The 72089-nt window shown below is 36.4% G+C and overlaps 4 protein-coding genes across 9 annotated transcripts; 2 read left to right on the top strand and 2 right to left on the bottom strand.

Moving 5' to 3' along the window:
- Positions 1-5618: 5618 nt before the first annotated feature.
- On the top strand, positions 5619-7537 carry LOC141689059 (E3 ubiquitin-protein ligase RSL1-like). The gene is made up of 4 exons (XM_074493232.1): positions 5619-5683; positions 5873-6442; positions 6769-6856; positions 7341-7537. The coding sequence occupies exons 1-3, from the start codon at positions 5655-5657 to the stop codon at positions 6848-6850; spliced, it is 681 nt and encodes a 226-aa protein (XP_074349333.1). The 5' UTR covers positions 5619-5654; the 3' UTR covers positions 6851-6856; positions 7341-7537.
- A 25173-nt stretch (positions 7538-32710) lies between these two features.
- Positions 32711-41053, top strand: LOC141693066 (E3 ubiquitin-protein ligase RSL1-like). Of its 6 annotated transcripts, none has more exons than XR_012563001.1 (5): positions 32711-32835; positions 33542-34123; positions 34982-35063; positions 35421-35496; positions 40926-41052. XR_012563001.1 is itself a non-coding variant. In XM_074498069.1 (5 exons), exons 2-5 carry the CDS (start codon positions 34118-34120, stop codon positions 36118-36120), a joined length of 255 nt encoding a protein of 84 aa, XP_074354170.1. In that variant the 5' UTR covers positions 32711-32835; positions 33542-34117; the 3' UTR covers positions 36121-36233. The 6 variants fall into 6 exon arrangements, 4 of the variants coding, with proteins under 4 accessions (XP_074354170.1, XP_074354169.1, XP_074354168.1 ...); XR_012563000.1 differs by lacking the exon at positions 40926-41052 and adding an exon at positions 39104-39354; XM_074498069.1 differs by lacking the exon at positions 40926-41052 and adding an exon at positions 36030-36233.
- Positions 36661-39055, bottom strand: LOC141691374 (uncharacterized). The gene is made up of 3 exons (XM_074496098.1): positions 37222-39055; positions 37026-37144; positions 36661-36930 (listed from the first exon to the last, which is right to left on the bottom strand). Exons 1-3 carry the CDS (start codon positions 39053-39055, stop codon positions 36745-36747), a joined length of 2139 nt encoding a protein of 712 aa, XP_074352199.1. The 3' UTR covers positions 36661-36744.
- Positions 41054-41101: 48 nt separating the features above from the next.
- On the bottom strand, positions 41102-46068 carry LOC141693065 (DNA repair protein RAD51 homolog). The gene is made up of 9 exons (XM_074498065.1): positions 45863-46068; positions 44789-44933; positions 44544-44654; positions 44311-44402; positions 43539-43633; positions 43320-43433; positions 41907-42036; positions 41656-41777; positions 41102-41570 (listed from the first exon to the last, which is right to left on the bottom strand). The coding sequence occupies exons 1-9, from the start codon at positions 45953-45955 to the stop codon at positions 41447-41449; spliced, it is 1026 nt and encodes a 341-aa protein (XP_074354166.1). The 5' UTR covers positions 45956-46068; the 3' UTR covers positions 41102-41446.
- Positions 46069-72089: the final 26021 nt, after the last annotated feature.

Genomic DNA, 72089 nt, shown 5'->3' with positions numbered 1-72089 from the left:
CGTAGGGTTTTATTCACATAAATCAGCAATCTTGTAAAATTCGTAGTAAATTCATCGTGAGTCGGAATTCAGTGATTCTGGACTTTTCGGAGAGGTCTTTTCGTTATCTTCAACTTTCGTGTTTCGTGTTTTCCAATATAACATCGTTTAATGGGTCAAAAAGGCTATATTCAGATCTGGTCAGGTTTTGAAGTAAGTTTTCGATCAATCTTGCTAGTATTTTCAAAATTGTGTGTTGTGCGTTTATATTTGATTATCAAAACTTGGGCTAAGTGATCATATATTTGATATTATTATGTGATATAGAATATGTATCGATGTGTATATGTGATGTCTAGACGATAATTTGAGATCTTTGATTTGTGCCATGGTTTGTGAAAATATCGAATAAGAACTTAGGACCGCAGTCACCGGATTGTAGTGACAGTTTTATGAAAATTTAGGACCGTTATCACCGGATTATAGTGGTCGTGACATGAATTATGGGTTTTGAATTATTGGTATTTATGTGTTATGTGTATTGTGTGTATCGAATAAGAATAAGAATAAGAATATGTATCGAAAGTGTTTGTTTCGTATATCGTATCGTATAGATTATCGTATTTTGTTATATGTGTTCATGTTACTTGGCCTACTAGTTGGATCGATTATTTCTTGCTGGGCTGTATAGCTCATTCTTACAATTTCAGGTTTCGTATGAGATTCGAGTTGGAAATCATTGGAGTTCGAGGATCTTAGTATGGGAGTAGATTGACTTTTGGGCTTCCGCTTTTAGCTGCGCGTTTGTAATAGACACATTTGTAATAGAATTTCGATTTAATAATTTGTTTTGTATTAGTTTTGGTTTAGAATTAATGGTCCGGATGTGCGGGCTGTTACACCAGATTATCCAAATTTACTCATTGATTAATTAGACCACTTCTTTACTGTCAAAAATATTGTCTATTTTAAACTTAATTTTAAAAAAAAAATACTCCACTTTTTTCTAAATGTTGTTTTTAAAAATACAGTTTACAAATTCTAGAACCTAATTTGTAATGTTCATTTCAAATTTGGAAAAGTTGGTTTATGTTACACTAGTTGTGTTTTTGTTTGCAACATGAATCAATTTTAAAATCAAACTTAAGATAATAAATAAAAGTTGTATTTTAGATTATATTTTTTGAAAATAAAGTTTGAAAAAAATACTTTTTTTAAAATTATCTTATGTAAATCATATTAAATTAAAATATTATTTCTAAAAATTACATTTTTTGAAAATTCAATTACATGCTAAGGATTAAGAGTACTATATAATATATGTAATTAAGTCCAGCCTAAATATATTCATTCTAATGCGCAAATATATGGAGTTATTACAAAACACATTTGCTTGATTAGTGCCATACATCAAGCCTAATTAATTACAAAGCTTTGACAATTAGAAAATAATAAAAATATAATTACCTAATCAATATTTCAGTTATAATGTTGAATCATAATTTAAACACTCCCTCTTGATTTAAAATTATAAAAATTATTAAGAAATTAAAACGATGGTGTACTCCCCTCATCAACCAAAAAGAATTAGAGTACTTCTCTTCACAAACATAGCATGGAGCACTTCCCTTCAAAATCGTGGAGCATTTCTCCCCATAAATGTGGAGCACTTCTCTCCGCAATACATTCTTGATGCATTTCTCACCAAATTTCATATATTATAAACTTTTTTAACTAATAAAAATAATTTATTATTCTGGAACACTTCTCTTCACGTCAAAATTTTCACTTACAATTTTAAATTAATTTTTTTCATGATCACATGTGACATGCCTTCTTTCTTATCTTAAGGACATGCTACAATTTGATACTTTTTATTATCGTATCCTCCTGGCCCTCTTTCGTATTCTTTCTCGCAAAATTATGTTGATCCATCTTTCTAGATTTTGATTTGATTCGGTGTTGGTTGTTTTTAAGAGGTCTCATTTCCCGCCCAAATTTAACTCTCGATTCATTTAAATCTCTGTTCGAGAAGTCATGATTATACACTAACCCGCATATCTCTTAAGATCATGGCCATGTTGACATGTTAACACTAGGGAGGGATATATATAATATTTGGTGGAAGTTTGATATTTCATTCATCTTAACCCTCAAATATACAGAATTATTACCAGACAGATTTGCTTGATTAGTGATATATATGAAGTCTAATTAATTATAAATCTTTGGCAATTAAGAAATAATAAAAACATAATCACCTGATCAATATTTTCGGTTACGTGAATCACAATCCCAACACAAAGACATGAAATGTATTGCAAACTCCATACTCTATATAAATTTCAATACAAATTAAACACTATTAACATGACATATATTGCAAACTCCGTATTATATAGAAATTTCAATACAAATTAAATACTACTAATATCGTAACATGCACAGTAATATCACTCTCTTTAAGTTAGAGCAGTAATATCACTCTTTTAAGTTAGAGTTATACCAGAGTAAGAAGAACTATTTATATTAAATTCTTACTTTTTAGAAAATCTAACATGCATATTATTCTCCTCAGAAGACTTTTTTGAGAAGCAGAGCATACTCTACTTCATTTGGAGTACCAATCCACCACCTTAGATGACGAACAAACGTCATTATAAAAGGTATATTTTGAATCTTTTTTCCTTCATTAGTAAAGCAGCAGTTTCATCCTTAGCATTTGATTCGTGAGTATTCAAATTTTTGTGTCTGATACTTCATCCTACAGGAGATGCATAGTTTCATCAAGTTTCTTATGTGGCATTTGTACGGAGAGTAAACCATCTAAGAAATCTTATGCTATTAAGGGTTGTAATCACTCTTATTGTTCGGATTGCATTCGCCAGTACGTGACCTCCAAGATCGAAGACAATCTTATCCGAATTACTTGCCCTGTTTCGGATTGTTACCGCTGTTTGAAGCCCGAACATTGTTCAAGAGGATATTATGCTCATGCAACTTGCAAAGAATAACAAATGGAGCCGGTGCCCCAATTGCAAGTTCTATGTTGAAAGAATTACAGGTTGCTCACATGTAAGATGCAGGTTTGAATTCTACTCACGTACAATCACGTAGATGATGATTGCTTTGTAATAATTTCCCTTCAGCCTGTAATGAATCCCCACAAGAAAAATTGCAGGCCTTTTTCCAACATTTCTCCCTTATAATATATCTTAACATTTCTCGTAGGAAGGGCCTACGCCAACCGTAAGTATGTTTATATCTATGGTTGTCATATGCCCCCTCTATGATTTTATTCATTATCCTACTTTATACAGGGTCCAACCATTACCTCCTCTTAGCTAAAAATCCTATGTAGCACTCAGATATAGATATTAGGTAAAAAAAACACCACTCCAACCACACCTGTTAGCAAAAAAATTAGATATCATTCATCTTGTCTTCTATATTTATTAATCTTCCACGTTAGATTTATTTCATGTTTAAACCTAAATCTACACATTACTACTACACATACACATTAATACATGTATATATTTATATAATATTTAATACATAAATATTAAAATTATTATTTTATATATAATATTTTTAATTTATATAATATTAAGTGTGAAAATATTATTCTCTTATTATCAAAATTTATTAATTATTTTTAACAAACAATATATATATATATAATACAATATATATTAGTAATTTTTTATTTAAAATTAATATTTATATGTTATTATATTTTCAGTTGTAATAATTATTAACTTACAATTATATATTTTATTCATGTATTAAATTAAGTATTAAATAAATTTATTTTATTATATACTCCCTCCGTCCCTAAAAACGTTTCCTATTTGTGTTGGACACGTTTGTTGCACATTTTTTATTGTTAATATCTTTAAATTCGTATTAGTATTAAATATAAAAATTTCACTGTATTAAAGTACTGATAAATACGAATCCAACGAGATCACTCATGATTATGTTTGATATTATAGATTAGACGTAAATTAGTAATCAATCGCTTACCGTGAACAGTACTAAAAGTACAAAATGGGACGAAAGGAGTAAAGTTTATATATATACATACAAATCTGAAAAATAGGAATAAAACAATATTTTTGAATATAGCTAATAATTATAGCTACTACCAATGGAGTGCATGGTCTTACAGATTCAATAAAATTTTACATATTCCTGATTTGACAACACACACAATAAAATCACCAAAAACTCAGACCAATCCCTAAGGATAAAATCCCACACCTAAAATTTAATTATCGGTGGACTTCACTTAAATGACTTACAAGTTGAAAAAACATATTTAATTTTGAATTTATAAATTACTTATAATATATTTCGAACAAAAAATTGACGATTTTTTCCTTTATCGATTTTAATCGTACTTATGACGGTACCTGACTACTCCTAATCATCTTAGAAAAAAATGTTCTCAGGTGCGGACACACTTTCTGTTACAACTGTGGAGGTCACCTAGGACTGGTTTACCATATCTGTATAAAATCCTAGCACAGAATCATGGTAAGAATCGTACAATCTCCTTGTTTAGTCTGCTGTATTACTGAACAATGGTTTCTTTCCTGACAAGTCAGAACAATTATTATCGGTTTACTCTAGTATACAAATTTACAATTGGTTCAAAAAAAAATTACAGTGCAAGATATGTTTATTGGATTTCTCGCTTGCATTTTGTTGGATTTTGACTAAAATAAACATATGTCCCAAAAACATGCCTCAGTTCGCTGATACATGTTCAACTTAAATTTTATTTTTTGATATTTATTACAAAATTTTTCCTTATAATTATTTTCCAATTTTATATTATTTTTGGTTTGTAACCACAATGAAAATTAGTTTCTTGTTCGAAGGGTTAAAAGAACCAGATCTAGAGACTATTTGGATTTATTTACAAAGTTATTATTATAGTTTAAAAGGTAACTTATTCATTTTAAGCAAAAAGCTGATTATATATATAACTCCAAGAGAATAACGAGTACCTGTTGTGAGAGAATTTGATAAAAAAATGATTAACATGATTTGTGGATTTTTTTCCCGGTAATATATTAATTTTGAACCTAAAAAATACTCTTATTTTATCATTGATATGTTTCTTTAACGTATTTTCTAAAGCTCGGATCGTTCACCCTTATTTTCGAAACTTGTCTTTACATTAACTACCAACACCTTATAAGTTTTCAAAATTTGTCAAAACTTATAATGTAATATATTACTTTCCTATAAGACAAAGACACTTTTTTTATATAATTGAACACACATCCAACTCTTAAACTCGCTTATCTAAAGATTAAAAAACGCTTGTAAAATAAAAAAAAGGTTATTGTTATTCAATTACATGGTGAGACTTGAGAGCACGATACGTAACAAAGTCCTGCTGGCACATAGAAGACATGGCATGCATTGCAAATTCGAGGTTAAGAAATTTGGATACAAGTCTAATTCTAACATACACGAGTAAGATAACTCATAATTTAGAGTTACACTTTAGTAAGAACAGTTATTTATAGTCACTCACTACTACTAGTTCTAGGAGTTTAAGAAACGATCTTAAAAACCTATCGTGCATTTTATTCTCGCAAGGATAGGTTTGGTTTGCAAGACGGGGCTTCATTTGGAGTATTAAACAACCTTCTTAAATGGGGAAGAAACATAATAATTATTTTAGGTAACTTTTTTGAATCATTTCTTTCTTATTAAGCATTAGGATCATCCTGACAGATGAGAAAGCTCTAAAAAAATTTGAATCCTTTCTTTCATATTAAGCATGCAAGCCTAATTATTTTAAACAAATAATAAAGTATTTGGATCATACATTTGAATGCATATAACTGAAGATTCTTACAATATCCTGCAGAAAATACACAGTTCCATCAACTTTCAGGTGTGACATTTGTACGGATCGTAAATCAACCGCTAAATCTTTTTCTATAAAGGGTTGTAATCACACTTATTGTTCGAATTGCATTTTCCAGTACGTGAACTTTAAGATTCAAGACAATCTTATCCGACTTACTTGCCCTGCTTCTGGTTGTTACCGCAGTTTAAAGCACGAACATTGTCGTTCTATCTTGCCCCCCAAGTTGTTCGTTGATTGGGACAAGAAATTACGTGAGGATGCGATTCCAGTTCGTGATAGGCTCTACTGTCCCTATAAACTCTGCTCTGCACTTATGGTTAAAGGTCCTAATTTTAAAGACATTATCGAAAAGGTATGTTCTGGATGCCATAAGTTGTTTTGTACAAAGTGTATGGTTCCTTGGCATGCTGGGATGAATTGTGAGGAATTCCAGAAGGTACATGTGGATGAGAGGGAACAAGAGGATATTATGCTCATGCAACTTGCTAAGATTAATAAATGGAGCCGCTGCCCCAATTGCAAGTTCTATGTTGAACGAAATTTAGGGTGCTCACACATGTGTTGCAGGTCTACTGAATTCTACTTGCATACGATTCTCCTTGTTGGTTATGTTTGTATATCGTACTTGTAATATCGATCTTTGGGGACTTTAACTGATTCTGGAAAAATTGAGTCGTACCTGTGGTGAAATAGAACTTGGAGACACTAATTTTTACATATAGTTTATGAGAAAAAGTTCAAGTAGCCCTAGTTAAGAAAATTCTCAGTTGATAATGTTCACAAGAATAACAAATTGGCTTTGCAGCCGGTGCTATTACACTGAACTGGTCTAAATTTGAGAGTTCTATCAGATATTGGTTTTCTGATCATACTTATGACTGCTAATATTTCAGGTGTGGATACGTTTTCTGTTACAACTGTGGAGGTTATCTGGAACGTGGTCATGACCTAATCTGTACAAAAGCTCCGCGTTAAATCATGGTAAGTATCTTGCATTATCTTAATAAGCTCGTAATTTTTTTAGCCTGTAGTGCCCAATGGTTTGTTGGATTAGAACAATATTTATCCCAGTATCGGTCTCTTCACAAATTTCTAATTGGTGACTAAAAGTCTAAATAACTAAAATAACAATGCAAGACAAATCTATAGGATTTCTTCACTTGCACTTTGTTTTTTAGGAACACCTGATAATCTTGTTGTTCACAGGTATTTACCTACGCAGAAAACTTGTCTTCTGAGAAGAACCTTGCCTATGTTACATTATATATAGACAGTTAGTAAAGAACTTTGAATCAGCATTAACCTTGACATGTTGCATATTAAACTAGTGCCTGGAATTCGGACACTAGAGATGTAAGTTCACAAACAGATCATAGATGGACTTTATTAGAAAAAGAATAGATGAGAAAGAGATCAGTTTCCCTCTTATAGTATAGTAATGTAATATGTTGTTGCTACTGTTTAGGTTCCTTGTTGCTGTGGAGTATGTGGGGCTGTTGATGCCTGCTGCTATTGCAAAGCATTAGATGCAATTCTGGAGTGCTGGTCGTTCTGCATCATTTAAAATATGGTTACTCAGACATTTATATGTTAAATTTAGAATTAAAAAATTTAAACTTTTTTAAGTATCTGCATAATTCTTTATCTGCTTATATAACAGAGATAGCCAGATAGGTTATTGGTGGACTTTTAGTAGAATGAAATGTTAACAGAAAACAGGGCATTGTACTTATCATCACATTGAAGTTCGGCTGTCATTGCATGTCCAAAAAAATAATGCTACGGACTGAGGCAAAAAAAAAATATTACAAAAAAGTATTAAATGGTATAATATTAGTGAATGTAAGGTTCCATTTTCATTTAGGAAAAAAAGTTTAACAAATATTTTAGGAACTAATTTTATATCCCTAAATATTTCCAAAAATCCCCGTTGGAGGATAAATTTTTGATGAAAAGGATAAATTATTGATGGAAAAGATCTGAAACAATTCATCTCAATTTAAATCCACCTAGTCTCATACACACAATGAGTCAATGACATAACCTTTGTTTTTCTGAACTATTATACTAGTTAGTAATGATATCTGAGTAATTCCAATAATAATCTTAATTTTTCTCTAACAATAATATAAAAACTCAACTCTCAACTATTAAAAAGTTAAATTTTAATTTATTCTCCAATAATTTTCCTCGACTTTACTCTCCATTTATTATTTATTACTTAATTATGTAAACATGAACAATTCGAAAATAGAGAAATAAGTATAAAAATGAGTGCACTAATCTCTTCGCATCTTAAAATAGGTCAAAATCCCGATGAAATCGGACAATATCAGATGTGTCACCGGAAAAACTAGAATATCGGCGGAAACTTAAAGAATTAATTGGAACGTCGTTGTTTATTTGTATATATATAGAATGCAATCTGCTTTTGAAATTATAAAATAATCATGTTTAAAATATTAATATTTTTATTTTGCTGATTTTGTTTTATCAATTGTTTATTTATTTTAATATTTTCACACTCAAATATATATTCATAACAAAATAATATGTATATATGTTTGTATATAGATAATAATGTATAAATATTATAAATTTAATATTAAATTAAATTCGATTTATTTCCGATTTATCATTTCCATAAATCTCCAATTTATCATTCAGCAGCTCCACTGATTTAGTCTAATTAGCCATTTCTGTAACTTTGGTTAGGAGGGAGCATATCTTCGTCACAAAAAGTAAATGATGCTTTAAGTGTTTTTTTTTTTGACTAATTTTGGCTTATAGCCTTACAAATGAGTATCTGTTCTCAACAATTCTCGGGGTGAGGCAGGATCGAACCCAGGATCTGGGACAACAGAGGATAAGCCCTTTACCACTTGAGCTATCCAACCGTGCTCAGGCTTTAAGTGTTTGAAAAGGGAGAACAAGACAAAATGCAAAAACTAATGGCAAACTTATAATTTTGTAGGAAATAAAAGGGCAATCTTAATCTATTATGTATCTATTGTACAGTCTACGTATTTCTAAAATAAGGAAATGATCTCAGAATATAATTTAATCATCTTGCCATTATGGAAATAGAATTATATGACAGCTAGAGGTGGCCAGACGGCCGGTTTGAGTCGGCCCGCCCGTGAACCGGCTCGCCTAAAACTCGCTTGAATCGGCTCGTTGCGTCCCGGTTAATTATTCGACACTAACCGGCTTTAAAGGCGAACCGAATACGAATCAGGAATACGGAAACCGCGAACGGACCGGCACGGCACGTGAACCGGCCCGTGTGATTCGTAAACGAATGAAAACTGGATTAAGCGTTATTCGACCCATTATTCGGCACTAACCGGCCCGTTATTCGGCCCGTTATTCGGCCCGTTATCTCTGTTATTCGGCCCGTTAACCGGCACTATTCGGCACGCGCTAAACGGTAACAGAAGAAGTGAACAACGGTCACCTGCAACCTCCTCCAACGTTCACCTGCAAGCTGCAACCTCCTCCAACGTTCACCTGCAAGGCTGCAACCTCCTCGAACGTTCACCTCTTTATTCTCTATAAATAATCTCGCCCTCACTGTTAAGCTGTCTCACTCTTAATCAATCTCTCAATCTCTCTCACTCCTCGAATTATCTCTGTTCACCTGCTCTCTGCTCACAAATCACAATACAGTCACAGACTCACGGCCCAGGTCACTAGTAGTCAGTAAGTCACAACAACACAGTTACACAAATTCCGGAAACACTGTTTTTTCGAACAAATCCGGTAACACTGTAACAAATTCCGGCGAGTTCAATTTTTTCAGGCAAGTATTTCTGAACAATGGAAGAAGGAAGGGGTACTATTTCTTCTCAGTGATCGAGTCAAGCAACTTCTATGCGACCTCCTCGACCAGAATTTGGTAAAATTCTTCCTCAGTTTTTTTGTTTTTATGTTCATATTCGTGTTCTTAAATTTTGTTTTTGTTAATATAAATTTTCATTTTTTTTATGTTTTTTGGTTTATTAAAATTTTGCATTTTTAATACGTAGGTAGATTTTTTTATGTTAATATAAATTTTTTATATATTCGAATGATGTATAAATTCGAATGATGTATAATTTTTTTTTATGTTTTTCGTATATATTCGAATGATGTATAAATTTTTTTATGTTTTTTATGTTAATTTTGTATATATTCGAACGATGTATATTATTAATTTTGTATATGTTCGAATTTTGCAGGGCCCTCTTGTACGTCTACGAGACATTCCTCGCACGTTTGGAATTATTTTTCGAGACAGGCAGTACCGGAAGATCCCAACAAATTTAAATGCTTTTGTTTACTTTGTATTCAAAGCGGCCGAAATCAATCCCCGTTTCTTCACTCTAAAGGTGCCAGCACATGTACACTTGATCGACACTTGAAAACGCATCACGGAATTTCGAAACAAAGTCACGAAAGTGGAGAAGCACGCGGAGAATCACCGCAACAAACACAAATTGGTGGTTTTGTGACATCGTCTTCCGGTGGAGGTATGCCTTTCCACTATAGTCGAGATAAAATGATTGAATTTTTTGCTACTTATGTTACACTAGACGAGTTACCTTAAAATGTTAAAATGTTAAAAATTGAAAAAGCCTAAGTCGGTTTATACAAAGTTAAAAAATTAAAAATTGAAGTGTGATCACTGTCAAAAAAAATTCAATATAAAAAATGTAAAATAAAAATAGAAATCCAAAAAATGTAAAATAAAAACAAAAATGCAAAGTCGGTTTATACAAAGTTAAAAGCAAAACATAAAAAAAACAAAAAAAAAAAAAAACAAAAGGCGGATATTCACACCACATCTGTGTACACACCAGTCCGTTCAAACCACAAACAGCACGCGGCGGTTATTCGCCTGATTCGCGAACCGCCAAACTCGTCGGACCGCTAAATTCGTCTGATTCGCGAGTCGTTCAAGAGTTAACTTTCCGTCAAATTGGCACGGCACGGCTCGGTTCGTGTAGCTTTACGGGCCGTTCACGAATTAACTGGCTGATGAACCGGACCGCCGGAAATTCGGCCTTGCACGGTCGGCCCGACCGTTTGGCCGGCTCTAATGAGAGCCATGTTATGCATTTGCATTGTTATGTTGATAGCTGTTTTACATTCAAATCATAATAACATTAAAAGTATGCATTTTGAAACCAATGCTAAGGGAACATCAAACAAAATTCAATTAAATTTACCCTGCTGAACAATGATGACATTTTTCTTATTTTGGTAATTAGAATAATCAGGATTCTTTTAAGTATTTCAAAAATTATATTAATCGATCTCTAAATTATTCTGTTCTTAGCAAAACAATATAAATTTATATACGAGGACAAAATCATATTCAAAATTGAAAATCTTTTTACAATTTTTGTACTTGTGGATAACACTACACAAAAGATTATACCAATGATATAATTAAATTGTACACTTATACTTAGAAAATATAAGTGACTTCATTGTATGTGACTTTCCTTGACAATAAAATATATATAGTATGATTCTCTTATACTTAACATATAAATATTATTTTAAACCAAAATTTTCATGTCATGTGTCCTATAAAATAGAAAAGTTGTAAAAAAAATTGGATTTGTAATTTAATAATATTAACTTTATCAAAACGTTTTTTTTTATAAAAAAAATGTCACTTAAATTATTGAACCACTTAAGAGAATTTTTATTAAAAATCTAGTATAAAACCATTAAAAAGTTATACTTAAAATTTTCACAAGTTAACCTCGGACCTTTAAGAAAATTTCATTAATATTTTCACTAAAAACTATTATGTCCTTCAATCTAGCTAACCATCTTTCATGTATTATTTCACATAAAATAGAAAAGTTGTAAAAAGACTTGAAATTTTTAATTTAATAGTCCTATCTTATACAAGATCTTAAATTTGATTTATTTAAACAAAAAGTATCGATAAATTATTGGATCACATTTCATTTATATCACTTAAAAAGAATCTTCATTATTATTTTTACTATCACAAAAATATGTTATCTTAAAGCATTTAGAAGAATCTTTCATGTAAAACGGAAAAGGTGTAAAAAGACTTTAAATTTTAATTTAATAATATTATTTTATCAAAATCTTAAGTTTTTTTAGAAATGTCACATTAATTATTGATCAAATTCATAGAACTTTCATTGGAAATTTAGTAAGAAGACCATTTAAAAGATATACTTAATTAAAATTTTCACGGTGAACCTTGGACCCCTAAAAAAATCTTCATTAATATATTTATTATTATAAAAATTATTATTTTTCTACCTCTTAAAAAAATCTTTAATGTACTATTTCACATAAAATAGTATAAGCAAAATTTTAAATTTTTAAAGAATAATAAAATATATTAATATAATTATTGAATTTCTTCACTTGTACCACCTAAGAGAATCTTATTAATATTTTCATTATTATAAAAATTATTATCTTTGTAACACCTAAAAGAATCTTTCGTGTACTATTTCACATAAAATATTATAAGCAAAATTTTAAATTTTAAAAGAATAATAAATGTGTTAATAAAATTATTGAATCATGTAAGAGAATCTTCACTTGTACCAAGAATCTTCATTGATATTATCATCATTGTAAAAGTATGTTATCTTAGTAAAAATCTTTTTGTGTATATTATCTTATAAAAGAGAAAAGTTGTAAAAGAATTTGGACTTTTAATTTAACAATGTTATCTTTCTAAGAATCTTAATTTTTTTTAAAAAATGACACTAAAATAATTGAATCACTTAAAAAAATTATTAATAATCTAGTAAGAAAAATAGTAAAAAATACTAAAATAGTAAATTTCACTAAAATTATTGAACCACTTATGAGAATTTTCATTAATAATCCAGTAAAAAGAATTTTCATTATTGAAGCACTAAAAAAGAATTTCTTTAACGAAATCTTTCAAAATAGTAAAAGAAAAAGTGTCATAATTTGTTTAGTGACGAATTTAATAGAATCTTTCAACATAGTATACGTAAAGAGAGTTAAAAGAAATATTTCTTGTTGAATTTAATGTTAATTTTAATTTTAAAAGACTACAATTTTAAAAATGTCAGTAGCGGACCACTCAACATAATCTTGTTATTAAAGGATAATAAAAAAATTATGAAGGAATGTCCAATCAATTTTTTTTGACAAACAAAATGAAAAATTCATTAAAACATTGAACCCCAGCCGGAACAAACCCTCGAACTGTCAACTACAGCCTGATTGTGAAATAAAAAACGAGCTAACCAAATAGTTATTTTGTTTAACACATTGAATATTCAAATTCTTTAAATTAAAAAGTATTAAAATGATATTGGGAGTAATCCGACCTACATCAATTCCGAAACTAGTGGTAACACAATTGACCTTCACATAAGCACCATCTGTAGACCATTGTTCAGAACTATCAGTTATATCAACTGATATTAGAGTAACAAATACCCATAAAACACAAACATTTTTTTATTGTGAAAGGTGAGCTTTTGCGATATCCGCCACCGTCCCAGATCTTGATACAAGTCTTACAGATCTCCAAAAATATCATATAAATCCTTTTCAGAGCGACTACCAAAACTGGCAACAAAAGACAGAAGAACATCACGACATAAAATACTAAATGTTAGGGATTCGAGCATATAAACGCAGCGGAAAATCAAAAATTTCGAATCCCTACCTCAGGATCTATGTATAATGAACTGATGATTATGGAGAATAGGATCATGTACCTACCTCAAAAATTTCGAGCATATATCCCTACCTCTAAAATTTCGAGCATATATCCCTACCTCAAAAATTTATGATTTGAGTTTATATTATTATTAAATTCGAATTCTAGTATACAATTATTCAAGTCTCACTTAATTAATTTAATAATTAAATTCGATTAATAATGTTAGATATATTTGTGATGTCATGTATAATATGATTTGTGTTTAGTTTTCAGATCTTAACTAACAGGACAAATCAGTACTTAACTGGAAATCAGTACTTATACTGAAGTCAGGACTTAAGATATCAGAACTTAAGTTATCAGAACTTAAGTTATCATGAGATAATATCAGGACTTAAGAAGACTTTCAGATAAAGCAGGCGGCTGATTGAAAGAAAAGAAGATCAAGACAAACGCAAGAAGAAATATGCATGAAGAAAGAATTCTATGAAGAATAGAATACTTGGAAGAAAAGATAACTGATTGATATAATTTAGGAAGCAGAATTATATTCAATATCAATTAGAAGATTATCTTGTAACTATGTAGTATATAAACACAGGCATAGGATTTACATTTATCATTATCGAAATTATTATTCATTGTAACCCTAGCAGCTCTCGTGATAATTTGTTCATCACTGAGAGAGGACAGTTCCATATTGTAACAGAGTTTATTGTGTTGAATAAAATCTGTGTTCTGTTACTTGTGTTCTTGAATTCGATTTGATTGTAGTAAACACTGTATTCAACCCCCTTCTACAGTGTGTGTGACCTAACAAGTGGTATCAGAGCAGATCTGTTAACACACAAACCGTTTAAGATCCAAAAACAATCATGTCTGAAGAAGAACAAACTTCAACCAAGCCCACCAAAACTGAAGAACCTCCAAAGACTCAAATCCATAATCGATATGAGACTATTAGAGTTTCCATACTGAAACCATCTGAATATCCCATATGGAAGGTGAGGATGTCTATGTTTCTGGAAACTACAGATCCAGAATACCTTGACAGAATCAATGAAGGACCACACAAGCCAACCGAGCTCTCTGTTGTAGTTGCAGATCAGCCAGCACAGACAGTACCAAAGGAGAAAAGTGAATATACAGCTGAAGATATCTCATCTATTGCTAAGGATGCAAAGGTACGACATTTGCTGCATAGTGCCATTGATAATGTCATGTCAAACAGGGTAATCAACTGCAAGACTGCAAAGGAGATATGGGATGCCTTGGAAATAAGATGTCAGGGAACTGATTCAATTAAGAAGAACAGGAGGACTATACTCACTCAAAAGTATGAGCACTTTTGACTCAAAACCTGATGAGTCATTAACTGGATTATATGACAGATTTGTCAAACTCTTGAATGATCTGTCACTGGTGGACAAGGAATATGAACTTGAAGATTCAAATCTTAAATTCCTGTTAGCTCTTCCTGAAAGTTGGGATTTGAAGGCCACCACTATAAGAGAAAACTATGTTCTTGATGAAACAACTCTTGATGAAATTTATGGGATGCTCAAGACTCATGAACTTGAGATGGAACAAAGAAGCAAGAGGAATGGAAGGAAGTCAAGGACAGTTGCTCTTAAGGCTGATGAGGATGTCCTCAAAGTAGCTGCCTCAAGAAAAGGCAAGGGAAAAGCTCTCATCACAAAGTCTGATACTGAGTCATCAAGTTCTGATAGTGATGATGACTCAGAAACTGAAAGCTTACCTGAGATGGATACTGATAAAGAGATGATGAAGCTGTGTGCTCTTATGGTGAAAGGAATCACAAGGATTGCATACAGGAAATTCAGAAAGGGAAAGAAATTTTCCAGGAAAGGTGCAAGTTCTGATAAGAAGAGTTTTAGAAAATCTGAAGGCAAAGAAGGAACGTCTGATAGAGGAGATTACTCAAATGTCAAATGCTACAACTGGGGTGAGAAAGGCCACATATATCCTGATTGAAAGAAAGTGAAGAGTGACAAAGGCAAGGCTCTTGTCACAAATAAGGAAAGCTGGACAGACACTTCAGATTCTGAAAGTGAGGTGAACTATGCCTTGATGGCAAATGCTGATAGTAGTTCTGATACTGTTGACCTATAGGTACCTCAAACTACTTATGCCTTTCATAGTGATGATATTACTGAGTTGAGAAGATATCTTAAAACCATGTTCATTAGTTATAGAGATCAAACTTTAACATGTGAGAGATTAACTTTTGAAAATCTTGCTTATAAAAAGAGGAATGATTATTTAGAAAAAGAGTTAGTCATGTTCCATCAAACTCAGAAAGATAGAGATGATGCATTTTATGTTAGGGATGAAGTGCTTAAAGTGAATGAATCTCTAAAAACTGAGTTAGAAAAGGAAAGAGAGATTATCAGGACTTGGACTAACTCTGGCAGAACAACTCAGAATTTGTTGAGTAGTGGAAATTGGAAAGAGGGCTTAGGTTATGGAGATGATAAGAATGATAAGGGAACTGTAGAAATTGAGCATATAGTTGTTAAACAAAAGCCCAAGGTAAATCCTGTTAAGTTTGTAGCTGTAAAGTCTGATATTGATAAATCATAAGTTAAAGAGAAATTAACTTCTGGCAAACCAAAATAGGATAAGCCAACTGAAGTTAACATAGGCTTAATAACTAAGAAGCAGCTTAAACATAAGCTGAAAGATGTTAAGAATGTAAACAAGGTAAAGCCACCTAGGAAAAATAGGAATGGAAAGGAAGGTGTGAATAAAAGCAATGATTATAAGCCTGTTCCTAATGCTCCTAGAAAGAAATGTTATAACTATGGAAATTCTAACCATCTGGCTTTTTTTTGTAGGAAGAATAAGAACATAAACTCCTTACCTTCAAAGTCAGGAGTTAAGAGTCGGTATGTTAGATATAGGCCACAAAATCCTTGTTTTTATTGTGGTAGTTTATGGCATTCCATTTATACTTGTAAGGAATATCATAGTTTGTGCTTTGATTATTATCAAATAAAACCTTCTTTAAAGAAAGTTAGCATTGTTCCTTCTAGTATAAGTTCTGATGCAAAGTCTGATAATGTAAATTCTGATAAGAAAACTGTTAACATAAACTCTGATGCTAAATCCGCTGCAAAAGTTAACAAACTTAATAAGGCCAAAGGATCCAAGCAAGTCTGGGTCCTTAAAACTAATCATTAGTGGTCTTTGTGATTGCAGGGCAACAGGAAAAATATCCTAGTTCTGGACAGTGGATGTTCAGGACATATGACTGGAAATAAAGCCCTAATATCAGACTTTGTGGAAAAAGCTGGCCCAGGTGTTTCTTATGGATATGGAAACATTGGAAAAACTCTGGGATATGGCAATATCAATCTTGGGAATGTCATCATTGAAAAAGTAGCTCTAGTCTCAGGACTTAAACACAATTTGCTGAGTGTTAGTCAAATCTGTGATAGAGGTTATCATGTGAATTTCTTTGAAGAACACTGTGAAGTTGTAAGAAAATCTACAGGAAAAGTTGTTCTGAAAGGATACAGGCATGGTAACATTTATGAAGCCAAGCTTTCAACAAGTACTGATGGTTCTGCACTCTGTCTGTTGAGTAGAGCATCAATTGAAGAAAGCTGGGATTGGCACAAGAAACTCTATCATTTAAATTTTAACTATATAAATGAACTAGTCAAGAAAGATCTTGTGAGAGGACTGCCAAAATCAGTATTTGCTCTTGATGGCCTTTGTGATTCATGTCAGAAGGCAAACCAAAGAAAATCTTCTTTCAAGAGCAAGACTGAATCATCAATTCTTGAGCCTTATCACCTACTACATGTTGATCAATTTGGTCCAGTGAATGTCATGTTTATTGCAAAGAAGAAATATGCTATGGTCATAGTGGATGAGTTCACCAGATACACATGGGTGTATTTCTTGCACACAAAAAGTGAAACTGCATCTATCTTGATTGATCATGTCAAACAACTGGATAAATTGGTCAAAAACTCTGTGAAAATCACAAGGAGTGATAATGACACTGAGTTCAAGAATTTGATTATGGAAGAGTTCTTCAAAAACCATGGAATAAAGCAGGAATTTTTTGCTCCTGGAACTCCACAATAAAATGGAGTTGTTGAAAGAAAGAATAGAACTCTTATTGAAGCTGCACGAACTATGCTTGATGAAGCAAAGTTACCAATCTACTTTTGGGCTGAAGCTGTGCAGACTGCTTGTTTTACTCAGAATGCTACACTTATCAACAAGCATGGAAAAACACCATATGAGATGGTGAAGAAAAAGAAGCCAAATCTGAAGTATTTTCATGTATTTGGATGCAAGTGTTTTGTTCTTAAGACTCATCCTGAACAACTATCCAAATTTGATCTAAAAGCTGATGAAGGAATTTTTGTTGGATATCTACTTTCCAAAATAGCCTTCAGAGTCTACAATTTAAGAACAAGGGTTGTCATGGAATCTATCAATGTCTCTTTTGATGATAAGAAGATTACTGGACTTGAAGATTTCAATGATCATGATCAGCTGAGATTCGAAAATGAAGTTTTAAATTCTGATTCTGTAAATCCCGATAATCTAAATCCCGATACTGCAAACTCTGATGGATTAAACTCTGATGTTATTGAAACTGTGGTGACTACGCCAAAGTAAGATGCACCTGTGCAGGGGGGGCATATTGAAGATCCAACCACATCTCAAGAAGCATCAGAATCTACAACAGGCTCTTCAAGTTCTGATTCATCAAGTTCTGATGGGCCAAGTTCTGATAATTCTGAAAACTCATGTTCTGATATTTCTGGAAACTCAAATTCTCAAGGATCCAACTCAGAGAGCATAATTTCAGGGGGAGCATCAGAAAATGTTGATGGAGACAGCATAAATCATGGGGGAGCATCCAGTTCTAGAGATAACCTTCCATCTGCAAGGAAGTGGACTAAAGCACATACACCTGACTTAATTATTGGAAATCATGATGCAGGTGTCAGAACTAGAACAGCTACATCAAATGAATGTCTCTATCATTATTTCCTTTCTCAGACTGAACCAAAGAAAGTGGAAGAAGCTCTTCAAGATGCTGATTGGGTGCAAGCAATGCAGGAAGAGTTAAATAAATTTGAAAGAAATAAAGTCTGGACCCTAGTGCCAAGACCAAAAAACAGGTCTGTTGTTGGTACAAAGTGGGTGTTTAGAAACAAAACTGATAGTGATGGCATAATTACAAGTAATAAAGCAAGGCTGGTTGCAAAAGGATACTCTCAACATGAGGGAATTGATTATGATGAAACATTTGTACCAGTTGCTAGATTGGAAGCCATAAGGATATTTTTGGCTTATGCTGCTCACAAGAAGTTTAAAGTCTTTCAAATGGATGTGAAAAGTACTTTTCACAATGGAGAATTGGAAGAAGAGACTTTGTAAGAAGTTTGCCAAGCTGATGCAGTCAAGATATCAAATGAGTATGATGGGAGAACTTAGCTATTTTATGGGCCTTCAAGTCAAGAAGAATGAAGAAGGAACTTTTATTTGTCAATCTAAGTACACCAGAAATTTGTTGAAGAAGTTTGGAATGTAAGATTGTACAAGTGCATCCACTCCTATGGCCACTGTAACAAAATTGGATAAAGATACTGGTAAATCAGTAGATATTACTGATTACAGAGATATGATTGGCTCACTACTCTATCTAACTGCAAGTAGACCTGATATCATGTATGCTACCTGTCATTGTGCAAGATTTCAAGCAGATCCAAGAGAACCTCACTTAACAGCTGTAAAAAGAATTTTCAAGTACCTTAAGGGTACAACTTATCTGGGATTGTGGTATCCTAGAGAATCAGACTTTAACCTAATAGGTTACTCGGATGCAGATTTTGCAGGATGCAAAATTGACAGGAAAAGCACAAGTGGAAGCTGCCAATTTCTTGGAGGCAGATTGGTTTCTTGGTTTAGCAAGAAACGGAAGTCAATTTCTACATCAACTGCAGAAGCAGAATATATTGCTGCAGGAAGCTGTTATGCACAGATTCTTTGGATGAAGAATCAGTTATTGGATTATGGGTTAGAATTTTGTAAAATCCCTATTTACTGTGATAATCAAAGTGCTATTGCTATGACAGGTAGTCCAGTTCAACACTCAATGACAAAGCACATCAGCATTATGTACCACTTCATATGGGAACATGTGGATGAAGGTATAGTGGAATTGCATTTTGTTCCAACAGATCAACAACTAGCAGATATCTTCACAAAACCACTGTGTGAAGCTACTTTTACAAGATTGGTAAATGAACTTGGAATGATTTCAGGTTATTTCTCTAAATCTACCTAGTTTATGTTCTGATACATCAGACTTTATGATCAGTATTTACATATATTACTATCTCTGTGTATTCTGTGCTTAAATTGAAATTTGCTTAAGTGTTAATTGTTGTCTGATGTGAATTTCTAAACTCTGATAGTGATATGAATGTTTCTGTGACTATTCAATCCAATGAGGATAATTGTGCTAGATACTAACCTAGTAGTCTTTAATATACTAAAGATCCCATGTTTGAAGTAATTGTTTATGTGGAAATCTTTTAACACAAGCAAATTCTGATATTGAGCTTAGTTGAAGTTTACTTTGTGTATCTTATTACTAAGTCAAAAACTAGAATATTGCTTCTTATCTCTTAAGTTCTGTTGTTTGTAAATCTTATGGATGTACTAAGTGCTGATAAGCCTCACTTATCAAAAGAAAAAGAAAAGAAAAGAAATAAATATCAGGTACTCCTTTGAGATCTAGAGTAAAAATGTGGAAGGGACGACCCAAGTGCATTGCTGGTATTAAGTAATATGCATTAGAAAAGCAAAAAAAATTCTTGGTGACTTTTCACACTCTATGATTACTGGAGAAATACTCTGATAACAGCATAAATTCTGATAAGCAGTCGTGACTCACTTACACTGAGAAGCCACTGTAAAATGGAATTTCAAAAGATGCATAAAATGAGCACAAAACAGTTGAGGTGGACTCGTGCATGAACTCATTCTAAAGTAGGCTTCAGAATAATGACAGATTTTGAGCAAAGTTTTTAATTATGCCTTATTTCTAAGATGTACTGAAGTGAATCAGACTTTACTCTTTGTCTGATATTTAGCTTAATGCACACACATACACTCCATATGAATGATGAAAATTATTGTGGTGATAAATGTTGTTTTAGATGAACAGTTTAAGTGTCAGTTGCATAAATTCTGAGGACAAGTTCTGATGGAAGTTCTGATGATTAAGTTCTGTTGAACCCATAACAGTATTTGTGTGAAGAATTACAGGAATAAACATTCACTTTTCGAGTAAAGAAGCCATATTCTGATGACTTTTAAATTCTGATAATAATCAAGTTCTGATGCTGACGTGGCAGTATTTATTTACTTGGTTTATTTTTGGTCATTACTTCAACGGATATATTTTCTCATAATATTGGTTTAAGTGAGATAAATCAGTCATAATCATTATGGGTTAGTGGTTAACGTGTATGTCCTGAAAAACTGCATGTGCACGGTCATTATTGCTTATTTTACGTGCCCATTAACTCCTGCTCTAACCATTTATTGACTGTTCACATGGTGCCAGGTGTAAAGTGTATCCCATGCTTCAAGAATACAGTTGTTGAGTAGAGAGAGTATATATATGAGAGATAAAAGATTTTCTAATCTTTTATTTACTTTTCTATTCTAAATCTCTTTTACTTTCTCTTTCTCTCTCTCTCTCTCTCTCTCTCTCTCGTTTTCTGAAGTTATTTTTCTCTCAGGACTTTTCACAAACACTTTGCAAACATTCTCTTACTCACTTAATTTCTTACAGAGATGGCACCAAAAGACGTAATTTTTGATGGAGCTAAGTTTGTTCCTAATAACTTCTCCGCTATTCTTAGCAAGTCAGAAGCCCTACCAGAACTTCACTTCATTCAGGACTTTCTTACTAGTTCTGATATTGGGTACGCTCTGATTCAACCTGATGCAGTCTCTGGTACTCAAGTGTTGGAATCTGGAGAAGCGGAGTATATGATGATGGTGGTGCTCAAGGGTCCCCAAGTATTATTTTTTCATCAGGGGAGGATGAGCATGTCGTGACATTGGCCACGGTTCGACAAGCACTGCAACAGCCTGAGAACTGTATTTATTCTACTTTTGAGGACATTGACAAAGTTGGGTCAGTTGAAGAGATCTTACATAAGGAGGGAATGGAGTTTCTTCTTTGACTGCATAACCAAGGCTTTTGCAAACAAATGTTCTAATTTCGATGCAATCCCCATATTCAGCCAACAAATCGGGTATGCTCTCATTAACCAAACTGATTTTGATTATGCAAGTGCTTTCTTAGGTTTCATTGAGGATAGAATGATAGAAGACAGAAATACTGTTTACTTTGTTAGATTATGTCAGCTTATTTATAGTTTTTGTTGTGATGATAAGCCCCAATCAACTAGTGAATTAATTCCATCATTCAGACTAGCTAAAAGAGCTTTTAATGACTTATTATCTACTGATAATAAGAAGGCTGTGTTAAGACCCCTCCAAGTTCCTTTATCTGTCAAACAAGCCTTAATAACCTATGATCCAGTTAAATACACTGGATTATATCCTAATGTCCAACCATCAGAACCTCAACCATCAGCTCCTACCACTTCTATACAAACACCTCAAACTTCTCAACCTCAACCATCTGCACATCCTGTGAAACCTTCATCTTGTAAACCAAAGAGGTCAAAGGCTGTGCCTCAGTCTCAACAGAAGAGGAGGACAATGATTCTGAGAGATGAATCAGATACTGAGGAACAAGTTCCCATATCAGAACATGTTGTTGTAGAAGCTGAGAAGATCTCTTCTCAGAATGATACTGTAACTGGGAGTTCTAGGCCTCTCAAAAGGCTTAGAAAGTTAAATCCTGATGATAAAGCTCCTACAGTGTCTCCACCCTTGCAGAAAATGAAAAAGCAAAGAGCTCACATGGACACAGTTGAGTCAGATTCAGAAGAAGAGGAAGCAGCTAAGGAAGGGGGTCAGGAATCTCTGATCCCAACAGAACCAATTATTATTGAATCACTTCCTTCTGCACAACCAGAAACTGCTCAAGACAGAGTGTCTACATCTCTTGTGTCACCTATAATTGAACAAGTACATACTGAAGACCCAGGTACAAGTGCTGAAATTGATATTCATAACTTGATTGTGTTTGAGGTTCTGTACTTGGAAGCTCCAACAACTCAATTCACTCCACCAACAACACCAATTTTGGATGTTGATCAGAACTTGGTTGCATATCAGAATTTAGAGGTTGATGTTGAAGTCTCTATAGCCTCACATACTGTTATTCTATCATAGGATGCTGATACTGCATGATCTACAAGTTCTAATGCTACCAATGAGGATATTACTGGTGAAGCTGCTGCTAATTTAGATGCTGATGCAGCTGGTCCATCAGGACATGCACCTCAACAAACAGTTAATAAAGCTGATTTAGTCGAGAAGTTTGTTAGAAAGGAAACACCAGTACCTTGGAGTGAAACTCCTAGAGAAAAGGAGTGGACTAAGGAATGGAACACAGTTAGTTTTGTTCCTTCTGAAAAGATTCTTGCTGAGCATCTGGCAAAAGCTGATGAAATGCTGATAAATGATTATTTTAAGGCACAGCTGAGAGTTACTGCATTGAGTACTAGGAACCTTCAAGGTCTATACTCAACAACTCATGCCAAGGTGAACAAAATTCAAGAAAACTTGATCCAGCAAGATATGAATGTGAAACTTGAAAATAACAGATTTTTCAAGCCAACCTTTGACAGAATTGCCTGCATTGAGAAAACTCAGGAGAAGCAACAAACTCAGATTGATGAAATTCTAAAAAATCAAGCTTCTCAGCAAACTAAACTCAATGAGATCCAATACTAGGAGAATAATAAGTTTTGATACTGGTAAAAGGATAAGGTAGAGGTCAAGGTCAAGGCAAAGGATTTTCATCAAGTAAAGCTAGAACTTCAAGTCAAGGAACAAATTCTAATACTGGGAGAAGAATAAGTTCTGATACTGGTAAAAGGATAAGTTCTGGTGAACATCTGAAACTTGATGAAGAAATTTCAAAGAAATTATTTCTTAAAGAAAATCCAGGAATGGACTTTGAGAGTCTAAAGGAAGAAGAAGCTAGACTCAAAGCAGAAAGTGTCAAGATAAAATCTAAAGCTTCTATTGTTGAAAAGAAATTTCCAAAGCCTAAGGGTATTGTGATAAAGGAAAGAACAAATTCTGAGGCAACCAAAGCCAAATCACAAGTGGAAATAGATTCAAGGTCCAAGGGCAAAGAAAAAGTTGATGAACCTGTAAAGGTTTATATATCAGTCATGGATGAAGAAATAATTGATGATGAAGATGCTAGTCTTACTCTGTTGCAAAAGAAGATTTCTCAAACAACCTCTGACATGGCTCATATTGTTCAGAGTCAAGACTTAGTAAACTCTGATATGACAGTGAAGCAAGCAATCTCTGACATAGCTCAAGTTAACTTGATATCAGAAGTTAAGAAAAAGGAAACCTCTGACACTGCTCATGTTAAACCTTCAAAGATACTCCTACCAGGATTTACCAAAGCTAAAAAGACTCAACCTTTGAAGACTACATCAAGTGGTTTTGAAGCAAGAGTTGTTACAGGAAAGGAAGCAATAGATAAATCTGGATTGGGTAGTTTTGATGAAGGGAGAATACACAACACTACCAATGATCCAACTTCCTTAAGTGAACCAGAAGTAGGAGCAACTCCTGAAAGATTGAGTCAACTTGAATCTGTATAAATGGTTTACCATTCTGTTTTGAAAGAACATATCTTGTTATATTTTATGACAGATGGAAGGATATTCCATATCAGGCAAAATGCTATTCCATTGAAGTATTTTGAAGAACTGGAACATGTTATATTCCTACTTCAAGTGAAAAATAGATTAACAGATGGTGCTGCAGGTTATTTAAAGTCACAAATTCAAAGACAGAAGAAGCTTTACTCTGTAAAGTCTGACAGCCCATATTGTCCCAAGTACAGAGATCACAAATGTGATATTGTTGAAATGAAGCCTAACACTGCTAAGATCATAACTACTTTTCTGGGTTATAAGGCTGTGGAATTCAATCTAGAGCCTGACAAGGCATATCTGATCAGACTTGATCAGGACATAAGAAAAGCTAAGATAAATGATCTCAGAGCAGCTATTTTTCAAACTGGTGAAGATACAGCTGAATTGATAAATGCTAAAAGGAGGATGGTCAATGAACTTGAATATGCTGAGAGATGTTTGTTGAAGAACTATCTCAGAACAACTCCTGACATCAAAGAGATCAGAAATTGAAGCCAAGTCCAAGATCTACAACTGCTTAAATTCTGAAGTGTATACGGACTGAAGCTGTTATCAGACCTTAAGATGGTAAAGCTACAAGGACTGTAAGTTGTAGTTATCTAGTCAAATTCTCATGCATTTGTACTTAATGTTTTTGACATCATCAAATATCTGTTGAACTTGTATATTATGCTAATTTATAAGTTGGGGGAGATTTTTAGATATATTTGTGATGTCATGTGTAATATGATTTCTGTTTAGTTTTCAGATCTTAACTAACAGGACAAATCAGTACTTAACTGGAAATCAGTACTTATACTGAAGTCAGGACTTAAGATATCTGAACTTAAGTTATCAGGAGATATTTATCAGGAGATAATATCAGGACTTAAGGAGACTTTCAGATAAGGCAGGCGGCTGATTGAAAGGAAAGAAGATCAAGACAAACCCAAGAAGAAATATGCATGAAGAAAGAATTCTATGAAGAATAGAATACTTGGAAGAAAAGATAACTGATTGATATATTTTAGGAAGCAGAATTATATTTAATATTAATTAGAAGATTATCTTGTAACTGTGTAGTATATAAACACATGCATAGGGTTTACACTATACGTGTTATCATTATCGAAATTATTGTTCATTGTAACCCTAGCAGCTCTCGTGATAATTTTTTCATCACTGAGAGATGACAGTTCCATATTGTATTAGATTTTATTGTGTTGAATAAAATCTGTGTTCTGTTACTTGTGTTCTTTAATTCGATTTGATTGTAGTAAACACCGTATTCAACCCCTTTCTACAGTGTGTGTAACCTAACAAATAATAATAAAATATTTAAATTCATAATTTAAATAATACTCCGTTTAAACGTTCTTTGTGTGACCCTTTAGGTTATTATTACATTGGCAATAATTTTATTTTCCAATAATAAAATTATAAATAATTAGTGGCATCTAGTAATACATCATTGCTACCGAAGTAATAATAATAATTGGTGATTCAATTAAACCTTTCGTGAATAATGTACAATATAATATAATCCCTTTAGCCTTATATTATAGATCAAAATCGAGGCATGCATTGTGTCATCCTCTGCAAGCGTTTAATCCTTCTTTCCTTGATCAATGAGTAAACTATTAAACAAATCACTATTTGAGCACGGCCATGCATTTTATAGTCTTGCTCAATCAAGAGGCCAATAATATCACTCCTTTAATAAAGGAGGGCTAAATATCATCTAGATCATTCATATTTCTCATACGATTCATAATATACTCAATGACTACTTTTATGATTACCCGATTAGGGATAACTTTCAATAGTATCAAAGTATATTAATTTTCGTATAGAATTATAATGATTTCAGGTCTAAGGATCAATACATCATTATCACTGTGAGATTAACTTATGACACATTAAACATGTAGTATCTCACAACGGGTCAATCCAGCACCATGTATTTAATGAGATGTGATCATCAGTCAACAAACACACTAGTCTTAACGTATTTATTATTGTCCCTTAATAATAATACTCGACTAGGGACCTTTAGGAATCTCATAATCTCATTTTTAAGTCACATACTTAGAGATATAGATTTACATATTATATTCCAAGGACATTTATTAATCTAACATTTTATCGTAGAAAATAAACATATACAATAAATTACTAAATAATAATCCATAGAATCATAATTAATGATCCAAATATTTTATAATATAAACACAACAGTGTTGTCTCTATGACATAAACACTAACACTAACATCCCAAAAAGATGGGCAGATTAACAACCTTGATAATAAGGTACTCGACAAGATATCACCCAAGAAGGATTAGATCTTGATTTTATTGAAAAAATTGATAGATAAATAAAAGATGAGATGGGAGAGCGAAGGGAGATTGATTATTAATGGATGAAGGTTAAAGGATGGAGAAGTGGTGGCTAAAACTCTAATTTTGGGAGTCGACTCTTAAAACCCTAAAAGTCACACTGTTTAGGAATCAGATCATTAGCTTTTACTGAATGTTCCATCAATTTTTGTAGACACTATAAGTGAATATTTCGGTTTAGAAATATTTAATTGAATATTTCTTGTAATATGACTATAATATAGAAATATTTAAGTGAATCTAAATATTTAAGTGAATAATTCTGGAGTGAATTAGTCTATTGGTCTTCTTTTGAAGTGCATATGTGCCGTAATTATTGAATTATTTGGTTGAATGTTGTAGTGGAAAATTGTTAAATTAAAAATCATTTTTGAAGTTGATGTTGTTAGTTTTTAATTATAATTTAAAGGATTAGTTAAAAAAATCTTTATTCTATGTCATTGTATTTAGTTGATCCATTAAATAAGTAAAAAATTGTCATTTTATTTAGTGCATCACTTAAGAGAATCTTTATGGTATGTCATTATATTTCACATACTAGAGAATCTAAAGTTTTTTTTAAAAGTTATTACTAAAAAGGATCAACGTTTTATTTAAAATAAAAAAAATCTGAATATTTAGTTTAAAGAATCTCAAAAAATGACAAAGTTATTATTAATGAAGGAAACATATAATTTTAGAATGGTCTTCGAAATTTTAAAAAGATAATAATAAATATCAAATTATATTTATATTAAAAATGAAGACACTTGAGAAAAATCTCGTAAAAATGATTGTATTAGTATAGAAATAAATAACTAAAACTTTATTAATATTATGTGAAATATCTAAAAGAAATGACAAAGTTACTATTAATGAAGGAAACATATAATTTTAGAATGCACTTCGACATTTTAAAAAGATAATAATAAATATCAAATTATATTTATATTAATAATGTAGGCACTTGATAAAAATCTCGTAAAAATGATTGAAGTAGTATAGGAATCAATAATTAAAACTTTATTAATACTGTTTCCGACCATATTTATACAACTTTTAGTTTTTTTATTAGTTAATACATACTATTATTATAATAGATTATTTATTATTGATAATGGGATTTAAGATTTATCTAAAATAATTAATAACTATTATTTGTTGATGCAACTTTTAGATTTATATGGGACATTTGCACTAAAAATTTACTAATTAATTTTTTCAAGATTTAACTCTTCCTCTGAGTAATTTTGAGCTAATCTACAAACTGTTTTTTTAGTTTGTTGATTCAGGGGAATTTTTCACTTTGGCCGGTACTTATGTTAAAATCGACTTTCAACATGTTATACTACACTTATTTATCTTTACTTCTCATTTTATTTATATATGTTCAAAAATTGAATATCCTACTATATTCTTTCACTAGTTAAAATATTCAACTTGACTATTTTATAGATATGTGGAGTACTAAAAGAATTTGAGGGGTTTAAGTGTATAAAAAGTATGTATGAACAAAGGAATATCGTAAAGTAATTGATGGGAGGTGAGCAACAAAATCAAGTTTTGGGCTAAAAACTCCTTGCTTATAGTATGATTCAAACTTTACCAAAATTAAATTATTGTAAAATGGATATCAGTTCAGTTTTCAAATCCTCGCAACCCAGACATGTTACTAGGCATCTTGCATTCCGTTTCAACAGAGAAAATAGTTATGGACGAAGGAGGTAATTTCTTTTTTCTTTGTTTATCATCAATTGAGTCGGTTATATTAATGGATGAGTAAATAAATGAAAGTTTCATAACTTGGTCTTGATTGTTACTCCGGTCGGTAAAGAATTTCTCTTAGTCCGGTCTCGCCTTCATCTTTCTGAAATGGTAATATCAATAATAATACTTCTCTTTTCATTGATTTCTTTTAAATTATCCTCTTAGTTCGTCTCAAAAACTAAAGAGAACATGTTATTGTCAATCTTTTTGTATGCACATATCCATGACAACAACTAATTATTTGATCTTGATATCAATGTTATATAAATTTAGTTCTTTTTACAGGTTGTGTTAGATTGTGATATTAGAACGGGTAAGTTTGAAAATCAAAGTTACAGGCTTTCCGCTTCAAAGGTCAGTTCTTAAAGACAAAAACAAAAAAAATACATGTTATTATCAATTTATTTGTATGCACATATCTGATTCTTACATTGCTTTTATGAATTTCTATATGTAGACAACCTGTTTAAATGTAGAGTACATATCGGGATTTTGTGGCGGGCATTCAGATTTAAACCAAAGTGCTTAAACACAAATACTAAAGAATAGATGTTATTATCAATCTATTTTTATGCCAATATCCCTGATATACTTTGCTTTTGTGATTTTCTACATGCAATTATTTCTTTATGCTATTATTTCTTACGTTATAATCCATGACATGTTCTTAGAATATATTTGCTAACGTGATTCATTGTTTGGTAACCATCCGGTAACTGCATTGACATATCAAATGTCGATCTTTTGCTAATTAAAATGGTTTTATGTGATTTTCTGTTCATTGCATTTGTAAATCTCAAATATGCATGATGAAATAGTTGTTGATCTGTAAAACAAACAGATCATTTATCAAATATTTATGTGTATCTTCTGCATGGTGGATGGAACAGGTTAATGAACTTTTCCACATATAAATTAGTGGGTTATTTGTTGCTAACTAACTATTGTTTCCCTATACTGTTTGACTCAACTACTAAGTATATTATTATCCTATTCAAAAATGTATAACATGTGTCACTCCGGGTTTATTCCCCAATTATTATTATAAATCTTTCAGTTGATGAATCCATGCTTGCTTATGTTAGAGATATGAACGACATGTGCTGGATCTTTCTGGAAATGAATCCAAAGAGATAAGCTATTGGATCACGCGTGAAAATCTTGGCAACAACTGAATTACCGTGCCCTCTTTTTTCTCTGCTCCATAAATTAGTATGCCTTAAAGTCTATAGACCGTTCCCTCTTTTTTCTTTGCTCCATAAATTAGTATGCCTTAGAGTCTTTAGTCAGTTTTGTTTGTAATTTTGATGATTTTAAATGAAATCAGTATTAGACTTAATTTTAATGGCTACAGAATCATGTAATATTTATCATAGTTATCATGTTGATTGCATTATTTGGGACTGTTTTGTTGTGGATGTATGGAAGCTTCCGAACTATAACATTTTTTTGCTATCGGTGGAGGTAAATATTTGACAATACATTATGCACACATAATGCTTCGGAAGCTTGCAAAATATGTTTCAGGTTCATTATTTTTCCTTCTTTAATCTTTTCTTTCATTTTCAAAAAATCTCATGAACTTTTTATAATTTATCTAGAAAGGTTTTAATGGTTCCTTTAGATAACGAGAAATCAATTTGATGGTTATTCTGTTATAACAAGTTAAATATAAATTGATATGACATGGGTAGTTCTGGTATACAGTGTTTCATTTATATTGTTTTGCTATATTTCATGTGTTTCATATATATTTCATTTGCTATTTCCTAAACCATAACTAAATTAAATTGAACTGTCCAGGAAATTAAATTCATAACTAAATTAGTGAGTAGACCCGCATGGCCTCTGTACTCTCAAGATGTATTTCAGAATTTTCTATGTCCGACTAAATTTCAATATTTTAAATTATATGCATCTATAAATTAGATAAATATGTAAAGATAAATTCATAATCTCAGTCAAGACAGGGAACTTTTTATTGGGAATCAGTTATGAATTGATTTTATCTATTAAAGTCATAAATATTTAATACTTGAAATACTTAATTTTTTTATAGAAAATATCACCTATTATGACACATACATATCGAAACAATTATTTTTATGTTATACAAGGTGATTTATGGGCAAACCAGGGAAATAATGCGTCCTTTAACTATTTCGTTGTGGTTCAAAATTAGCTTTGACAAACTAAATCCTAAAAGCTGTTACATTTCTCATCGAGGTCTCTATTCCTATGTACCAAAGATGAGAAGGATAAAGGTTAATTTAGATATATACTGAGGTCAAGTTCAGTTTGACGATTTATTTCGCAGAGCAGGCGATCAAGGTGATGGAAGATGACTATGATGCGCATGAGAAACATAATAAAGTAGTAGTTGATTTGGAGGAAGTCGTTGTGGGTGATGTGAAGGTAGCAGTTGATCTCCTAAAATTTACACTAGAAGTTTTTCGGAAGGCTTAGGGAAGCTAAATTAGCCATTCATGTGTTTTTTGCTAAATAAGTTAGTCAGTCATGTTGAGTTGGGGTTTGCAGTAGTTGTAGCTATGAACTAAGTCAGCAGATTTTTTTTCCAGGGAAGTAGAAAAATTGATTGAAGAATGCTACAGAATATGACGATCATCAGTTTTGAAGGTCTATTTATATTTGATAGTTATGTTTTATGGAAGATGTGATTTCAAGTATGAGGTGTTAACTCAATGTTAGTGTTGGGTTTAAACCCAATATGTGATATGGGTTTGATTATATAAAACATAATTTGATTGTGTAATAATTGTATTTGTTGATATTTATTATCATAATGGGATTGAATAATAATTATATGGGTAGACAGTTATTACTATAATCAGATTATGTTTGTCTTATTCGCTAAGTTTGTTCTAATAAATTTTCACAGATTAAAATTCGGTCTAAATTTTTTCAAATTGAATTAAGGTCGAATTAATTAGGATCGATTTAGTCTGGTTTCGTAATTGATGGACATCCCCTGCCCAACACCGAGGCTAGTTGTAGAGACGTGCAAAGTTTTTTTTTTGGCAGGAGGACTCTTTAGAAATTTGAAAACCTAGGGGCCTGTTTACTTCAACTGTTTTCCAAAAAAATTTCTAAAAAAATTGGAAAAACTAAAAACATGTTCAAATGCAAAATTTTCAAAACAAAAAACTGGAAAAATAGAAAACACGGTTTTCCAGTATTTTCCAAATTATAACTACAGATATGAAAAGTGTGGAAAACAACATTTTGATGTTTTCTAAACCTAAACCTAAAAAAGTGAAAAACACGGCTCCTAGTTAAACACCTAACCCACTTCCATCCCTACTAGACACAAATATTTTTATATTTTTATTATTTTTAACATCAATTAACAATTTTGTAAGTTTACTTAAAAAGTTAACCAAAAAAAGTAATAGAGTAAACAACATATATACTACTAACTTAACTTATGAACCTTATAAATTTTCAACACCATAATATCATATTTTTAAATTAAAAACTATAAGACATATTTGTAATAAAAAAATTCAAAATAGTTTAATTTAACAATTATTTTGATAGTTTGATTAATATTAATATTTATATTATAAGAGGGAGCTTAATAATATAATAATTAATAATTTATATGTTAGAAAAATAAAGACGAGATTTCTAACTAGAACTCAGTTATGAGTTATGAGTTATTTCGTAGAAGATTCTTCAAATTTTTTGTATATAATTATTAATTGAAATTTTTAATAAAAGCTACAAAATTGTATATATTTAGAGTCATGTAATTAGAAAGTTTCATTATTCAACCTATTTCAGAAGACTGTTTTTATACTTTATTTGTCATCTTTTTTATATTTTATCTAAAAAAATTATTTTAAACATGTTAAAGAAATATGTATGTATAATTAAATTGAGAAACGTTAAAATTGTTTTACTAGTTGCTTTTCTATATATTTACACAAATTATCTCGTCATTTATTTAATGTTTTTAAGAAAACAGAAAACTGACCATATATTATTTTAGCATTTGAAACATATTTTCTCAGTTTTCAACTGTTTTCTTAGAAATGAAAATTTTAGAAAAAATGGAAAAAAAAATTACAAGTAAACAACCCTAGATTATTCGTTTTCTTAATTGTGAACGCCTGGCCTGCAAAAAGAAAAAGAAAATAGTGAACGCCTGCTACTTCATTTGTACTACCATCAAGTTGTAAAATAACTAGTTGGATAATCAACCTTCTAAGATGAGGATCAAACATCACGAAAGGTATATTTTTAATCCTTGTTTTAAGTATTTATATTCTTAGAACTCGATAATTGAATACCCTCGTCACATTTTATTTGTTTACTTATAAGATATGGTTAGAAAAATGTGCCTGCAACGTGTTTGATATTGTGTTTCATCCATCTTTTAAACAATTTTCATAAATTAAGAATGTTTAACTTATAGGACGATCATAAGATTATTCCAAACATACCCATTTATCCGCTTGTTCGGTTTTTTTTTGAAGCTTTTTTAATAATTAGGTTTATATGTCTTAGAAATGAGTATTTGTTCTGACAAATTAAATCTATCTCGGACGACACAAGAGATAAGCCAAGCCTTCATGACTTGAGCTATCTAGTGCACGTGTTGCTTACTCAGTTGCTGGGGCCTCGTAGTGCAGTATAGTAAAAATATACTAAACTTTTATAATTGAAGGTATTTGTATTTTATTCTGGACCCTCCTGAAAATTTTCAGGGTCTTTCACTGCTATATATATATATACACTATTGTCACTTGTCCCTCAGCATTGTATTATATTGATAACAAGAGGTCAAGTTTGTTAAAGACGTGCTTGTGAAAAGTTGTATATATTTAACTAATCTTTACCCAAAAAAATGGGTGTTGAGATTGTAAAAAAATTTGATTTACTATGGTTTATGGTTACACTCTGGCTAGATATCTGAAACTACAAAATTAATCCTCTAGGGAACCCGCAAGGAAATCCTCAGTTTCATCAAGTTTCACGTGTGGCATTTGTGCGGATCGTAAACCATACAAGAAGTCATTTGCTATAAAGGGTTGTACTCACTCTTATTGTTCTGATTGCATTCGCCAGTACGTGACAGGCAAGGTTCAAGACAAGATTACCCGAATTTATTGCCCTGTTTCGGGATGTCATGGTAGGTTGAAGCCTGAACATTGTCGTTCTATCTTACCCTCTAGGGTGTATGATAAATGGGGAGATGCATTATGTGAGGCTGTGATTTCATCCCGGGATAAATTTTACTGTCCCTTTAAAAATTGTTCTGCACTTCTGGTTAAGGGTTCTGATTATAGAGACATTTTTGAGTCGGAATGTCCGATCTGCCATAGGTTGTTTTGTGCAAGGTGTAAGGTTCCTTGGCATTCCGAGATTACATGTAGGGAGTTCCAGAGGTTACATAAGGATGAGAGGGGAAGAGAGGATATTTTACTCATGCAGCTTGCCAAGAAAAAAAAATGGGTTCGGTGTTCCAGGTGCAAGTTCTATGTTGAAAGGACTGAAGGTTGCTTATCCATGAAATGCAGGTCTTAATTTTACTTGTACACAATTTTTATTTGTTAGTGTTCATGTTTATGTACGTACTAGTAATTTCTTTCTAGACTTGGATCTGGAAAGTTCAGTCCTAGTACTTGTGCTCGAATAAAACATTAATGTCTTTTGAACTTTATTCTGACTGTCTAATGATTAATATAGTTTTTAGTATTTAAATAAGACAATGTAGCACATAAGAAAGGAAGCAAAAACTGTCTGTCACAAAAATCATCAGGACTAAAAGGAAGATACATTAAGCAAGTAGCGTTGCTGCGTTGTTTAAAAATTTCTTTAGCTATTTTTCTGCAAGGAGGTAAAGCAAGACTAGCAAGGATGGATCTACCTGTAACCTGTGGAATAGACTCTTAACATTTCATCAGTCTAATCGGGGTTCAAATCTCTGCTGCCTCTAGTGTTTTTTTTTTAATTTTAATGTATTACCTCTCTTAAGAAATTTTAGTGTAACCTTTAACCATTAGCTATGACTGCACATAACCCAGTGTTTAAGTTCTCATTTCCAACCTAGTGCTTGTGATTTCGAGACGGCCCTTTTTTATGGGACATTATTCTGTTCCCTCCAGGCTATAATGCTACAATGCCAGATCCGTCCCTGACCAAGCAAGGTCTTGTTTTGATGTTGTTTCATAAGTTGGACATCTCTTGGCCTGTGACACTGCAACGATTTTAATAATTGCAACCTCCAAGTTCAGACTACAAGAAAACTGTTCTAGTAATACGAAAATTTTGTCAGTTTGAGCTGTACAATCTATCAGTTAATCTTCTTATTAAATTTTAGATCATATTCATCAGCGTATTCTGATTCTTTTAATTGGGATAACTAATGCTCTCAGGTGTGGACACACTTTCTGTTACAACTGTGGAGCTTCTGTATCCGGTCACTACTGTACAAACTGCAAGCATTGAATAAAGGAGGTATAGTACATTCTGTTCTTAAGTTGATGACATTTTTAATCTGTAGAGTATTTCTTAAGTTAGGCGACAATCATTGATTACCATACAATTGTCTAATTGGTGACTAAAATAATCGTGCAAACTATGACTATTGGATCTGTTCACTTGTTTCTTTTATAATGTGTTGATTTGAGATATAGAAACCTGGAGGAGTATTCAATTTATTTAAACATCTTAAATATGAACTCAAGGCACCTATTACTTTGGTTTAGTATTATATTTTAGTAGAATATAGCAGGACAATTAAACAAAAGGAAAACATGCTGTACTACTGTAGTAGACTGGCTGCATGATGCTGCCGAACTTTATTGTGTGTAGGAGCAAAGAGGGCTCTAGGACAATGGTATGACAGGGTTGAAACAGAGATGGATATATCTTTGGAGAAGATCGGTAGGTAAGTAGAGATACAAATAAATCCTCCCAACATTCATGAATGAACCTATTAAAATAATGAAGATTGTTATGGTTTTCAAAAGAGATGCTAAAACTTAGAGAACAAGTAAAATCCTAAATATTAGTATAAAAGTATACTAATGTCGAGTACTACCTAGTACAAATCTACTACTATTAATCTAAAGTCTAGAATTTTCTAATTTTATTAATACATATATATAATTGCAAATATATCTATATATTAATAATCATATAAATTAATTATCGCTAATTTAACTGTGTCCTGCTCAGCATCACATAGGAAAAGATTTTATGTCTTTGATATTCTGCATGTTACCTGAAAATTTACAGTCTACAGAAAGTGTTTTTTAATGTAATACAAAGGAAAGAACTGTTGTAAAGCGTAGGATGATAGAATGAACCGTTCATGCCTTTGTTCAAGTTTACTCATACTGTTTCTCTTACTCTTGTATCTGTAGGCAAACATAAGATGTATTATATTGTATAATTAAAATATCTGCTTATTACTTTCAGATGGGGAAAGAAGTTGGATATAACTCACTTTCATGCCCCTCAAAGAGAGTTATCTGTAAAGGCCCTTTCGTTGGTTCTCAATATATTATAATAAGAGTATCTCCTATGTTTAGAGGAAGCAGCAAAACCGCACGACTAGTGAACATTAGTATTTTTCTTGCTGTTGGTTTTTTGAGATGTAAGATTTTATTAGAACCATGGTTGTTAAGTCGACAAGTCGAGCCCGAGTACCGTGGAATTGACTAGTCGACAAGTCGCCCGACTAGTCGTAAAAAGTCGTAAATAGTCGACAATATCCTATTTAGAGTAATTATAATATATAATATAAGTAAACAAACTTCAAAATAATAGTTCAAGTAAAAACTAATAGATAATAAGTTCAAATATCCAAAGTCAAACATCTCTAATCAAATAAAAACATAACTAAAGAGTCAAATCAACTAAACAAACACAATCATGCATCATAATCATCCATCTCAGAATCATCTCCATCTCCTCCTTGGGTATTCTCCTCGGGTGGGACACCATAATCATCTTCCACTTCCTCATCATCGAAAGGAATATTATCTTCATCTTCATCTTCTTCATCAATCTGATCTTGTGTCGAACTAGTGTTCCGTCGAGTATAGGTTAGAGTGGAACCACCTCTAGCTCTCCTCGGAAAATTACGTCCCTCAAGTGATTCGGATGCACCCGAAGCTATATCCACCGCTTCCTAAAACCTATCCTCAATGCCAACCCACTCATTAGCCCATTCCAAGTCCTCAAATACAAGTGGATCAAATTTCCTTCCTAGCTCACGTCTCTTTTTGAATCTTGAATCAATCTTCCGGTTGTATTGGACATACACCAAGTCATTCAAACGTTGATGTTCCAACCTATTCCTCTTCTTTGTATGTATCTAAATTAATTAAATGTAATTAGGCCAACAATAGGAGAAATAGTTGCAAATTGGCAATAAAGTAATAAACACTTTAAAAAAGACGAGGCACTTACAAACTCAAATGTACTCCAATTACGTTCACAACCGGAAGATGATGCACATAAACCAACAATACGCCTAGCAAATGCTTGAAGCTCAATCGCACGGCCTCCATATGCATCCCACCAATCAACTAATATATAAACAAGAATAACACAAAATAAGCATTCTTTTTTTTATGAAATTTACAGAGTTTTGAAATGAACTTACGAGGACTTTTTGACTTGCTATGCTCAATTGCCATTTCCCTTGTAAAGCCTTCCCGAGTATTTTTGTAGGCATCCGCATAATCACTTATTTTGTTCCTTGTATCCCTATCCTTGACCATCTTCTCAAGCACATCGTTGAAATCTTCTCTAAGTCGTGAGGCATAGTCGGGATCGTTTTCAAGAAGATCAAAGTATCTCCCGGGATTAAGAAACAAAGAAGCTCCATGTAATGATTTTCCCATTTGAATATTCCAACGATCATCAATGATTTTCACCACTTTGTTCCGGATTGCCATTTTTCCACCTCCAAATTTCTTCTTGACTTCGGCTTTTGCATAATCAATAGCAGCTGCAATTTCAGCCAAAGCAGGCCTTTCATCACCATCAGCAATGCGCAACACTTGAAGAAGTGGCAGTGATGCATCTACACAATCTCCAACATTACTCCAAAAGACGGACGAGAGAACAGTGTCACAAACTTTCCTTCCATTTTCTGATTTTGATAACTTTGACATGGTCCAATCCGACCCACAAAACAAGAAACGCAATGGTTCCTGTTTTTTTTGCAAACTATCCAATGTAAGAAAAGCAGTGGCAAACCTCGTAGCTCCAGTCCTGATTAGGTCCCTCCCATTAGTCTTCTCCCTCATAGCATCAAGAACACGCCCATGCCTAATAAATGTAGTGCATCTTCTTGCCTGGTTGATTGTCTTCTTAAATGCTGGAATTTTGCCAATGTCCTCCAACATCAAATCAACACAATGTGCAGCACATGGAGTCCAAAATAAAGTAGGCATCCTTATTTCCAAGATCTGACCGGCTAGCTTGTAGTTCGCCCCATTGTCCGTCACAACTTGCACAACATTTTTCTCACCAATTTCCTTTATCTTACTTTCAAGCAAGTTTGCCAACATTTGTGCATCATGTGATTCACTTGAAGCATTAACCGAACCCAAAAAGAAAGTACCTTCGGGACTATTCGCAAGGAAGTTTATGAGACTTCTTCCTCGCCTATCGGTCCACCCATCGGACATAAGAGTGCAACCATACCTCTTCCAAGCCTTTTCATGCTTTTCTTTCAATTTTTCAGTTTCGTCCTTCGCCTTTTTAAGTAGAGGAACCCTCAATTCATGATATGTTGGTGGCCTTAAACCCGGGCCATATTGGCCTATGGACTCAACCATCACCTCATAACTCCTAGAGTTCGCCGCATTGAAAGGAATCCCACATTCATAGAAAAAATTTACAATAGGCATATGGACCCTTTCTTTCTCTTCCGGAGTTCTTAGGCGGTTCTCCAAAGTGGTTTGACTTGCCCCTTTTCTATGCCTATCTTCCACAACCTGTTCTGGGGTCTTCATTAACATAGAAGCTACTGACTTGCTGCTCCCTAACGGCGGCTTTTTGAAGTTAGATGGCTGGGCAGCAGCCTTCCCTTTACTTTCAGCAGTAGATTTTAAACTTGGTAAGGTATTTGATGCCGCGGTTGATGGAATTTCCTGAACATCATCATCGTCGCTGTCCTCTTCAAAATTCTGCACATTTTTTTTACTCCTCTTCTTCTTATTTTGAACAAAGTCGTTTATTTCTTTTGTAATATCTTTGGTTGTTTTGGGACATTTAACAATATCCGGATAACCACCAATCAAGTGTTGTTTAAACCGATTAATTCCCCCATGATTTGAATTCCCGCAAAGAATACATTTAACAACATCTTTGTTAACTTCCGGCATAGGATAAAAAGCATACTTCCATCCGGGATCATTTGATCGACTAACTTTTCTTTTAGGATCTTTAGCCAATTCCCTCCGCGTACTTTCAGTTTCGATATCCATTTTTTTCTGCAGAAAGCATGTTGAAATTAATGTTATAATGTTATACAGGTGCAACAGAGGTGTAGCAGTGGGTGTACTGTAATGAAGCAGAGTGAAGTGAAGCAGAGTGGGAGCAGAAGATCATTTTTTGATTCTGCTCTTTTTTTTGCAACAGAAGAAATAGTTATAATGTTATAATAGTTAAAGAAGAAAGACCCACTGTAATTTGATAACGATGTGTAAATGTACAGTGTACACACAGTTTGTTCGATTGTGAAATATAAATAAAATTGAAAACTTGCTTTTGAAAAATTGATAAATTAAAATTCAGATGTAATTAAAAAATAAGGGGACTTTGTTTTTTACAGTAAATATTAAAATTATTTTTAAAGAATAACAATAATATTATGTGAAATAAGAATAATTAAAAAAATAAAAGTAATGAAAAAACCAGTGAACAAAATCAAAATGAAAATAATGAAAACAATTTTTGATAATTAAAGTAAAAATCAAAATCGAAATTTTAAAAAGAAAGTTTAATTTTTTTTAAAAGAAAGTAAAAAGAAATTATATTAAATTTTTTAAAAAAAAGTTTAATATATATACCTGCTTGTATATACAAGTATATACATACGCACACGACGTTAAAAAAAGTTAAAAAAGATGGAGATAAGAAGTTAAAAAGATGAAGAGGGAAGAAGAAGAAACACAGAGAAGAAGAGAAGAAGAGATAGAAGATTGGAGAAGAAGAGACGAAGAGAAGAAAGACTTACCGGAGAAAATGGAGACGAGCCGCCGCCGGAGAAGAGAGAGGATTGAAGTCGTCGTATTGCGGCTGTGCCCTTTCTTTCTTTGTGTTTGAGACAAACAAAACGTAAGTTAAATTCCAACAAACCCTTTTTTTCCAAGTCGGGTCAGTAATAAACCGGGTTTTTGGTCGGGTTTCGGGCCGGGTTCCGGGTCGGACACGGGTCGGATCCGGGTAAAGCCCATGAACTTCAAACTCACAAGTCGAGCCTCGACTTTTTCCCACATGTCGACTTGTCGACTAGTCGCCGACTAGTCGTCGACGTAACAACAGTGATTAGAACGCAACTGTTTATAATTATATATGCCTGAAGTTCTATTCTATAATACAAGCGTAAACCATTGGTTATCTTGTCTTTGAAGTGATAAATTAGAGATTCGAGGCAAAACATATGGTGCTCTACAGTTCGGCCCCGGACCCCGGGGAATCGAATTAGTACAATATTTTTAAAAATTATATACAGAAGGTATTAATGAATAAGTAACACTCCTGATAATGAGTCTGAAATGATATAAAGCTGGGCAAATTTGACATTTTCCTGATTTCTGAGGTCTGAGTTTGACACATGTTTTTTAAGCAGTTTCCTATATATATATATATATATTTAGTTGGTCTAGGCTCTCTTTTCCTAATTTGCAAATAAATTGCTGGTCTCGGAAAAAATAAAAATATCGTAGCCGGTGTTGCAAGGCATTGGTACCGGGGGACAATAAGAAAATTGTAGCTGGTGTTGCAATTTGCAAATAGTGTATTTCTTCCTAAGTACTCCCTCTCTTTCATTAAATTCTCTACGTCACTTTTTGACACGCTTTTCAATGTTCAAATATCATATAGTTGTCTAATATTTTAAATTTATTTTTCTGAATAAAAATTTAAACATTAAACTTTTATTCAGAAAATAAAAATTTAAAAAAATATTATGTAACTATACGATATTTGAACATTGAAATGCGTGTAAAAAGCAAACGTATAATAGTAGTCTTGTTGTCCTGAGGACTCCCTCTCCAAATTCACATGTCACTAGAATTCCATTAAACTATTGAATAAAAACGATAAACTAAAAAAGTGTTGACCTTGTCTCAGGTAATACGATTTATTAAATTTGAGAGAGAATCAAACTTACATGACAGCATGCATTCACAAAGAGCAGATGGTTCGAATTTGTATATTGATGAATAAACTTGACTTGATGCTCACATACAAAGGTCACGCCTATAAGAATACACTTGACTTGATGGCCACCCACAAGGGCACAACTATAAGCTCTAAGAAGATAGTACATTTTGGTCATATTAGAACAAGAAGTTCTAAAAAATGGGGGATATATGCATTGATTGTTTCTGTTGGTGCAAGAAATTACAGAGAAAAAAAAACACAAAGTGCGAAAGAACTAGTTCTTTATACATCTCTGGATCATTTGGCGCATGCTTATATCTAAAACAATATTGGTGCATATCTGCTTCAGAGACCTCTGCAATGTGCTTTCAATTTCAGTTGATGAATATTCATACTTTCCAAAATTTTCCTGGAGTGTCGAGTACGAATTAAATCATTACTTCCAAAAGAAAGATGCCCAAGTAGCCCCAAAAGGTTGTCTGACTAGGTCAGTCCTTGACATCTGTTACTCCTTCGGTAGCAATCTGAAACCTTGCTTCAGCTTCGGCCAAACAAGGAGAACTGATCACTTTACAAATTCGCTCCTCTCCTCTTCCTTTACGTAGAGCTAGCCTACAAGCAGACCAGATCTGACTATCAGCAATAGAGGGGAGGGGTAAAGATCTGTATGTATATAACAATCTAAGCAATTACACACCTCGTTGTAGAAGCATGAGCCATGATGTTCCCTCCAATTGGTTTAATTTGAGGCCCTGCAAAAACTGCAGAACCATCCACTTGGGAAACAACTTGGTTGGTAATTACAACAGCAACGCCGAACTACAAACATAAAAAATAGTATATGTCAAAGGTCAAAGAAGATTTTTGAGTATCATTGTAATCAGGTACAATGCCAAGACTTAAATATTCTATGACTTTATGTGTTACTAGGGAATGTAGAGAGACTACCTCATCTGCTAACTTTTGCAGGCTCCTCAAAAACTTGCCAAGATGCATCTGCCTGGCTGACAATTCTCCCCTTCCCGAAAAATCTGTTCTATACAGAGCAGTTGCACTGTCCACTATCACTAGTGCAAACCTAACCAAAATTTACACACCAATTAGCTAAGCAAAGTAACATTGCCCTCATAATCCACTTAATGTTATATGAATGTAGTATTAGTAGCATAAAGTTAATGATTATTTGATTGGATGGCGCAAGAACCGTCACAAGTTATATTAAAGTAGCATGTATTGCAAAGTCCATATACTGAAATCCCAAAAGCTCAACAATCGAACATTAATTGGAAAATTTCATTCTTTCGTAATATTCAGTGCATGAGTAAGCTACAAAATGCTCTTTGACTACCAGTATTATTTTAGAATATCTGTGTTACAGTTCTATAGAGACGCTTATTTATTGGATTGGTTGCAACTTGTATATGTACAGTTCACCACATACCAGTGTTTAGTTTGTAACTGCAAGTACAATTGGATAAATGACATACTCTACTCAAGTGCTAAACTGATTGCATATTATGCCAAATTATTTTAACCCTCTAAAGTGTGTACTCTATCCACAAATATCAACCAGTCACCAGTTGATTTTACCAAATTGTGATGCATTTGTGTATTTGTTATGCCGTTACCGACCCCCGGACCCCAGGAATGACGTACTTACTGTTTCAGTATTCAATTTGTCAGCTGTACTAAGTTAGTACCCTCTCTCGCCTGCAGTACTCTGGAATATATCTTTGATATGTTTCATAAAAACAGACACGCAATCTTATTTTCAGACCGATATAGTCGAGCCTAACTAATATTTATATTTTGGCAAGTTGACTCTGTTTTGAATTAGGAATGTACATATTTATAATGCAAATCTCCAATGGACTGTAATTACCTAATTAACGTTAAATAGGTTCCATTTTACAGTAGTAATAGAACAAAACAATTGGCTTTGTTGGTTTATGTTCGGTTTCTATCTTAAGAAATCAATAACCAAATAAATCAAACACACCCAGTATACTTTTACTATGACTTTTAGTTGTTCCACTGTTTTAGTGTTAATATTATGACTCAGCCCCCAATACTTAGTCACTTATAAAGCTAAGTAGTTTTGATGTGCAAGTATCAAAACATAGTTAAACTTGTTGCTAGACTGTGATAACTCTGACCTATCTAACAGGAAACCACTTGTTCTTTAAAAAGCTATCATGTGCGATGGTCACGTTAAGAATTTGGCCTCCAGGTTAAGAGTTGACAATGACACAGCGAAATCAAATATCAGCAATGCAGACATTATTATAATATGAGGGACATACAACTGATGCTTGACTTGATGGTTGCGACAATTACAATCAGCTGAACTAGAATCCATACCTGGTCTCAATCATCATTGAAGCTGCTTCGAGCAAAAGCCTTGATTGATGATCAGTATTATATGCTCGAGCATATGCAACATTCTCCAAAACATCAGCCCCATTAAGCCCAAATCTGAGTGAATTTAACAAAATGCCAGTAATAACATGAGCTTAGGAAAAAACTAGGTGCTTAAATTTCCAAAAAAATATATTTTTTATTTCGAGTGCAGCAGGACACCTGTCAGCTATTTGCAGGAGCCTTTGTGGTCTGAAAGTCCCCTCGGCATCAATGTACATTGCCTTGCCTTCACCGCCACCTTGTTCTAAAGGAAGCTGAAAGAGTAACACATATGTCTTTGTTGTTAGTTGTCACTTCCCACAGAAACTTACTCAGAATGTCAACTGGGAAAAAGGGTGCAACAACAAGAAGTGTGATCAATGCTGTGTTTACTAGACGCTGTTTTGGTTAGTGCCATGAAGGATAACTGCTGCCTGATGTTGGCATACCACAAATTATCTTTCTAGTATCATGGCATGCATATATGTCTAGCATGACTTAAAGACACAAATTTAGATTTGTCATCCGTCTTCAGTACCCAAATTTGTGTGCTTCTTCGTTCGCATGTGGTGCCTTCAAAAATTTGAGAATTCTTTCCAATCAAAATATTGAGGCTTGGTCTTCAATATGACAGTCACCAAATAAGGCTGGGTTATTTAAAGGCGACAGAACAGAACAATACTCAAGGGGTTTGTTTCTAGACATTGTAATAACAGACTTCAATCTATTGAGGCAGTTCATATTATTCATCATATACCCACATATACAAATCTGTGTGACATACTGTATATGCTAAAAAAACCAAAAACACGATTTGTTACTAGACAACTCTATCATGATTATTCTTCTTGAATGTGGCTTGAGTCTAGCAAGATCAGGTGGGAAAACCTATATGGCTAGAATGAGTCATGCATAATATCCGCAAACAAGAAAGAAACTGTCTACATCTTACTTGGCAAGTAACACAGAGTGTGTGACACAGTTGAGTCTTTCCGCAACGGAACTCGCCATATATTTCAGTAATGGATCCTGTCTCAATGCCTCCTATCAAATTCCAACCAGGAAACATTGTAAAGAATACATAATATCACTTGCAAAAGAGTTTCTACGGACTTGCATACGATGTCTTATTGTATATATAGTAAATAGGATTACAGTAGTAACAAACTGCCATTTGGAACCTACCTTCCAATACTTTGTCAAGTTCTCTGGATCCTGTGGTGATAAGAATGATTTCCTCCCTCTGAGCATGGAGTTGACCAGCACTGGTGAAGCCCATTGGGACCAATTTTGAAGCTGAATAAAGAAAGTAAAAAAATTAGAGATTTGGAACTAGTTTTTTCCTTCATTTACTTGTACTCGCACATAATATCATGGTAGATATAACAACATGACGGGTAGTAGTACAACAGCAGAGAAGCAAAACATGCCTGCCTCAACAATTTTGTCAACTTTAGCTTCACTGATTCCTTTGATTAGCAGAAGCTCCTTCCTAGGAGAGTATGCAACAGCTTCGACAGTGCAAAGACCTGCGTCTTTAAGTTTCTTTACATCAACAGCAGCAATCCCAGAGCCCTGATAATACACAGCAATAAAGATGTAGATAACTAAAAAAAATCTCACATAAGCTTTAACATAAAATATTTCATCCAACCTACAAATTTCAACAATACCAATCAGATAACAGTATAAATTTTGATAGTTCAATACTAAGCAAACTGCCATTAGTGTTTATTGCAAAATTTCTGAATGTGTAAATAAATGATGTGTCAGTATCATTATATCTGGTGTAGAAAAACAGAAAACAAAAGGGTTTGTCAATAGTGTAAATGATTTCCCAAATATTTAGGGAAAACCCTAATTTGCAATATTGATTTACAGGCTATAATAAGAATTCAGGGTTCGTATAGGCAGCCAACATTTACATATTTAGGTAAATATCACACCTCCCTGAACTCCGATTTGACCAAATCATAGCTAATTAAATGAGAACTCAATAACCCATTTGCAAATCCTAAAGAAATGGTTATAAAATACCCATAATTCAAGAACAAAAACTAAGTTTGCAATCTTGATTAATGGGGCAACAATACGAACCGAGGGCTCAAATGGGCATCAAGATTTACCTTGTAGAGTAAACATTCCACCTTGCCCAAGTCCAATTTGACCTAATTATAGCTAATTGGATATGAACTCAATAACCCATATGCAAATATTATAGAAATGATCCAAAAAAACCCAATATTCAAGAACAAACCCTAATTTGCAATCTTGATTAATAGACACTAACAAGAATGTAATATTCAAATGGGCATCCAAGATTTTCATATTAGAGCAATTATTTCACCTCCCCCAAGTCTAATTTGACCTAATTATGAAGAATTGAATGTAAACTCAACAACCCATTTGTATTACTTGAAGACATAACTCTAACAAACACAAAAAACTTAATTAGGCCAAACCCATTAAAGAAAAATGTGTGTTTGTGAGAGAGAGAGAGAGACCTGAAGTTGTTCAACAGGGAAAGGGCCATGCTGAATCTCTTCTTGGTCAGTAGAAGTTTCCTGTACTGATTTCTGAACTCTCTGCTGTTCCATTGATTTGTCTATACTGTGTGTTTTTGTGTGAGAGAGATAGAGACACGAATTTGTATTATATAGAGAAGAGGGAAAAGGGGGGTGGCCGGGGGGTGTGGTGTTTTAAAAAAGGGGCAGGCGCCAAAAGCTTGCACAGAAATAGAGTGTCGAGGACGCTTTAATATGGAGTATTTTCTTTAAATTTCAATATATTTTTATTTTATTTTATATTTTTAAGTAATTAAAATAATAATTTTGATGAAAATAAATATTTTTTTATAAAGTAAAAACTAGAGATTTAAAAAAATCCAAGGTGAACACTATTTTAAAAATATTTATTTTTAAAATATTGTGGAAAACATTATTTAAAAAAACAAATGACAAAAATACTCTTTTTTGAGAAAATATTAGCTAAAGATATATTTCGAAACTTAGAAACTATATTCCACAAATCCAACTTTATAAATAAGTAACTAAAATTATGGTTTATTATACATTAGTCATCAACATTCCATAAAATGTGCTCACCCCTAATTATATTCGATATACATCTTAGATTCTTTTCCGACAAAGTACGCAAAAAAAATTATATTAAATGTTCAGAAGAAGGTTAAGAATATAATTTTCAGTATTTCAAAATTTAACTAAACGAATTTATTAACACTTGAAATTTAAATCTCTCTACAAATAAACACAATATATTAAAGCATCGAAATTATAAATAAGATTATTTTACGTCTAAAATATAACATAATCATTTAAATAAAAAGTTATGTTATTTTATAAAAAAATATTGTACTTAAAAGTTAAAATTCTTTTACAAATTGAAAGAAACGCACGCTTATGAAGAACAAATTAAATTTTCATGAATGTTAGTGTATGTCGCTTAAATACGATTTACCTTGATTCACGTGATTTGCAGGCTATTACGTGAGCCCGTAGGGTTTACCCGGTGCGCACCCGAATTATAGCGGTTACGGGTTATCTACGATAAAAAAAGAGAGGTTAGTTTAACGATTTAACTAACGACTTTAATTTTAATTTTGATCAAATTTAGTTAGATCCGGAATTTATCCGTTTTAATCTAATCTTATTTTTATATCAAATTTGGACGCAAAATGAATCTTATACAATTTTATTTCAAATATAGCATAACCGAAAGTTTTGAACTTGTTGATATTTATGAATATTGTAAATTAACACTTGTATTCATCTGGGGAAATATAATACATGTGAAAATAAGTTTTTTCGTCAGTTGTGTTGAAGGGCAAAATGTAAAACGTTAAGGGTTTATATGTTCGTTCTGTAAGGTTATAAATATATTTAAAAATATATTAAATGTATATATATATAATGGGAAACGATAGGTTTTTTATAGTTAATGGGTACATTTCATGAAATGCCAACAATCAATATATAATATATTGATTAACAAGTTGCTGAAATGTGAAATGCAATAAAAAAATAATTCTGTTTTTTTAGAAACATTATATTGATAGTTTTTTAGACTAAATTGCACTTTAGATACCCGAAAACTAATTAAATTACAGCATAATAGTTAAATTATAATTTTAGCCACTTAGTTTGCTAAATTTTATTTTCTTATAATGCGGGGCTCCTGTCTAACAATGTTAAAACTTCGTCAATTTGATAACTGAGACATGGATATTACAGTCTACTCATATTTAAATATTTATATTATGTATATAACTCCATCCATCTATCATCTCCGTCCATCTATCATATTCATTCGTAAGCATAATAAGAAAAAAGAAATCTAGTTCGAGTCGAACTTCGTTGTTGCAAGACATATCATCCGCTGCATTTTTATCCAATCTTGAATTTGATGATGCGGATATAGATTATGGATTGGATCCTGCAGTGAAGGAAGAAATTGACAGGTTTTTTAGTAGTAGTCTTGATCATTAGTTCATAATTTATAATTTAAGAATCACAACCAACATATTTTGGATAGTAGACGTGTGTCCGAGTTTTGGACTTTAAACTTCTGGAATTGATATTTAATAATTAATACTCCCTCCGTCTCTCATAATTAATACTCCCTCCGTCCCTCCCAAATGTTTACATTTGGGTGGGGCGCGGAGTTTAAGAAAAATGATAAAATAGTGGAGGAAAGTTAAAAAAGTGAGTAAAGTAGTGAGACCGATTAATATTATATATATAAAGTGGGTATAGTGGAGAGAAGTAGTGGATGTAGTTATTTTAAAAATTATAAAAACCTTACTATTTTTGGAAAGTTTTAAAATGTAAATAATTGGAAGGGACATCCAAAAAAGGAAAGTGTAAACAAATGGGAGGGACATAGGGAGTACCTTTCTGAATGTAATATTCAATTTGCAAGACCCATTTACACAGTACACAGTTAGATAGAGAATCATGAACTCGTAACTCCGTGCAAGCCTGGTTGCTGGTTGGTCTGAGGATTGGGACTCTTGGCAGGTGTTCGATAGATGTGAGGAGTTGAATTGGCTGGTCTTTATAGCTAGTTCACTTTGATTTTCTTGGATGGTTTTTTCTAGAATTTCCTTTCTTGGTTTCTTGGTTGCTGGTTGCTCCCGGAGACGAAGTGCAAGAAAAAGTAAAATATATATAAGATCATGGCCAATGTTGTGCTATAGTTATAATATAGAATAAAAAGTAAAATATCTCAATCCAACGGTGTGCTAAATTTTGTGCTAAAATAGCGCAATACTATAGTTTGTGCTAAATTTAGCACAAAATATATCATTGTAATATAATTGTCAACTCATCAAAAAGTGAAAAAAAGGAGAAATGGATGAAATAGAAATTAAAAGTGCCGAGTACTTGGAAGGTAGTTAAATTTGTAATCAAAGTGTAGTATATTTTGAAGTTATCTAAATTTGAAATAAGATTTAGAACAAACCACATGGTGTTATTTTAGCACGAAAATGTACTTTTTGGTGCTAAATTATATTAATGGTGTTATAGGAAGAATTTCGTATAACAGTGTTGTGGAGGTTGATGGGCGGAACAAGTATCAAAGACGGTGTTTGAGGGCGGAGGAAGGTTGTTTGGTGGTGGCTGAGCTTGTATGTTGACTCCTTAAGAAAGAATAGGTTTGTTATTATCTATCAAGTGTCGACTCATATCTCATACAAGTGCCTATGTACTCTATTTATAGGGATCAAGCCTCACGTAGTTCTTGGGGAACAAGTCGCGTAAGCTAGGGTTAGGGTTCTCCAACCCGTGCAACCCAAGCCCACGATAAAGTCAGGCCTTCAGCCAATCAGTCACGTAAATCTCGACCGGCTCCACACGCTTCCTATAATCTCACGGCATCTCCGTATCTCTTCCCATAATTATAGGAATAACCCGTGTCGGCCCCGAAATTCACGAGCAACTCAGTCACCGATGAGCCAATTTCCATGTCGAACACAAAGTCCTCTAATACGGGCCGGCCTGGCGGCCTCGGCCCGCACCGCCTTCATTTTCAATTCATAAATACAATGTTACCTCTATTTTTATATAAGATGTGGGCTCATGGGCCCAGCCCGCGTGTGGGCAACCGAGCCCAACTCGCGTGCTATCACCTGAATCCATCTCGCGTGAAGTCACATGAGCCCACCTCACGCATGGACACCCAAGCCCACCTCGCGTATGAGAGCCCAGATGGCAAGCATGAACCTCCCTTACAGGTGTGAGCCAGGATCGCATGTCATGAGCCCAGCTCGCATGTCATGAACCCAACTCGAATGTGCTAGCCCAAGTCACATTGGCCCATGATTCCAGCCCACACATGCGAGTCCAGCTATTCAGTGTACCCATAGGGACCTGTTTAGGGCCCACGACCGAAAGCGGGCATAACAACTACCCCCAAAATTCCTGGTCGCATCTTGAGGCTAGAAAATTTTTCAACATTAACTTTTTATGACCTCAATGGCTCGAGCTCGCCAGGCCGCACCAATCCGCCTCGCGTTCATCGCCTTGCATGCCTTTTTTATACCATGCATTCTGAGCGCATGACAGCCGTTGGACAGCTGGCGTGGGGATCTGTGTCGTCCCTTGAGATGGTGATATGTGTCCCTGGGCCTTTCTCTCTCTTATCCCCTATAAATATGTGAGTTTCTTATTTCATTTCCAACATTTCCAAGAACATTTTCCAAAACTCTGCTCAATTTGCTCAAGGATCTACCACGGAGAATATCATAATCTCCACAAGAACCGTCTACCGGCGGCGATATTCTCCCGGCACAGATTCATCAGGATCTTCATACACCTCTCCAATAGGTATTCTTCGATTTGAGCCCATTTACATTCATGCTTGTTCATGTGCATCATACGAGCACACACCACCTGTTCGATGCGAACTCACAAACAACCACAACACGCGATGTGAGCCCGTCTGCTTGCTTAGATACTTAGGTGTGATCCCGTGTGAGATGTGAGGACACTTAGGTGCGACCCCATACCTATTTTTGTTTTCTTTTTAGGGCCACACACTAATTTTCACCATCTTTTACAGATGTCGAGTGCGTCTTCAGCCCGCTCCTGTGGATCGTCTCGCTCTTCCTCGAGCCCGGCTCACACCTCTACTAGCCCGGTTCATTCTTCAGCCACTCCGTCTCCATTAAACCAATATCCACCCGTGCAGCGAGGCTCAAAGGACTTTCAACGCGAGATGACTTCTCTTTCTGGTCGTCTTAGCCAACCCATCTCACCTGGCTCAGCTATCACCCCTCAAGGGGCTTTGAACATTGCCAGAGTTGAGAGCTCGATGCGAACAGCTGGATCCGGCTCGCTTAATATTCACCTCGACCCGAACCCTTAGGATTTTACCAGGGAGAAGAATATATATGATTGGAGAGATAGGCCTGTGGACCTCTCTCATATCCCATCCTTCCTTGGGGTAGAAGAGCTGCTAAACCACGAGCCCGCTCCCTGGGATAAAGAGCGCGCTGAGGAGATTTTAAGAGAAATGGCGGAAGAGAGGGCAGCCCGCCTGAGGCAAGCTGCAGCTAACAACCTCGACCTCATTCACCTTGACTCAGAATCAACTGACAGCGACCTGGGGAGTGCGTACTGTGACACCAGGAAGAAAGGAAAAGAGCCCATAGCTGCTGAATACCCCATCTTGGGGCCCGAGGGTGAAGAGGACGGCTCGCACTGGTCCTATGACTCTCCTCAGAGCGAGGAGGTGGCAGATGTTACAAGTCAGTATAAGATTTGTAACTATAACTACATCCCCGCGGCCTCTCATGAGTCTTATGTGCCTCCTGCCCATCCCGAGCTTGAGGGTGAAATTATTTTTAAGAGGCAGATCATTCCTGATGGGGAGGAGAGCTTAACTGCAAACGAGGAGGTTAAGGTGCTCGCTTGCCGTGACCTTCCCACCTTGCTGACTCAGAAACATCTTGCCAAGCACATTGAGCAATTCCAGCTCGAGGGCCATGTTGTCCTGCCCCTGCCCCACATGAGGTGCTACAGATTTAACCATCCGGAGAATGGAGGCAGGGTGCCTCGCATGGTCCTTTCCACCTTCCTACTAAGGCTAGGAATCTCCTCGCCCCTTCATCCCTTCATCAAAGATGTTTGCGAGCACTACCAGCTCGCACCCCTTCAGATCAACCCGAACGGATACCGGGCCGCCCTCGCATTGTACATTATGTACAACAAATGTGGATTTCCTCCCTCATAGCGAGGCAGCTCGGTTATTTTCTTAACTTGAAGCATTCCCCCAATGACTTCGGGTACTTCTATTTTTCTGTCTGGCCGTGCTTTAACAAAATGAATATCATCCACAACGGGCCAAGCAACTCAGGGAAGTGGAAGAGCCCTTATTTATATATCCACGAGGTGCCTCGAGTCCAGACCCATTTTTATTACAATCCATGTAAGTCTTCTCTGGCCGCTCTCGTCTTTTCTACCATAATTCTTTCCTTTAACAAGAAATGTTTTTTCTTTATCTCCAGCCACCCCGCCTCGCACTGTCCTTGTGGGACAAGAAAAAATAAATGCGGACAGCCTTCTAGATCTTCCTAAGGCAGACAGGGATATTCGAAAACTCATAACGACCTCGAACCTGGTCGCGTGTGGGTTTTTGAAGGACGGGGTGAAGCTGACTCCTCAAAAGAAGAAATCTAAGAAGAAAGCCAGAAAGGGTAAGAACATCGGGACCACATATGCGGGCCTGTCTGCTCGCATGCGCGAGCTCGTGTGCTCGTGTGTTCTATATTTCCTGCATACATCTCACTTCACATTGCACTCTCATTTTCCGCATTTTTTATCTGCTTCGCATTGCTTCTTTCCCTTGACTAATCTATCACTTCGTTGTTTTCTTTTTCAGAAATGGCCATCTCCCCTATCCTCTTCATGGAAGAGGCTGAGCAAGTCGCAGCTTCAGGCCCTGTTCAGCCCGCTGCAGCGACCACAGGCGCTCACTCTCAAGTCCCCCCTCTAGCTCACATGAGGACCCTTACTGAGCATTTCAAAGGCTCAGTGCCATCTCCTCGGCTAAAAAGGCATCGAGGTCACAAAGAGGGGAAAACTGGCGAGCCTGAGCCAAAGAAGGTTGCTCCATCTGATGCTCCTCTTCCCTCCTCTTCTTTTGCCAGCATGGTCGCGACCACATTCGGCCGGCTCGCTCAAGGTCACATCAACGAGCAGGATATAAAGGATTGGTCTTCCTCCGCTCTCGAGGTCAACCAGGATGCATTGTCCCGAGTCGCGGCCGAAGTATACTATCGTCAGCTATCTAAGGCTCAAATGATGCGAGTCCTCAGCCAAACCAACACAAAGCTCGAGTCCAAAGTCAAGTCTCTTCAGAGTAAGGTCACTGAGCATGGGCAGGAGAAAGTTACGCTTGTGAACAGCTATAATCAGAAGATGATTAACATGAACGCTACTCACGATAAGGCCTTAAGGGAGCAGAAGGAAGCTCATGACCTAGACGCTGAGGCGTGGAAGAAGGAGAAGGATGCCCTCGAGGAGAGGGTGCTCGAGCTGGAGGGGTCAGTTTCTGCCCTGACCGAGGGCCGTGAGGCCGCCCTCGCTGATGCTAGGAACCTAGGGGCCAGGAATTTCATGAAGATCTTTATGAAGAAGGTTCTTGACTTCAATTGGGCGGCTCTGGGTGTGAGCACAGCTAGGCATGCCGAGAAATTGAAGCTGGAGATGGAGCGGGATGCCCAGATTGCCGAGGAGGCCCGGCTCGCAGCTGAGCAGGTCTGGGTCGTGGCTGATGAAGCTCGAGAGAAAGAGGTTGATAACCCATAGATTTAATTTTGTCTTGAAACTAGACTTTTGACTGGGTAGGCGGGCACCCTTCTTGCCTCGCGTTTGTATTTAAAGTATTCTGCCTCGGGGCCTAACTTATTTAACTTTTGTTTATATCAAATTTCCAAGTCTTGTGTGCCCGCACTCATCTTTACAGTGTTACCCAGTTTCCTTACTTTTATGTAAACTTATCATGCCTCTACTGACCAAAAGTTATCATAACCCTGGCCGCGTATGGCGAGCATTACAGTGTCACAGCGAGCCCAGTTAATCAGCTCGCCCCTTTTGTTCAATCAAGCAAAATGTAAACAGAAAATACTAAGTGGAACAGGCTCGCGTCATTACTAATTCATAAGTTCTGCACGCGTTTTTACACGGGCTCGCATAATGCGACCCTGGCCATGCTTGGTGGAGGACTGGGCTTCCTGGGTCACATTTGGGAGTCTGCGAGCCGGGGTATGGGCTCGCATCACGTGCACATCCCTCTTTTTAGCTTCATCTTTTATTTGCTTTGTGCTCATATCTTTCTAAGCGGGTCGTGGCCCAGCTCATCTCCCATATTTATTGTCAAGCGGGCCGGGGCCCGGCCTGATTTGTGATTTTAACATGTTAATAAAACAACCGTTATGTCCTCGCATGGGTTCCCAAGGATGGGCTCCCCTGCTGCGTATTTAATCTATTAACAAAAGTTAAAATATCAAGTGCACAAATAGAGATCAATCGTTTAATCATAGATAATGGGAAGTGAAAGGAGTACATGCTTGTGGTCTCAGGGAGGCACCTATATGGTACTACCCCCCGAGACTTAGGAATATTTTAAGATAATACTAAGTCTGAAAAGAATAATATTACTAATAATACTTGCGGAGGTGTTCCGCGTTCCAGGCTCTCGGGATCAACTTGTCTTGCATATCATTTGAGGTGGTAGGTTCCTTCCCAGAGCACCGACTTTATCTTGTAAGGGCCTTCCCAATTCGCTCCAAAGACTCCGTGACTCACCACCTTGGTGTTTGGCTTGACCCGGCGCAGAACCAAATCTCCCACCTTGAAAGTTCGGGCTCGAACCTTACTGTTGTAATGCCTGGCTGTCCTCTGCTGATATGTCGCTATCCTGATCTGAGCGTTTTCTCGAGTTTCTTCGATCATGTCTAAATAGAGTCGATGATTGACCTCGTTTGCCTCTGAGTCATAGTTGTCCCTCCGGAAAGATCCTGCCCCCACTTCAACGGGCACCATAGCTTCACACCCATACACTAGAGAAAAAGGGGACTTTTCAGTTGTAGTTCGGGGTGTCGTGTTGTAAGACCATAGGACCTGAGCGAATTCTTCTGGCCATGTCCCTTTTTTCTCTTCTAGTTTTGCCTTCAGGGTGTGCTTAATGATCTTGTTAACAGCCTCTGTCTGTCCATTACTCTGGGAGTGGCAAACTGCGCTAAAGCTCTTCTGAATCCTCAACTGCTCACAAAATTCTCACATTTCCTTGCTATCGAATTATTTCCCGTTGTCAGATATCAACTTGTAAGGGATGCCATAGTGGCACACAATAGCCCTGTATACAAACTCTCTGAGCTTTTTTGTCGTGATAGTGGCTAGAGGCTTGGCCTCTTCCCACTTAGTGAAGTAATCCACCGCAACAACCGCATACTTGAAACCTCCCTTGGCCTTCGGGAGTTCTCCAATAAGATTAATTCCCCACATAGAGAAGGGCCAAGGGCTCATGAGAGATGTGAGAGAGGCCACGGGGCTGTTGTAATAATTGGCATATCGCTGACACTTATCACAAGCTCGGGAGAACTCGAATACGTCTTTTTTCAGCGTTGGCCAGTAGTAGCCTTGACGGAGGATTTTCTGAGCTAGAGAGCTACCCCCCGAGTGATTGCCATAAATTCCCTCGTGTACTTCCCTTAAGATATACTTGCACTCATCCACATCTATGCACTTGAGGAGGGGCGTGCTGGACCCTCTTCTATATAAGACCCCATCGTATATCACATAGCGGGCTGCTTTGTATTTTATCCTTCTTGCCTTGTTCTTTTCATCCGGGAGGGAACCATCTTTTATGTAGGCTAAGATAGGTGCCATCCATGTAGGGCTGAGGTCATTATTGAGGCGGCCCACCTCGTGCTCGGGCACACTAGGCTGCCTCTGTATATCAAGGGGCACGACCCCTAGCAGGGTGGCCTCACGGCGCGAGCCGAGTTTAGCTAGCTCATTCATGCCTTCATTCTGCCCGCGCGGGATTAGTTCCAGTCTCACCTCGTTGAACCTTGCAATTATCCTCTGCGCGCACTTCAGGTAAAGCTCTGTTCTCGGCCCCTTGGCTTGATACCCCCGTTTATCTGATAGACCACAATCATGGAGTCACTAAACACGTTCAAATTCTCCACCTTCATCTCCAAAGCTAGCTTGAGACCGTTGATCAGGGCCTCATACTCAGCATTGTTGTTGGTTATATGAAAGGCCAGATGGGTCGCACGTCTGATCTTGTGCGCCTCTGGGTTGATTAGCTCAATCACAGCTCCTGCTCCATCACCATTAGAGGCTCCATCCATAAATAGGCTCCACCATGGGGCACTGTTTTGGCTTTCTAGCCCAACTTCTTATGTGCTAGGTATGACAACAAGGGCTCCCGGCTCCACTTCTTGGTGTGGAGGAAATTCTAGCACAAAATCAGCCAGGGCTTGGCCTTTGATTGCGGTCCTTGGCTTATAATCCACATCGAATTGGCCGAGCTCAACCGTCCACTTCAGCATCCGACCAGAAGACTCTAGTTTGTGCATCACTTGTCTGAGGGGGTAGGAGGTTCGCACCTCTATCTTGTGCGCCTGAAAATAAGGTCCGAGCTTTCGGGAGGCCAGGATCAGAGCATATGCTAGCTTTTCGAGGCTTGTGTACCGAGTCTCAGCGTCGGCTAACCTTTTACTCACATAATATACCGGAAACTGGATACCATCCTCCTCTCGGACTAATACCGCACTTACTGCAAAGTCAGAGACAGCCAAATATAGGACCAACGTCTCACCTGCCTTTGGGTTGGACAACATTGAAGGGCTGCTGAGATGCTTCTTTATGTTCTGAAAGGCTTCCTCACATTCTTCTGTCCACTTAAAATTCCTCCCCACTCCTTTAATTGCTTTGAAGAACTCCTAGCATTTATCGGAGGATCTCGAGACGAAGCGGTTCAAGGCAGCCACTCGCCCCGTTAAGCTTTGAACATCCTTCACCCGTCGAGGGGATCTCATATCGAGTAGGGCTCGTATCTTGGCGAGGTTGGCCTCAATGCCCCTATGGTTGACAATAAACCCCAAAAACTTCCCCGATTCGACCCCGAACACACATTTCTGGGGGTTGAGCTTCATCCTGTACTCCCTTAGGATCTGGAACATCTCTGCTAGGTGGCGGACATGATCCCTTGCTTCTTTTGACTTCACAAGCATGTCATCTACATAGGCCTCCATAGTCTTCCCTAACTGATGTGTGAACATCTTATTCACCAGCCTCTGATAGGTTGCCCCCGCATTAAGGAGCCCGAAGGGCATCCCGATATAACAGTAGAGGCCCCGATCAGTAATAAAGGAGGTTTGCTCCTGATCTGGCCCATACATGGGGATTTGGTTGTATCCCGAATAAGCATCCATAAAGCTAAGCAATGCGTGCCCAGCCGTGGAATCAACCAGCTGATCGATTCAGGGTAGGGGAAACTGTCCTTCGGGCAAGCTTTGTTCAGGTCGGTGAAGTCCATACACGTCCTCCATTTGCCATTGGGCTTCTTGACAAGCACGGGGTTGGCCAGCCACATGGGGTAGAAGGCTTCCCTTACAAGTCCTGCCTCCAGCAGTCTATCCACCTTCTCTCTAAGGGCATCTGCCCTCTCTCCGCTAATCGGTCGTCTCGTCTGTCTAACCCCCTTTCTTTTCGGGTCCAAGTTGAGTCGGTGGCCTATGACATTTGGGTCAATCCCTATCATATCAAAGTGTGACCATGCAAAGACATCCAAATTCTCCCTTAGGAATCGGGCTAGATCCTCCCTCAAGTCAGGACTTAGGTTAGAGCCTATTTTGAGTACCTTGGAGGGATCATTTGGGTCTACCAAGATCGGGATTGTATCTTCTGCGGCCCCAGCCCTCTCAACCATCGGGGGCATTCTCGGGTCTAAGTCTGCTCGAGCCTCACTAAATTCTCCCACTACCTTGGTTGTCAAACCATCCGTATCCTCGAGCTCGGGCTGATGAGCTCGGGCTGACTTTATCAGGCATTCATAGGTCGTAATGACAGTACGAGTGATCCCATTGGGAAGATCCATAATTGTTGTCGTCTCTTCGCATGCCCATTTCCCTTTCCTGAGCCTTGCAGCAATTTATTCCGGGCTTTCTTCTTCATCACTTGCTTCCTCCACAATCCCTTCTTGTATCAACATGATGGGATGAGAGGCTTCCATTAGCAAGGCCCCTGGGCGCGGTTCCACCTGAATCCCTATGTGCTCGAAATAGTTCTCGGGCAACTCCTCAATTGAAATCAAGTTACAAGTCTCGTGGCCCTTGGGACGTACTCTCTTCCTACCCTCTGCCTCTTCCATGGAGACGTCGCACTCACCTTCTTCAGCTACCTCCCTTGAGGCATTCTCTGACTCGGCTGCCCTGAGTGCCTGGTTGTAACAAACCCTTGATTCATATTGACAGCTCTTCAGAAAGCCGACCCCCATGGGGGTGGGGAATTTTACCGTCATATGGTGGATTGAGGTCACCATCCTCATTGCCCTCATAAGGAGTCTTCCCACTATAACGTTGTAGGCACAAGGCTAATCTACTACTGTAAATGTAGCGAACTGGGTGGCCACATAAGGCTCTTCTCTTATGGTGACCGGGAGCCGAATTGTCCCTTTCACCCGATCGAGTTTCCCGTGAACCCGTACAAGTGTCCCCCTGTTGAGGTTAGCTCTCTATCCAGCAATCCTATCTTCTTGTATGCATCATACGTTAAAACATCAGCCGAGCTCCCGGTATCCACCATTACCCGGTGAACATTCACCGTCCCAATCTTCATTTTTATGACCAGGGCATCTGTATGAGGGTAATGCACCCATTTGGCATCGTTCTCCCTAAACACGATGTCGTCAGCCTCCCTTTCAAAGTGCTCTGGGGGCCTTTGGCTCAAATAATTGACGTTGGTGAGGGGCTTGTCCTTTGCTTCTTGGGCATATCTGTCCATTGCCTTCCGGCTATCTCCGCCAATGTGAGACCCGCCTAGAATAATATGAATGCTTCCGGCCCGAGGTACCCTCTCTTTATCTTCCGGGGGTGGATGGGGACGGTATGATAATCAGTTTTGTGCCTTCGAACCTCCTTGACCACCCACTCTGTCAGCTTCCCCTGCCTTATCAGCATCTCAATTTCATCCTTTAATTGTCTGCAATCAGCTGTATCGTGCCCCGTGGCCTCATGGTTTGCGCAATACCTCGAAGTGTCCATCTTGTTATAGTCTGTGAGAGGGGTTGCCTTCCTGAATACCCCCTTCCCAGCATAGGTAGCATATATGTGGTTGATAGAGGCTACCAGAGGGGTGTGTGTCTGCCATTTGCTTGTATAAGGTCTCCCCAGATCTTTGTTTATCTCTTTACTTCGGGCAGACTTTTTGGGGCTTGAGCTACGCAGATACGTCTTTCTCCTCTTGTCAGGGCTCGAAGACCGGTCTCTTTTATCTCGTTAGTTCTCGCTGATTTTCAACTCTCTCATCAATTTCTCTACCCTCTTAAAGGGTTCATCTTGCTCATAGAACTCAACCAAGGTTCTCGGCTCACTTGCTTGGAGGCTCTTTCAGAATTTCGACCCTTCTTTCAACCCTGCAATCAAGAAGTTCATGATAGTCTCCTCACTGGCTCCCCTCACCTTGGGGACCTCGGCGTTGAACCGACGAAAGTATTATGCCAGGGGCTCCCCCTCCCTTTGTTTGATGTTGGCTAACGTGGCCACAGGATGTGAGTAGTGGAGGGTGGACTGAAATTATCTGACGAACAAGTCCTCCAACTGCCTTCACGTCCTTATGCTAGCCGGTCCCAACTTGGAGAACCATTGTTGGGCACTACCTCTGAGTGATACCGTGAAGAGTCTGCAGCGGGTCATCTCTGGCACCTGATTGACTTCCATCTCTGTGTTAAATTGTATAAGGTATTCCGCTGGGTCGGCCTCGCCGTTGAATAGAAGGTCGGGGTTGTGCCTAAACACCCGAGGTAGGGGGGATGATCGGATAACAGCCGTAAATGGAGAGGGGGCAGCTAAGGCCGGGGGCCCCCTCTTCTCTCACTCCATCTCATCCAAGATCCTTCTTAAGTCTCTTACTCTAACAACTTATCCTTCTCTGTCACCCCCCGCGTTACTCGAATGGTGTGAGCCCTGAGGTCGCTCGCGGCATCCCCCTTCTCCGGCTCCGGTTTGCGACTCCTCTTCACGATTATCTCTGCGCCTACATCGCTCTTCCCTCCTGGGCGAGGTGTGTTGACATTTTTCCGGAGGGGTCGCTGCTCACTCTCTTTTCGAGCCTTTCTGATGCACGGGTTCCTTCTCTTCTCTCTCCTTCTTACAATTCTCTAATTTGAGCCTGAGGTCGTGCTCGCTTAGTTTTTTACCCACTCGGTCTAGTACGCTAGTCGACCTTGCCTCAGATGAAGCTGGCTTCTGCCCCGATCTCGTAGAGATCTGGATGCCCCGCTCATCATGGCCTCGGGGTATATCTTCCTTTTCGCGTGATGTTTATTTCTTCTGCTTGGTCTCAGTTGTCACGTCATCAAAATCGTGGATCAGCTTCTTTTGAGGACCTTTGCCCTTCCAGCTACGCTGAGAGACCTTGAGGCGGCGCGCCTAACGCTTGGCGTTATGTGCCGAGCTTCTCTCTACCCTTGACATCCAGGCGTTGATCTGATTCATCTGATCGGCTAGCCCTCCGAGATACGCAATGACCGCCTGCCCGTCCACGGTTGCAATTGGTGGAGGTGGCGCCTGATTCTCTGGGGGCGTGTGCTCGACCTCGTTATGGTCCTTCTTCTTGCCTCCGCTTCCTGGTGTCGCCACTTGTTTGCTTTCTTTGGTCATCTTTCTCCCTAAGATGAAAACCCCCTCCTTCTAGCACCAATTATTATAGGGAGAATTTCGTATAACAGTGTTGTGGAGGTTAATGGGCGGAACAAGTATCAAGGACGGTGTTTGAGGGCGGAGGAAGGTTGTTTGGTGGTGGCTGAGCTTGTATGTTGACTCCTTAAGAAAGAATAGGGTTTGTTATTCTCTATCAAGTGTTAACTCATGTCTCATACAAGTGCCTATGTACCCTATTTATAGGGATCAAGCCTCACGTAGTTCTTGGGGAACAAATCACGTAAGCTAGGGTTAGGGTTCTCCAACCCGTGCAGCCCAAGCCCACGATAAAGTCAGGCCTTCATCCAATCAGTCATGTAAATCTCGACCGGCTCCACACGCTTCCAATAATCTCACGGCATCTCCGTATCTCTTCCCATAATTATAGGAATAACCCGTGTCGGCCCCGAAATTCACGAGAAACTCAGTCACCTATGAGCCACTTTCCATGTCGAACACAAAGTCCTCTAATGCGGGCCGGCCTGGCGGCCTCGGCCCGCACCGCCTTTATTTTCAATTCATAAATACAGTGTTACCTCTATTTTTATATAAGATGTGGGCTCATGGGCCCAGCCCGCGTGTGGGCAACCGAACCCAACTCGTGTGCTATCACCTGAATCCATCTTGCGTGAAGTCACATGAGCCCACCTCGCGTATGGAAACCTAAGCCCACCTCGCGTATGAGAACCCAGATAGCAAGCATGAACCTCCCTTACAGGTGTGAGCCCGGCTCGCATGTCATGAGCCCAACTCGCATGTCATGAACCCAGCTCACATGTGCTTGCCCAAGTCACATTGGCCCATGATTTCAACCCACACATGCGAGTCCAGCTATTCAGTGTACCCATGGGGACCTGTTTAGGGCCCACGACCGAAAGCGAGCATAACAAATGGCTACACTTATATTTAGCACACCATTGACTTTGCTCTAATATGTACATGTATATGTAAGCTGTTGAATTTACTATATTGGCTATCCTCTCAAAAAATAATTACTAACGTGTTAATCACAGCCTAACAGAGTTGGGCGACAACCCCATATTGTAATAAAATAAAAATTTAGACAAGTAAGTGGCTACAATTATAATTTAGCCATCACCGTACAATTTAATAATTCTTTGGGTACCCAAAATGCAATTTAGTCTTTTTAAAAAAAATATATTTTTACAAATATTTTAAGAAAATATTAAAAGTGAAAAAGTATAATAATTTAAAAGTGAAATTTTTGATAGCTCTCCAGAAAAATATAGAAAATTTGGCAAAGTATTAATTCACAAATTGATTGTACCGTCATTATATATTTTACAATTCTGGTATTTGGCTCCACAAATTTTATTAAAGATTAAAAGGTTATTAATTCAGAATTTTTCCCCTACTCTAATTTCATGTTTCATAAATAAAACCTATTATACTTTGACCCTCAAATTTTCGTGAAATATACACATGAATTATTAAAATTTATAAATGTATATCATAACCACTAAAATATGGTAAAAGTGCATCTTGTAATATTTCAGTTAATATTTATAAAAAGTAGAATATCGACGATGAAGGTGAGAGGTTATATCGACTAAGGTGAGGTGATAAAGTGTACAAAATTTTAAAAAATTTATGTTAACATGTACAAAATTTTAAAAACTTTGTCAATGTGTACAAATTAACATTAAAATTTCAAATTCATAAACTCCTTCCTATTCTTTAACTCTGTAAATTTAAACCTCCACACCCTACCCATTTCAAATAGCCTGGCTGAACTATTTCGCATAACTTGATTCAACCTCGACGTTAACCATGTTTTAATATTTCACCCAACTTAACCCCTCCTGAAATCTGTAGGTGACATAATATTACTGACATTTTAGGCTTCTTATAAAATTTGTCAAAATATTTTGAAACATAATGAAACATATTAGTAAAATAATAAATTTCGATTTATTGTTTAAACATAATGTAGGGATTACACAATATAATTCTGTAAACACTCATGATAGGGTATAAGCAACCTGGATAGGATCCAACCTGGACCTAAAGGGTATCAGGCTCAATCGATGGATAAAGACCCCCCTTCTCCCAGAATAATCAAGTGGAGAGACCAGGCCCGGGGCCAACCCATGACCCGAATCATCTCCCAACTCGAGACCTGGATCACCTGCCTACCAGGATCCAGCCCATGACCTGGATCACCTGCTCACCAGGATCCAGCCCATGACCTCGATCACCTGCTCACCAGGGTCCAGCCCATGACCCGGATCACCTGCCTACCAGGATCCAGCCCATGACCTGAAGCACCTGCCTACCTGGATCTAGACCAGGACCAAGATCACCATGAGGGGGGTCCCATCTAACACATACACACTCCACAACCCGCCAAGGAAGGGTACGTGGGCACGTGACGATGACAGCTATCAACAACCAACATACCAGACAAACACGGCATGTGTCAGAAGGCCGTTAGGATACCCTGAAGGTGGTCCTCCCCTGGACACGTGTAAGCAATCCACCCAAGTCAGGCGTCCTCTGCTCCCAAGATCCAACGACCCTGATTTGGAGATAACAACCCCTAAACCCTACCTCTGGGCTATATATACCCCCAAGGATGAAGGGATTAGGGGTTAGAGAAAACATTCACACTTTTGCACACTCACCCTCCCACATCCATATACACACACAACAACCTTTCTATTACATATATACATCTTCATCTTCTCCAAAACCCTGTTCTTATTCTTACACCGGAGGCGTCGTGGGAGCGTTAGGATACCCTAAAGGTGGTCATCCCCTGGACACGTGTAAGCAATCCACCCAAGCCAGGCGTCCTCTGCTCCCAAGATCCAACGACCCTGATTTGGAGGTAACAACCCCTAAACCCTACCTCTGGGCTATATATACCCCCAAGAATGAAGGGTTTATGGGTTAAAGAAAATATTCACACTTTTGCACACTCACCCTCCCACATCCATACACACACACACAACCACCTTTCTATTACATATATACATCTCCATCTTCTCCAAAACCCTATTCTTATTCTTACACCGGAGGCGTCGTGGGAGCCAAACCCCCCTTCCGGTGTTGTTTTGCAGATACCCAATCAGCAGCTACACCTCATTAACACCCAAAAGGTCCAGGAACGGCGTCGGACGGAGCCGCCAGCTCACCGGAGTTATCATTTGGCGCTAGAAGGAGGGGGCTCCATCCTTGGGTCTCGGTGCCTCTGGATTCACCTTCATCAACAAGCTCTTAAGAGAGTCCACATCTTTAACCTGTAGGAACAAAAACAACCATACCCTTTCTTGAATATGAATGTTCATTTTAGCCACATTTGTACGAGCTCATTACTTTAGGCCACGTTTGTGTGAGCCCGCCCTCGTTTGTTAATTTTGTTATTTAGGGTTTGATAATCTTGGTAGTCTTGAAGCCCGGGGTTTGATAATTTTGATAGTTTTAAAACCCGGATCTGCTTTAGTTTGCATATTGTCTTTGCGTCCTAGAGCCTGCTGTTCTTGTTCAATAGTATTGTTAGCAAAACCCAGGAAGTTTGTTTGGTATTATTCTAGAATTTTTTTATAATATTCAAAAAAGCAAACTTAGATCCACATTTTTAGCCCCAAATCTTGGTCAGTTGTTTGTACAATTATGGTAATGGCAAGAGCAGGATAAAGTACGGTTGGTAGGCCCTCCGCCAGTACCCAGGTCCAGGATCAGGACCTCTCTCAGGCTCATGAACCTGGGGGAGACCGAGAGACCCTCCAGGAGCAACCATTGACGCAACATACCCGGTCTTGGAAAGGCTAGTAACACCCCGGGATGCCAGAAATGTCATAGAGCTCAATCAGTACAAGTACACCAATGTTCCAGTTGCAGGGGAACATATGGCAAACTTAACAAGCCATGAACTAGCTGAAGCAATCAGGCTCTACAGAGATGAACAAGCCCGGGCTCAAATAGAATATGAGCAAGATGATGAACAAGAAGAGTTTGGAGATTCTCAGCAATTCAGGAGATCTGTCTTCGACCGAATCGAAACTAAGGTAAAAAAGAATCAAAAAGAGCCTAGTAAGAAGGAGACAGAAGCAACTAGAGAGAAAAAGTTGGAAGAAATGAGGGAACAAATAAGAAGAGAAGAAGAGGCAAAGGTTGAGCAAAAAATTCAGAAAATAATGCAGTTGGAAGAGGAGAGGCTCCTAGCTAAAACAAAAGGCAAAAGAACTCGGAGGGACCCTACCCCCGAGCTCATTTCTGACGACGAAGAGGAGGGGCAGAAGGATCTAAAAGACATGATTTATGAGCTCCAAAGAAAAATGGAAAAAGATTTCGGATTGGAAATTGGGGAGACCCTCACACCCTTCAGTCACTCCATGGAAGCCATCCCCCGACAGAAAAATCTCAAAAATTACAACTTTGACTCTTTCGACGGATTAGGGGATCCGGAAGAGCACCTCAATTACTTCGAACAGATAGCACAGTGTAATATATAACATATGATGTCAAAGAATTATGCCTCAGAAGAATGTCAAAGATTACTGGAGGTAATAATATCATCAACATCAGGCAAGAGCAGAATATCAAAAGATGGAAGATTTCTGAATATAAAAGCTGGTTCTTTGTCAAGTTACAAGATAGGGATGTTAACTAGATATCCTAAGCCAGATTTGCTGAAGCTAATAGAGGCTCTAGCTGACACCCCTATCCTAGAAGAATTGGAAATACTTGTGCAAATTAAGAACATAATTGAGAAAGAATCAGACAGCTCAGTCTTTACTTAGTTATTGTAAACTGTCCAATGTACAAGTGTTGTATCAGCTTTTGTATCATTTTATTTTCATTCTTTAACTTGGGGTTAGTCTTGTTAACAGGCATGAATTTGTGATAAGCAATCTTCTCACAAATTGGGGGAGATTGTTGTGCAAGACATGCCTGTATCATAACAAGACTAAGTCATACTGACAACCCTAAGATTACTTGTATTGTAACCTTAATCTGTAATTCATACTTGTAACACTTAATGTCTGTAAAATGTAAATGGAGCAGAATGGAGCATTTTTCTCTGAACAGTGTCAAACCTAAGAATTTTATCTGGAAGAAGATCAAGAAGATCATGCCTCAGAAGAATTATGAAGAAGCTTGGAGTTGAATAAATCTGTTTGGTGTATAACATTCTAAGTCAAGATCTCTACAAGTCACAGAATTAGTGTTATAGAGAAATCATTCGAGAACTCCAGAATGACTTATCGAGAAGTTATTTAAACTCCAGAGAGTACCGACGGATGAGTAACATCTACTCGACGGATGAGGAATGTCTACTCGACGGATAAACCATCACTACTCGACGGATAAACAACATCCACCGGGTGTAGAGAACTCAGGAATTGTCTGTCAAGAACTCAGAGATATCGACAAGTATACATTCATTAGAGAACTCTGAGTTATCGATAAGCCAAAGTCCATTAGAGAACTCTGAGTTATCGATAAACCAAAATTCACTAGAGAACTCAGAGTTGTCGATAAGTCTAGGCAACAATGAAGTTTCAGAGATATCGACAAGCCAACATGCCTATCGAGATGTCGAGTTCTCTACAGCTTAACTGAAGATCTCAAAGTGAAGAAATTTCTCTAAGTACAGATTGCAGAACAGTTCAATATCCAAGGTTGCAAATCAACAAACAATTCACACAGCTGGATTGACAAGTCTGCAAAAAGCAGCTTGAGAGATGTGCAAGATCAACGACAAAGATTAACTGACAGAGAAGATTAAAGTAATCACGGGATGCTAAAGATATGCTAAGCCAGAAATGGAAGATTTGTTTTTCTATAAATAGAAATGACAAGTGACAGTTTAGAAAAGCTAATAGCATGTTTATTATCCACTGTGTAAACCAGCTGTTAACTGAGTTATAAAATTAACACTGGTCCTCTAGTTAAGTTAAGAAGAACAATCAGATTAGAAAAGTTGTGTGTTCTCTCTCAAGAAAGAAGCTAAGTTCTAAAACAAGGACTTAGAGATTTTGTAGCAAAACACTACTTGATTTTTAATATAAAATTAAGTGAGTTTTGAAGATCTTTGTTTTACATATTTGCACAGCTATTTATGTTTAACATCCATTCTACTAAATCATTAACAACAACCAACTGCTAAAGCCTAAGTCGATCGAAAATCAATCATTTAAGCCAAAACACATTCACCCCCCCTCTGTGTTGTATTCATACCTAACAAGTGGTATCAGAGCAAAATCTGAAAGTAAACAGATAAGATCTTGGAAAAATGAATACACAGAAAATCAGTAGTATCAAGATTCCTCCCTTTGATAAGGCCAATTACACTTTATGGAAAAAGAAAATGTTGCTATTTATAAGAATGGCCAATCATCTTTACATTGGTATCCTCAAGAATGGGCCCTTCACTCCTGTAGTTAGAGTTGAGGAAACCACAGATGGAGATATGGTTATTCCAGCTCATTAAGCTCCCAAGGATCCTTCTGAGTATACTGAACCTGAAAGAGAGAAAGTGTCCCTAGACAGTGCTTTGCAACTGATACTAATTGAGTCACTTGACAATGTAATGTATAATAACATTGTCAACTATGACACTGCTAAACAGATCTGGGAAAAGATTGAAATACTTTGTGAAGGAACTGAGGAGGTTAGGTCAAATCAAAGAAGGATATTGATTTCTCAGTATGTGGGTTTTATGGCTAAACCAAAGGACTTCATGATAAATTTTATGATGTTGAAGAAGTGAATTTGAAGTTCTTACTCACTCTCCCTGACCATTTGGAACAAAAGATCTCCGCAATTAGAGAAGGAAGGGATCTGAGTAGAATCACACTGGAAGTGCTCTATGGGGTTCTGAAAACTTATGAACTTGAAATGATTCAAAAGAAGTCATTAAGGGCTGGTCAAAGATATGTAATGGATGGCTCAAGTGCACTGATTGTGAATGATGGCAAGACTTCTAATGATGAGCACAGATCCCCAACTCCAGCAATTTCTACAAGTGAGAAAACATTCAATGACACTGAAGAACAATGAAGAAGATGAGTTCTACACTCTTGATGAGCTTGATGAGCTAGACAAATCAATGGCTTACTTGGCTAGAAAATTCTCAAATATTAGAGTAAAGAAACCAAGATTTTTCAAGAGCAAATGACAGTTCTTCTACAAAGACAGCAGCTGGAAAAGAAAAAGGAAGTACACTCCTGATAGCAAAACTGGCTACAAAACTGGATCTGTTGATAGATCAAAAATAAGATGCTTTAACTGTGATGAGTTGGGCCATTTTGCTACAGAATGTGGGAAACCTAAGAAAGCAAAGAAAGACAAAGCCTATCTTGAATTGGAAGCAAAGTATGATGCTCTTCTGAAGAAGCAACAAGGGGAAGCTTATATTGCTGAGGGCAAGTGCTGGGATGATTCAGATAATGATGAAGATGAAGAAGTTGGAAACTATGCACTCATGGCCTTGGAGCAAGGAGACTCTTCATCATCTAAATCACAGGTACCAACTCTCACCACAATTGATTTAAATGTGAGTCAATATAAGGAAATTGTTGAAAAGATGAGCACATAAATGTTCCACATTCATACAAGCATGGTTGCTGCAAATGAGGAAGTTAGCAGATTGAAAAAGATCAATGAAAAACTTGAGACTGAAAAACAAGAGGTTGAATTATTGCTGGTTGAGCTTGATGCTGCTAAACAAGAAATTGCATACTTAAAGAATAAATTAAAGTGTGCAATTGAAATTGAAGCAGTGTTGAGAGAAAGGCTGGAGAAGAATGAAGTGAAGCTGAAATCCTTCAAAAATGCTTCTGAGTTGATTGGAAAATATCATGAAAAGAACAAGCCTTGTGCAAACATTGCCATTGGTCTTGACTATGAGGGTTTGAACAATAAAAAGAAGTCTGTCAGTGACAAAGGAAAATCAACTGAAGCTGAGAATGTTCCAATAATGTTGAAGAAAGTTGAATCACCTTTGTTCAAGGCATGTAAGGTGAACCTCAGTGAAGAAGAGTTGATCATCAAACAAGAGATAACTGATGAGGACAAGCAAAAGAAAAATAATGAGACAACTTAGTCTTCCATCCCTGTTGAAACACCAAAAGCCAATCAAGAAACTAAGGAGCTTGTGAAGGAGATTAAAGCTGAAAAGGTCAAAAAGAAAAAGAAGAATAGAAATGGAAAGATTGGGATAAACAAAAGCAATAATTTTGCTTATGTTGCAGATGCTCCTAGAAAGAGGTGTGAGAAATGTGGATCAATGAATCACCTAACTCATCTTTGTAAAAAGGTTGTTAGCAATTCACCTGAAGGAGTCTGTAAGTACAATGAAGCTAATGCTAATGATCCCTATTCATTCTGTGACAAGTTTGACTGCATTCCCTGCAACATGAAAGTAATGAAGAGTTGCCATAAATTGAGAATTGATCTCATGGAATCAAAAAATGATTCTGTATTTGAAAGGGAAAATGCTCAACAATCTATGAATTCCATTTTATCTCAAAATTCTCATTCTACTTCTGCAAAATCAGTTAACAAAAAGAAAGTACCCAACACAGCTTGGGTAGCTAAACACACTTAATCCTCATTGTGTGCAGGGCAAAGGAAAGAAGGTCATATGGATCATTGATAGTGGATGATACAGGCATATTGTGATGCTCTCCAAACCCGGGTCAGAAGTTTGGGGTCCACAACACAAACACAATATATCAACCTGTATAAGAAATATTATTTATAATGACCCCGCTTCACAAAACCACGGATCGCAACAAGTTAAAGTATGAAAACAAGCCACAACCTTAACTTTATTACAACATACCAAATCCCAACTAATTTAACTTACAATTGATAATAAAATCATTCTTATAATCTGACTATCTCTATACCGCATGAAGCTTCTGCTAGCTTGATTCAACTCACTGGAACCTTAGCCCGCACTTTGGACTGAGGAACTTCACTATCATCCACATTCTTTTCAACTGTAAAATATATAAAAGAATCGCAAGGGTGAGCTAACTAGCTCAGCAAGTCATAATAGTGATAACTGAGGTTAAACAATGATCAAATGAAATAATTCAAAGGAATCAAGTTGCTTTTTAACTCATCATTAGAATTGGATATTCATTTTAAGTTTTAAAAACCAAGGTTAGGCTGCTGATCAGTCATGCACTAACCCCGAGCAAGCACACAACACTGCTCTAATTACTGGATCCAAGGCACACATTGGCCTAACTTGACCATTGGTATGGTCTGACCACGAATCTGGTCCACATATATAAAAACTATCCAATCCTAAAGCAGTTCAATATGATAACAACATGATTCAATAAAATAAGATCATAATCGATGATGGTTAAATATTTGCATAAAAACATAAGAAAACTCATGGATATCTCAAAGATATATCAGGGTATGTATGAGAAACGGTTTTCAGTTTGTACAAGGGTCAGACATCAAACCAGTAATGATTTTCAGGATATGGTTCTTTGATGTTACTAAGAATGATTGGGGTATAAAAGTTTCTGTGTTTTCAAACCATTTTCTTCTGGTGTTTGGTACTTAAATATTTGGGAAATAATATCATATTTGTGTAGTTTGGTGTCTGAGGATCAACAAAGGATGGTTTACAAAGAACAAGGTTTATGGCTCAAGATCAAGAAAAATCAGGGATTCAAGGGTAAATAGTTTAATGTACTTGCAATGTAAATAAGGGTTATTTTGAATAATAGCGACATGTTATGAAATAGTTCAAAAATATTGGTAATATATCTTGAAGAAAAATTTAGAAATACTTGCCTTACAAGGCTTTATAACTATTACTGATTAACTCTGAGCCGACTTTGCTGCTCAGGCTCTAACATCCAATCACTAGATCCCATTGGATTCGATTTCGACACTCAGGTCTTCCTGTTGGAACTCTACGGAGCTCGTCGACTGACCAATAGGTCATCTTTAGTCCATCGTCCACTTTCAGGTTCCCGACTATAACCTACAGGGTCGAAATACCCTATGTTAGACGTCTAGGTATGCTTGACATATCCTTGATACTAATCCTTACCCAGCGATATTCAAATCCAACTCGTAATTATTCATATTAGAATAACACATAAAACATTTAGGGTTCACATTCTCGAAATCGATCCAGTGTTCATTTTCAGAAAATACGTATACTTGTTATTTTACGAAATTAGGGTTACTGTGTTTTGGTTAAACCTACGACACAACATACAATTAGGTTCTGTATAAAACATACGTATATGTATTTACTTATACTCGCTCGACGTCCTGATAATCCTCGGATACGCTCCCGTATTTTTGTAGTTCGATTTTCTCAGAAATCGGGCAGCGTCCCCTTTGTTTATCGGACTACCCCTCGAAACATCAATCGACGTCAATTCAACAACAACAACAATCAAATCACAACTCGCAAATTCCAATCACTGATACAATTTAGTAATCACAACCAACTTAACCATCATGATTCAATATTTACTAATTAGCTATTTCGATCCAGAATAGAAACACAACACGACTTTTATTTAATAAAAATATTAGGACTCAGAATCGTGTCATCACCGTCCACCGTCGGCTCGCTGGGGCTCATCGCCGACGGCGGTAAAATTTGCGGGTACCCGATTCATTTGGGTTTCCAACGCTAAATTCTACCGATTAAAATTCCGAATAATTACGACTTCATAATTCAAATAATCATCACAATATTCATTCGAATTTTCCAAAATAATTCGAATATGTAATATGATAATAATCGAATTAATTTTAACAAAAATACCATAATAAAAAAGAATCAGGAATCACAGGACCATCACCACACGCGCACACGCGCATATAACAGTACAGTACACAATCGGAAACAGGAGGGACACGGCCGGAAAAGCACCGCACAAGCGGCGATACCACACACACCCGCACCTACAACTCATACTAACGCACGCACACAGGTTACACATACTAACACAAATATATACACAGGTACACATACGGAAGCACATCACACGCGCCTCCACAGCCACCTCGCCGGAAAGCGAGGGACGGCAGCGATCGGAACCAAAAGAACAGCGACACCGCATGCAGCTAGGGCTGAGCAAAACCGAACCGAAACCGAAAAACCGAACCGAACCGTGCTAATTCGGTTCGGTTCGGTCCTAATTTTTTCAAAAATTCGGTCTATTCGGTCCGGACCGAATAGACCTAATACACCAAATAATAAAGGCTATATTTTCATATTATATACATTTTACATATATCTTAAAAATTATAATTATAATTTTTAATTTTTAATTATATTCATGGATTATTAGAACTCTACATAGCACAATACTTTAAATATATTTTAAATTTTATAATTTATGATTTAATTTTTAATGCAATTTTCTTTTTTAAAAAATTTTCGGTCTATTCGGTCCAAAACCGGACTGAACCGAATTATTTCGGTTCGGTTCGGTCCGGTCCATAATATAACTTCGGTCCGGTTCGGTCCAAGAAAAATTGACTATTCGGTTTTTCGGTCTATTCGGTTCGGTCCGGTTTTGGACCGAACCGACCGAATGCTCAGCCCTACATGCAGCACACGGCAGTATACACAACAAATACGTATATATATATACTCGCATATAGGCCGCATCGGAGTTTCACTGAACTCACCAGAACAAGGGTGGCGACGGGGTAAAATATCAGATATGAAAACCAGAAAATGAAACAGGGGAGAGTGATGTTGTGGAATGAAAGAAAAAAAGTGGGGTTTGGTTTTATTATTTATTTTA

Source organism: Apium graveolens, chromosome 10 (genome assembly GCF_009905375.1).
Source record: "Apium graveolens cultivar Ventura chromosome 10, ASM990537v1, whole genome shotgun sequence".
Classification (NCBI taxonomy): Eukaryota; Viridiplantae; Streptophyta; class Magnoliopsida; order Apiales; family Apiaceae; genus Apium; species Apium graveolens.
Note: the sequence above shows the minus strand (reverse complement) of the source record. Positions and strands in the feature narration are given on the sequence as shown.

Bases quoted from the DNA above. Each gene is read 5' to 3' on its own strand.
- LOC141689059 (XM_074493232.1), top strand. From the start codon at position 5,655: ATGGGGAAGAAACATAATAATTATTTTAG. The intron at 5,684-5,872 runs GTAACTTTTTTG...AATATCCTGCAG, and splicing joins AAACATAATAATTATTTTAG to AAAATACACAGTTCCATCAA. The intron at 6,443-6,768 runs GTCTACTGAATT...CTAATATTTCAG, and splicing joins TGCTCACACATGTGTTGCAG to GTGTGGATACGTTTTCTGTT.
- LOC141693066 (XM_074498068.1), top strand. From the start codon at position 32,813: ATGAGGATCAAACATCACGAAAG. The intron at 32,836-33,541 runs GTATATTTTTAA...TTAATCCTCTAG, and splicing joins AGGATCAAACATCACGAAAG to GGAACCCGCAAGGAAATCCT. The intron at 34,124-34,981 runs GTCTTAATTTTA...TAATGCTCTCAG, and splicing joins TGCTTATCCATGAAATGCAG to GTGTGGACACACTTTCTGTT.
- LOC141691374 (XM_074496098.1), bottom strand. From the start codon at position 39,055: ATGGATATCGAAACTGAAAGTACGCGGAGGGAATTGGCTAAAGATCCT. The intron at 37,145-37,221 runs GTAAGTTCATTT...TTTATATATTAG, and splicing joins TAGCAAGTCAAAAAGTCCTC to TTGATTGGTGGGATGCATAT. The intron at 36,931-37,025 runs GTAAGTGCCTCG...TAATTAATTTAG, and splicing joins ATTGGAGTACATTTGAGTTT to ATACATACAAAGAAGAGGAA.
- LOC141693065 (XM_074498065.1), bottom strand. From the start codon at position 45,955: ATGGAACAGCAGAGAGTTCAGAAATCAGTACAGGAAACTTCTACTGAC. The intron at 44,403-44,543 runs GTAGGTTCCAAA...GGAATTTGATAG, and splicing joins ACTTGACAAAGTATTGGAAG to GAGGCATTGAGACAGGATCC. The intron at 41,571-41,655 runs GTGTGTAATTGC...GTCTGCTTGTAG, and splicing joins GCTCATGCTTCTACAACGAG to GCTAGCTCTACGTAAAGGAA.